The sequence below is a fragment of the Hylobates moloch genome, unplaced genomic scaffold (genome assembly GCF_009828535.3).
Source record: "Hylobates moloch isolate HMO894 unplaced genomic scaffold, HMol_V3 SCAFFOLD_4, whole genome shotgun sequence".
NCBI lineage: Eukaryota > Metazoa > Chordata > Mammalia > Primates > Hylobatidae > Hylobates > Hylobates moloch.
In genome coordinates, this window is record NW_026652279.1 from 33,377,021 (window position 1) to 33,447,850 (window position 70,830).

Genomic DNA, 70,830 nt, shown 5'->3' on the forward strand with positions numbered 1-70,830 from the left:
CAGTAAGCTTAGATCACACCACTGCATCCAGCCTTGGTGACAGAGCAAGACTCTGTCTCAAAAAAAAAAAAAAAATATATATATATATATATAATATATATTATATATATGTATTATATATAATGTATGTAGCTGGGTGTGGTGGCATGCACCTGTAGTTCCAGCTACTGGGGAGGCTGAGGTGGGAGGATCTTGTGAGCCTGGAAGCTGGAGGTTGCAATGAGTGCCCCTACACTCCAGCCTGGGTGACAGAGCAAGACCTTGTCTCAAAAAAAAAAAAAAAGTGGGCTAAAGACCTTAATAGACACCTTATCAAAGAAGGTCTACAGACAGCAAATCAAGCAGAGGAAAAGATCCTTCCTATCATCTATCATCAGGGGAATGCAAATTAAGACAATGAGATACCACTGGACACTTATTAGAATGGCCCAGAAAACCAACACTACCAAGTGCTGACGAGGATGTGGAGCAACATTAACTCTCATTCATTGTTGATGGGAATGCAAAATGGCACAGCCACTTTGGAAGACAGTTTGGCAGTTTCATACTAAACTAAACATACCCTTACCATACAATTCATACAATTGTACTCCTTGGTATTCACCCAAAGGAGTTGAAAATTTGTGTCACACAAAAACCTGCACAGGGATTTATTCATTTATTTATAATTGCCAAAACTTGGAAGCAACCAAGATGTCTTTCAGTAGGTGAATAGATAAGTTCCTGTGGAAAATCCAGTGTAATGTTATTTAGTGCCAAAAGCAAAAGACATAGAAGCATTTTTTTTTTTTTTAGACAGGGTCTTGCTCTGTCACCCAAGCTGGAGTGCAGTGGTGCCATCACAGCTCACTGCAGCCTCAACCTCCTGGGCACAAGCAATCCTTCTGGTTCAACCTCCCAAGTAGCTGGGACTACAGATTTGCCACCATGCCCACATCACTTAAAAAAAATTTTTTTTTGGTAGAAACTAGGCCTCACTATCTTGCCCAGATTAGTCTTGAACTCCTGGGTTGAAGAAATCTCCCCACCTCAGTCTCCCAAAGTGCTGGGATTACAAGTGTGGACCACCACTCCTGACCAAGGAAACTTAAGTGCACATTACGAAGTGAAAGAAGACAATCTGAAAAGCCTACATACTGTATTATTCCAACTATATGACATTCTGGAAATGGCATAATTATGGGGACAGTAAAAAGATCAGTGGGCCTGGCGTGGTGGCTCACGCCTGTAATCCTAGCACTTTGGGAGGCCAACGTGGGTGGATCACCTGAGGTCAGGAGTTTGAGACCAGCCTGGCCAACATGGCAAAACCCCATCTCTACTAAAAGTACAAAAATCAGCTGGGCATGGTGGCACACACCTGTAATCCCAGTTACTTGAGAGGCTGAAGAAGGAGAATCCCTTGAACCCAGGTGGCGGAGGTTGCAGTGAGCCGAGATCGCGCCACTGCGCTCCGGCCTGTGGGAAAGGAGGGAGACTATCTCAAAAAAAAAAAAAAAAAAAAAAGATCAGTGGCTTCCAGGGGCTAAAGCGAGGTGAGGTGGAAGAATGGATGAATAGGCAGAGCACAGAGGATTTTTAGGGCAGTGAAAATACTGTGTAATGCTAAAATGGTGGACGATGTATGTCATTATACATTTGTCCAAACCCATAGACTGTCCAACACCAGGACTGAGCCTCATGCAAACTATGGACTCTGAGTGATCAATGATGTGCCCAGCTGGGGTCATCCACTGGGACAAATGCACCACTCTGCTGGGGATATGGACAGTGGGGAAGGCTGTGCATGCGTGGGGGCAGGAGGCATATGAGAACTCTCTGTACCTTCTGTTCAATTTTACTGTGAATCTAAAACTGCTCTTAAAAAATAAAGGCTTTAAAATGCAAATGTTAGCTTTACAGTCACATGATGTGGAGGAAGCCAGTCGTATCACGTGAGTAAAATGACATGACAGTATGAGAGAAGAGGTGGAGGGGAAATATGATTGGGAGAGTACACAAGTCTCAGCCATCTCTGACATGGGCAGGCAGAAGGAGATACACACAGAGCACATACTCAGTGAGCTCAGAAGTCATCATGTTTGGCCAGGAGCGGTAGCTCACGCCTGTAATCCCAGCACTTCGGGAGGCTGAGGCGGGTGCATCACCTGAGGTCAGGAGATCGAGACCATCCTGGCCAACATAGTGAAACCTTGTCTCTACTAAAAAAAAAAAAAAAAAAAAATTAGCCAGGCGTGGTGGCAGCCGCCTGTAATCCTAGCTACTTGGGAGGCTGAGGCATGAGAATTCCTTCAACCCGGGAGGCAGAGGTTGCAGTGAGCCGACAGAGTGAGACTTTGTCCAAAAAAAAAAAAGAAATCATGTTCTGAGTTATTGCTAAAAATAAAACCCATTTATTTAATTTTAAGGTTCTTATTATTTTTTTTTGAGATAGAGTTTCGCTCTGTTGCCCAGGTTGGCATATAGTGGCGCAATCTCAGCTCACTACAACCTCTGCCTCCCAGGTTCAAGCAATCCTCCTGCCTCAGCCTCTTGAGTAGCTGGGACTACAGGCATATGCCACCACGCCTGGCTAATTTTTTGTATTTTTTTTTTTTTTTTTTTGAGACGGAGTCTCGCTCTGCCACCACGCCCGGCTAATTTTTTGTATTTTTTAGTAGAGACAGGGATTCACCATGTTGCCCAGGCTGGTCTTGAACTCCTGACCTCAGGTGATCGGCCCGCCTCGGCCTCCCAAAGTGCTGGGATTACAGGCGTGAGCCACCGCGCCAGGCTCAATGGAAAACATTTTTCTAAAAAGAAGTGTTCTTATTTAAAGAAAAATAATTTTTGTCTAATTCAAAGGTTATTTAAAGATTATGAAATGAAGTAAAAGAAATGAGTAAATAAGGGACATATAAAGAAAGTATGAACCAAAAAGTATTTGAGACAAGTCTCAATCAATTTAGAAGTTTATTTTGCTAAGGTTAAGGACACACCTGGGAGACAGGTCTGTGTATTTCTCCAAAGATGAGTTTGGATTCCAAGTCTGGCATACTTTAAGTGTTACATCAGGAGCATCTGACAACAAAGCCTGATATTTCCATAAGTGTCCTCCTGTCATCCACTGGTGTCCTTTAGCTTCTAGGACTCCTTGTACTTGGTGTGGGGTTAAAACCTCCAGATGTTGTCCTAAAGTCAGTTTATTGGTTTCATTTACTAAAAGAGCAGTTGCTGCAACTGTCCTGAAGCATCCAGGCCTGATAAGAAAGGTGTGTGAGGAAACCAAAGTCCCTGAAGAACAGCTTAGATGATAGGTAAAATGCTCTCTATGGGCTTGTCCATCTACTCTGTGATCATACAGTTTTGGGGTGACAGAGGCCCATTATAATGGGCCAAAACAGAATAAGCAGCCCAGAAGGAAGTTAATATTCTTACCTGCCAAAGTCAAGGGTTACCTGAGGCTCCTCTAGGGATATGGCTAGTTGTCTGATGGGAGCTGTGGCGGAAGGTCTTGGCTCTGTCACTGTTGGGCTTGCCTGGCTATTTCTTGGTTCTCTCTCTCCCTTTCTTTCTTTCTTTCTTTCTTTCTTTCTTTCTTTCTTTCTTTCTTTCTTTCTTTCTTTCTTCCTTTTTTTTTTTTTTTTGACAGAGTCTCACTCTGTTGCCCAGGCTGGGGTGCAGTGGCACGATCTCAGCTCACTGCAACCTCCGCCTCCCGGTTTCAAGAGATTCTCACGACTCAGCCTCCCGAGTAGCCAGGATTACAGGTATGTGTCACTATGCCTGGCTAATTTTTGTGTTTTTAGTAGAGACGGGGTTTCGCCATGTTGGCCAGGCTGGTCTCGAACTCTTGACCTCAGGTGATCCACCCACCTTGGCCTCCCAAAGTGCTGGGATTACAGGCATGAGCCACCGCGCCTGGTCTTGCCTGGCTATTTCAGCCATCATTGGCTTGGGTGCGGATGGCTCCTTCCGGTGCGCTGGGCAGTCCCTCCTCCAATGGCCAGTTTTCTTACGGTGTGCACACTGATTCATGCCCAAGACACAGTGACTGGAACACCCAGCTTTGGGCTTCTTGCCTTTCTGCTTCCCTTGTTCAGTCCAAGAGCAAGGAGGGCAATCCCATGTGGGAGATGAGCTTAAGGCTGCAGCCAAGAGCTACACCTTGTGGGAGGTCCTTCTTGCTCTTTCTGCTTCCTCTGCTTTGTCCCTGTTATTAAAAACTAAAAATGCCAGGCCAGGCGCGGTGGGTCACACCTGTAATCCCAGCACTTTGGGAGGCCGAGGCAGGCAGATAACGAGGTCAGGAGATTGAGACCATCGTGGCTAAAATGGTGAAACCCTGTCTCTAGTAAAAATACAAAAAATTAGCTGGGCATGGTAGTGGGCACCTGTAATCCCAACTACTCAGGAGGCTGAGGCAGGAGAATGGCGTGAACCCAGGAGGCAGAGCTTGCTGTGAGCTGAGATTATGCCACTGCACTCCAGCCTGGGCAACAGAGCAAGGCTCCATCTTAAAAAAAAAAACAAAAAAAAAAACCTAAAAATGCCATATCCAAAAGCTGTTCCATAGGAGTTTGGGGACCCATAGCTGCTTTTTGTAGTTTCCTACAGGTATCAGGGGCAGAATGGGTTATAAAATGTACTCCCAAAAGGGTTTGTCCTTCCCTTGAGGCAGGATCAGTGTTACTGTAGTTCTGATAGCCTCAATGAAACGCCCTTGAAACAAAACTGGATTCTCATCTTTACCCTGAGAAACTTCCTTAACCTTTTCAGAGTTAACAGGCTTTTTCATACCTTTCTTCATCCCTTCCAACAAACAAGTGACCATATGATCTCTCCTCCCCAAGTCCTCACACTGCCCCTTTGATAGTTCCACTCTGGATCTTGATCTGGAACTGCTTATACCTCCTGCCTGATATATATATAATGGTTTGGGTTGTAAGCTAATACCTCGTCTGCATGGGTCCTAGCTGTCCCCAAAATGTGTTGTTTCTCTTCCACTGTACAACACAGAGACAAAAAGACATGCAGATCCTGCCAAGTTAAACTATAGGCTGAAGTTAATTTCTCCAACTCATCTATGAATTGTCCTGGATCTTCAGAGAAAAGACCAAACTTCTCTTTGCATAGAGCCAAATCAGACATAGAAAAGGGAACATGTACTCTCACAGTGACTTCTTCCCCATTTGCCACCTCTCTAAGTGGATAAAGGTTTCCCATTGGAGGTTGATAGGAGGCTCCAATATGAGTGGTGCTTGCTGGGCTAAGTTCCTCAAGGAGTGGTGGGTACAGAGTGGAACTAGACGGGCAAGAAGGAGGGGATGAAGGGTTCTCAATAGAGCTTTCAGGTGGACTAGAGGGAGAAATGACCGATGCATCTGAACCTTCATAGCTGACAGAAGGAGGTTCTGCTCCACCCAAAAATGCCTGCTGTCCCTTTGTGGTCACCAGAAATATGTTACAGGACAGAGGTCCCCATCCAGGCCCCAAGAGAGGGTTCTTGGATCTTGTGAAAGAAAGAATTCAGGGCGAGTCTGTAGTGCAAAGTAAAAGCAAGTTTATTAAGAAAGTAAAGTAGTGAGCCCGGTGCGGTGGCTCACACCTATAATCCCAGCACTTTGGGAGGCCGAGGCGGGCAGATCACCTGAGGTCGGAAGTTCGAAACCAGCCTGACCAATGTGGAGAAACCCCGTCTCTACTAAAAATACAAAATTAGTTGGGCATGGTGGTGCGTGCCTGTAATCCCAGCTACTTGGGAGGCTGAGGCAGGAGAATCGCTTGAACCCAGGAGGCGGAGATTGTGGTGAGCCGAGCAAGTCCAGCCATTGCAGTCCAGCCTAGGCAAGAAGAGTGAAACTTCGTCTCAAAAAAAAAAAAGAAAGTAAAGTAGTGAAAGAACAGCTACACCATAGACAGAGTAGGACATTCCCGAAAGTAAGAGGAGGAACGCATCCACCCTAGGTACAATGCTTGTATATATGTGGGGAGATGTGCTCTGCTACAAGGGTTTGTTATAAAGGATTAATTTTTTTAATTACTATATTTTGCAAAAATCGATACTATTATCGATTTATTTTAAAGTAAAATTAGGAACTATGTCTTTGTTCTCCAGATATTGGGATATCTGGACACTCTCAAGTCTGGGTCTATTTAGTAAACATTTTTTTTTTTGAGATGGGATCTCGCTCTGTCACCCAGGCTGGAGTGCAATGACGTGATCATGGCTCACTGCAACCTCTGCCTCCCCGGTTCAAGCAATTCTCCTGCCTCAGCCTCCTGAGTAACTGGGATTACAGGGTCATGCCACCACACCTGGCTAATTTTTGTATTTTTAGTAGAGATGGGGTTTCACCATGTTGGTCAGGCTGGTCTCGAACTCCTGACCTCGTGATCCGCCCACCTCAGCCTCCCAAAGTGCTGGGATTACAGGCTTGAGCCACCACACCTGGTCCCCCTTTTTTTTGAGACAGAGTATTGCTCTGTCTCCCAGGCTGGAGTGCAATGGCGGGATCTCAGCTCACTGCAACCTCCGCCTTCTGGGTTCAAGCAATTCTCCTGCCTCAGCCTCCTGAGTAGCTGGGATTACAGGCATGTGCCACCCACCCAGCTAATTTTTGTATTTGAGTAGAGACGGGGTTTCATCATGTTGGCCAGGCTGGGTCTCGAACTCCTGACCTTGTGATCCGCCCAGGCTAGTAATGCCTAATTTTCTGAGAATGCAGCCCAGCAAGTCCCAGCCTCATTTTCCTAGCCCTCACTCAAAATGGAGTCACTCTGGGCCGGACGCGGTGGCTCACGCCTGTAATCCCAGCACTTTGGGAGGCCAAGGTGGGTGGATCACCTGAGATTGGGAGTTTGAGACCAGCCTGACCAACATGGAGAAACCCCGTCTCTACAAAAAATAAAAAATTATCTGGGTCTGGCGATGCATGCCTGCAGTCCCAGCTGCTAGGGAGGCTGAGGCAGGAGAATAGCTTGAACCCAGGAGGCGGAGGTTGTGGTGAGCCGAGATCGAGCCACTGCACTCCAGCCTGGGCAACAAAAGCGAAATTGTGCCTCAAAAAAAAAAAAAAAAAAAATGGAGTCACTCTTGTTCGAACGCCTCCGACACTATAACTAAGTAAAGGAGAATTTATAATAAAGGAAAATTTACATCCTGTCTTTAAGTGGTAAAGGAAGGGGGAGGATAGAAAGACCTTTTTTCTTTGTCCTGCTCTAGGCAAACAGGGAAGGAAGAGAGCTTCCCCACATGTTTCTTATCTTTAATTCAACATCCTTTATGTTTTGGGGAAAAATATTCTGGCTTCCTTCAATGATCGTGCTAATAATGTCTATTTTGTAGTCTTTTTCTGATAAATCCAAATTCTGGTCACTCCCATAGGCAATTTCCTCCTTTTTTATTTTCTTCTGGTGGATCATGAATACATTCGTGTTTCTTCATATACCTTGTACTTTGTTGGAAATTGGACATTTTGGATAATATGTTGTAGGAATTCTGGATCTTGACCCTTCTCCCCTTTAGGGTTTAATTGTTTGCTTTTGTATTTGTTTAGTGACTTACTGGATTTTTTTTTTTTTTTTCTGAGACAGAGTCTCTCTCTGTCCCCAGGTTGGAGTGCAGTGGCACGATCTTAGCTTACTGCAACCTCCATCTCCTGGTTTCTCCTGCCTTCTCCTGCCTCAGGCTCCCAAGTTGCAGGGATTACAGGTGACTGTCACCGCGCCTGGCTAATTTTTGTAGTTTTAGTAGAGATGAGGTTTCACCATGTTGGTCAGGCTGGTCTCGAACTCCTGACCTCAGGTGATCTACCCGCCTCGGTCTCCCAAAGTGCTGGGATTACAGGCATGAGCCACTGCACCCAGCCGACTTACTGGATTCTTTTTTTGTTTGTTTGTTTGAGACGGAGTCTCGCTCTGTCGCCCAGGCTGGAATGCAGTGGCGCGATCTCAGCTCACTGCAACCTCCTCTCCCGGGTTCACGCCATTCTCCTGCCTCAGCCTCCCAAGTAGCTGGGAATACAGGCAGCCGCCACCATGCCCGGCTAATTTTTTTTGTATTTTTAGTAGAGATGGGGTTTCACCATGTTAGCCAGGATGGTCTCAATCTCCTGACCTCGTGATCTGCCCGCCTCGGACCCCCAAAGTGCTGGGATTACAGGCATGAGCCACCACACCTGGTCCGACTTACTGGATTCTTTTAGTGAAGACTGTCTTTCTTCTCACAGTGTAAATCCTCTTTATTTTCTTTCTTTCTTTTCTTTCTTTTTTTGACGGTGTTGCTCTAGTTGCCCAGGCTGAAGTGCAATGGTGTGATCTCAGCTCACCACAACCTCCACTTCCCAGGTTCAAGCAATTCTTCCGCCTCAGCCTTCCCAAGTAGCTGGGATTATAGGCATGCCCCACCAAGCCCGGCTAATTTTGTATTTTTAGTAGAGATGGGGTTTCTCCATATGGGTCAGGCTGGTCTCTAACTCCCGACCTCAGGTGATCCGCCCACCTCGGCCTCCCAAAGTGCTGGGATTACAGGCATGAGCCACCGCGTGTGGCCACTTTCTTTTTTCTTTCCTTCTTTCTTTTCTTTCTTTCTCTTTTTCTTGTCTTTTTTTTTTTTTTTTTTGACAGTGTCTTGCTCTGTTGCCCAGGCTGTAGTGTAATGGTGTGATCTCGGTTCACTGCAATCTCTCTCTCCCGGGTTCAAGCAATTCTCATGCCTCAGCCTCCTGAGTAGCTGGAATTACAGGTGACTGCTACCAGGTCCAGCTAATTTTTGTATTTTTGGTAGATACGGGGTTTCGCCATGTTGGCCAGGCTGGTCTCGAACTCCTGACCTCAAGTGACGCCTTGGCCTCCCAAAGTGCTGGGATTACAGACGTGAGCCACTGCGCTGGGACAATCCTCCTTGTTTTTTGTTTGTTTGTTTGTTTGTTTGTTTTTGAGACAGAGTTTCACTCTTGTTGCCCAGGCTGGGGTGCAATGGCATGGTCTTGGCTCACCGCAACCTCCACCTCCCAGGTTCAAGCAATTCTCCTGCCACAGCCTCCCTAGTAGCTGAGATTATAGGCATGTGCCACCACGCCCGGCTAATTTTGTATTTTTAGTAGAGACAGTGTTTCTCCATGTTGGTCAGGCTGGTCTCGAACTCCCGACCTCAGGTGACCCGCCCGCCTCGGCCTCCCAAAGTGCTGGGATTACAGGCGTGAGCCACTGCGCCCGGCCTCCTCCTCGTTTCTTAAGGAGGTGAAGCTATGGGTAAGTCCATAACTGTCTTGGGATGACAGTTGCCTTGATAGAGGTGTTGTCCTGTCTTTCCCTGACAACACTCTGCAGTTTAATTTAAGTTAAATTAAGCAGCTGATTGCTTAAGAGTTTTCAACAATGAGGGGGGCGGGGCATAAATTGCTCTTCAAAGTAATCCAATCAAATGTGCTCCTTTGAAGGAATAGTTTCTGATCTCAGTGTTTTGCATTTGTGCTAATCCTAGGAGGCCTCTTCTCACCTGTTTTATTCACCATTCCCTCTTATAAACTAGCAGTCCTCCAGTTCTGCCTTTCACTTTAACCTTCACTGTTTAATTGCTCTTCATTGAAAGCACCCATGATCTTGCAAATGGGAGGAGATTAGAAGCTACCTGTTTTACTGCCTGCTTCTCTCCCCAGGCAAAATCTGAGAACAGGGCAAAGACAATGGCAAGTTTTTGCTGAGTGACACCTGAATGCTAGGACCTAAGCACTCAGTGGGTGGGGAAGTGTGGGAGGAGCCAAATTCCTCTCCACTGGCCTCTCTTGAAATGCAAAGTACTGGGGCAATGGTGACCAGGGCTCCAGTCTCCTCAGTGCACCATGCCTAAGGTAGCACCTTTGTCCTGCAAATTGGGACTGAATAACAGAAGAGAAACTGCTACTCTCAGCTGTACTTGCCTACTACCTTAGATTAAACAACAGGTAGCTGGAGGCAGGATGAGAAACGCTGACCTTTTCCTCATCCCAAATATAAAGCCTTCTTTTTTCTTTTTTTATTTTGAGATGGAGTCTTACTCTGTTCCCCAGGCTGGAGTGCAGTGGCATGATCTCGTCTGACTGCAACCTCTGCCTCCCAGGTTCAAGCGATTCTTCTGCCTCAGCCTCCCGGGTAGCTGGGACAACAGGTGTGCGCAACCAGGCCCGGCTAATTTTCGTATTTTTAGTAGAGACTGGGTTTCACCATTGTTGGGAACAAGTCCCCCCAAATCTGGCCATAAACTGGCCCCAAAAGTGGCCATAAACAAAATCTCTGCAGCACTGTAACATGTTCATAATGGCCCTAACGCCCGCGCTGGAAGGTTGTGGGTTTACGGGAATGAGGGCAAGGAACACCTGGCCCGCCCAGGGCAGAAAACCGCTTAAAGGCATTCTTTTGTGTGTGTGTGTGTGTGTGTGTGTGTGTGTGTGTGTGTGTGTGTGTTTGCTTTCTTCTATAATTCCAATACCTCCACCATCAACGACTTGAGATAGCTGCCAAGGTGTTATATAATCAGTGCCAGTGTCTTCATTCATTCCACAACGAAGGCTGTCACTTCACACTTGGAAGGTTGCACAGCGGCCAGGCAGAGGTGCTCCTCACTTCCCAGACGGGGCGGCCGGGCAGAGGCGCTCCTCACTTCCCAGACGATGGGTGGCTGGGCAGAGGTGCTCCTCACATCCTAGACGGGGCGGCTGGGCAGAGGCGCTCCTCACTTCCCAGACGGGGTGGCGGCCGGGCAGAGGCTGTAATCTTAGCACTTTGGGAGGCCAAGGCAGGCGGCTGGGAGGTGGAGGTTGTAGCGAGCCGAAATCACGCCACTACACTCCAGCCTGGGCAACTTTGAGCATTGAGTGAGCAAGACTCCATCTGTAATCCTAGCACTTCGGGAGGCTGAGGCTTGCAGATCACTGGAGGTCAGGAGTTGGAGACCAGCCTGGCCAACACGGCGAAACCCCGTCTCCACCAAAAATACAAAAACCAGCCAGGCGCGGTGGTGTGCGCCTGCAATCCGAGGCAAGAGAATCACGGGAGCCCGAGGGAGGGAGGTCGCAGTGCGCGGAGATTATGCCACTGCATTACAGCCTGGGCAACAGAGGGAGACGGTCTCAAGAAAGAAAGAAAGGGAGGGAGGGAGGGAGATTGCTATTTGAATGGTGGACTGGACTCATTGATGGTGGAGATTGACTGAGCTGGCTACTTCCGCCAAGTTTTTCTAATCCTATATAATGTCAGGGCTATGAACCAAGTTTCTGTAACATTGATTTTGCTAATCCATCTCTGTAGTAATTTTTCAACTTGATAGAATGGAGAAATCATTTAAGTTTTCTGGAGTTGAAGAAGGATGTGTCAGAGTTCTTAACCTGCCCCTTATTAGCAAGACATTCAGCTTTTCTGAGTCTCTGTTTTTTCATAGTTCTGCATGACGAGGGAGGCCTCAGGAAACACAATCATGGCAGAAGGGGAAGCAGGCACATCTTACATGACAGCAGGTGAGGGTGAGAGAGGCAGGCATTCTTAAGCAACAAGCAATAGCATGAGCAGTCTGTGCCTTAAGGACATGCTCCTGCTGCAGTTAACTAGCCCAACCTATTCCTTTAATTCGGCCCATCCCTTTGTTTCCCATAAGGGATACTTTTAGTTAATTTAATATCTATAGAAACAATGCTAATGACTGGCTTGCTGTTAATAAATACGTGGGTAAATCTCTTTTCGGGGCTCTCAGCTCTGAAGGCTGTGAGACCCCTGATTTCCCACTTCACACCTCTATATTTCTGTATGTGTGTCTTTAATTCCTCTAGCGCCACTGGGTTAGGGTCTCCCCGACCGAGCTGGTCTCGGCACACTATATTGGCCAGACTGGTCTCAAACTCTTGACCTTATGATCCACCCGCCTCGGCCTCCCAAAGTGCTGGGATTACAGGCGTGAGCCACTGCACCTGGCCAGATAAAGCCTTCTGACTAGGAGCTGCAGGGAGAGGGAGCCCTGTCTGGCAGCAGCAATCTGTGGCAGATTCTCTGCCTTGCTGATCTGATAGGGAGGAGAGTGGTGGCAGTCTTGGTTCAAATACCTGAGATGCTTGCTTTTCCTACAGAATATTCATAGATTTTATTGAATAAGTGTTTCTGCATTTTCCTGTTGCCCTTATGACAATTTCTAGAGTTTTTGTTTGTTTTTGAGACAGGATCTGCAGCCTTGACCTCCCAGGCTCAGACAATCCTCCTGCCTCAGCCTCTTGAGTAGCTGGGACCACAGGTGCATGCTACCATGCCCAGTTATTTTTTAAATTATCTGTAGAGACGGGGTCTCCCCATATTGTCCTGGCTGGTCTCAAACTCCTCGGCTCAAGCAGTTCTTCCAACTGAGCCTCCCAAAGTGGTGGGATTACAGGTATGAGCCACTGTGACCAGCCCATTTCTAGAGGTTTTAAGTAGTTGGGTCTTTATAGTTTTCACAAGTCTCACTGGAGAATAGGTCAAGGAGCTCCTCATGCTTTCATGCTGGAATTTGGTATTCTACTCATGTCTGGTTTTTTTTTTTTTTTTGAGATGGAGTCTCACTCTGTTGCCCAGGCTAGAGTGTAGTGGTACAATCTCAGCTCACTACAATCTCTGCCTTGCGGGTTCAAGTGATTCTCCTGCCTCAGTCTCCTGAGTAGCTGGAATTACAGGCATGTGCCACCATGCCCGGCTAATTTTTTGTATTTGTAGTAGAAATGGGGTTTCACCATGTTGCCCAGTCTGGTCTTCAATTCCTGACCTCAGGTGATCTACCTGCCTTGGCCTCCCAAAGTGCTGGGATTACAGGCATGAGCCAACTCCTAGCGTGTTATAGTCTTTTTGTTAAAGTTCTGAAAACATTGATTTTTACCATTTCTGCCAGTATTCTATGGCATTAATGGATGTAAACCAAAAATAAATTCTAAGCCTCCCAACCACCTGAATGGATTCCTCCTCTTGGCCAAAGGCATTCCAAAATAAACCTGAAACATTATTTCAGACCATCATGGGAATGGGTGGTGAGACAGGCCGCATTATACCTTCCTCTCATTGAAATTCAGGCACAGCTGACCAGCATTAACATTAAAGCAGAGACCTTGAGATGGAGAGAGCAGACTCTGTAGCAATAAGATACCAACATGACAGATCACAGTCACAAAATAAATAAATATATTTTATCCCAAAATATATTGTTTTGACATATTTTGAAATGGGCCTGCAAAACCTGTCTCTTTAAGTCTGATAAAAACATTTAGAATCTATTCTCTTTGAAGCCTGCATAATAGAACCTTAATTTCATCTGCATAATAAGAACGCCTTATTTTAACCTCAGACACTCCCTTCTACTGATTCCAAGGCTTTAGATAAACTCTCAACCAATAACCAATCAGAAAATCTTTGAGTCCACCGATAACCTGGAAGCGCCCCCTTCCTGCTTTGAGTCGTCCCACCTTCCCAGATGGAACCAATGTACATCTTTTTTTTTTTTGAGACGGAGTCTCACCCTGTTGCCCAGGCTGGAGTGCAATGGTGCAATCTTCGCTCACTGCAACCTCTACCTCCTGGATTCAAACGATTCTCCTGCCTCAGCCTCCCGAGTAGGTGGGATTACAATTGCCCACCATAACACTCAGCTAATTTTTGTTTTATTAGTAGAGACGGGGTTTCACCATGTTGGCCAGGCCGGTCTTGAACTCCTGACCTCGTGATCCATCCGCCGCAGCTTCCCAAAGTGCTGGGATTACAGGCGTGAGCCACCATGCGCGGTGGAACCAATGTACATCTTACATATATTGACTGATGTCTAAAATGTGTGAAAGCGAGCTGTAACCCTACCACCTTGGTCACAGGATCTCCTATGGCTGTGTCACAGGCCATGGTCAATCACATTTGACTCATATTTCAAATATTTTACAAAGTTTCACACTTTTTGTTGACTTGGAGGAAAGAATTTTTTAGAGGTCCTTATTTTCCCATTCCTACTGATATTGTCTTACCCATATAATATTTACAGAAGTCTTTACCTTTCTTTTCATCTAGGATGTTTTCACTTTTTGGTATTATAGGTAATGCTTCTGTGAATATTTTTGTCTATGTAGCTGGGGGTAGGTGTCCTCACATTTCTCTAGGGTGTATGTTTAGGAATGACATTGGTAGGCCATAGGGTTTGCATCCTTTTTTTTTTTTTTTTTTTTTTTTTTGAGATGGACTCTCGCTGTGTCGCCCAGGCTGGAGTGCAGTGGTGCGATCTCGGCTCACTGCAAGCTGTGCCTCCCGGGTTCACGCCATTCTCCTGCCTCAGCCTCCCGAGCAGCTGGGACTACAGGCCCCTGCCACCGCGCGTGGCTGATTTTTTGTATTTTTAGTAGAGACAGGGTTTCACCGTGGTCTCGATCTCCTGACTTCGTGATCCGCCCACCTCGGCCTCCCAAACTGCTGGGATTACAGGTGTGAGCCACTGTGCCTGGCTGGGTTTGCATATCTTTAGCAGACTATTCCAAACTGTTCCTGAGTGATGATACCTATTTATCTCAGGGAATGAGAGTCCCCTTGATCCTCAACCTCAGCAACAGTTGGTATTGTGAAACTAAAATTTTTGCCCATTGTGCAGAGATATTAACTTGTAATAAAGAAAAAGGTTTGGCCATGCATGGCAGCTCTTGCCTGTAATCCTGAAACTTTGGGAGGCCAAGGCAGGCAGATCACCCGAGGTCAGGAGTTTGAGACCAGTCTGGCCAACATGGAGAAACCCTGTCTCTACTAAAAATACGAAAATTAGCTGTGCATGGTGGCAGGTGCCTGTAATCCCAGCTACTTGGGAGGCTAAGGCAGGAGAATTGCTTGAGCCCAGGAGGCAGAGGCTACTGTGAGCCGAGATCATGCCACTGCACTGCAGCCTGGAAAACAGAGTGAGACTCTGCCTCCAAAAAAGAAAAAGAAAAAGAAAAAGTTTTGCTAGTTGATGAGCATATATTGGCATCTTATTATGGTTTTAATATGCATTTCCCTAATTATTATTATTATTATTTTTGAGACGGAGTCTTGCTTTGTCGCCCAGGTTGGCGTGCAGTGGCACTATCACAGCTTACCACAACCTCCGCCTCCTGGGTTCAAGCAATTCTCGTGCCTCAGCCTCCCAAGCAGCTGGGATTACAGGCACATGCAACCACACATGGCTCATTTTTGTATTTTTTGTAGAGACGGGGTTTTACAATGTTGGCCAGGCTGGTCTCAAACTCCTGACCTTGGGTGATCTACCTGCCTCAGCCTCCCAAGGTGTTGGAATTACAGACGTGAACCATTGTACCTGGCCTGCATTTCCCTAATTATTAATGACATTATATGTCCTGTAACCCCCACTGGCCATTTGTATACTCTTCTTTTTTTTTTTTTTTGGGACAGAGCCTTGCTCTGTCACCCAGGCTGGGGTGCAGTGGCACAATCTCGGCTCACTGCAACATTGGCCACCTGGGTTCAAGCAATTCTCTGCCTCAGCCTCCCAAGTAGCTGAGATTACAGGTGCCTGCCACTATGCCTGGCTAATTTTTTTTGTATTTTGGCCAGGCTGATCTTGAACTCCTGACCTAGTGATCCATTCACCTCAGCCTCCCAAAGTGCTGGGATTACAGGCGTGAGCCACCGCGTCCTGCTGTGTATTCTTCTTTTGGAAGTACGGCATTAATTCTTCTGCTTATTTTTCTATTATGTTATCTTTTTCTTAATAAATTGTCTTTTTGTGTATATTTTGGGTATGAGTCTTCTGTCTGTTAGATGTATTTCAATTATCTTCTCCCAGTCTGAAGCTTTCTTTCTACTCTGTTAATGGTATCTTTTTCTCTAATTTTGAATTTCTGATATATAGGAATTGAAAAAATAATAGAATTCTCATGTGATCTAGGAGTGTCTGCGCAGCTGCCAATTTGTATCTGGCATCCTTCACCCAGCATTCCCTTATGTGAACATCTTACAAAATAATAAAGAATTGGGTGGGCATCCTTTTTTCTTTTTTTTTGAGATGGAGTCTCACTGTGTCGCCCAGGCGCCCAGGCTGGAGTGCAGTGGGGTGTGATCTAGGCTCACTGCAAGCTCCGTCTCCCGGGTTCATGCCATTCTCCTGCCTCAGCCTCCCGAGTAGCTGGGACTACAGGTGCCCACCACAACACCTGGCTAATTTTTTGTATTTTTAGTAGAGATGGGGTTTCACCATGTTAGCCAGGATGGTCTCAATCTCCTGACCTTGTGATCCACCCGCCTTGGCCTCCCAAAGTGCTGGGATTACAGGCGTGAGCCACCGCGTGCAGCCTTTTTTTTTTTTTTTTTTTTTTTTGAGACGGAGTTGCCACCTCCTCCTACCAGGTTCAAGCAATTCTCCTGCCTCAGCCTCCCGAGTAGCTGGGATTACAGGCATGTGCCATTATGCCAGGCTAATTTTGTATTTTTAGTAGAGACAAGCTTTCTCCATGTTGGTCAGTCTGGTCTGCAACTCCCAACCTCAGGTAATCCGCCCGCCTCAGGCCTCCCAAAATGTTGGGATTACAGGCATAAGTGACCGCGCCTGGCCCTCCCCCCTCCTTTTTTTAAGATGGAGTCTTGCCCTTGTCGCCCAGGCTGGAGTACAATGGCACGATCTCGGCTCACTGCAACCAATGCCTCATGTTATCAGTGTCTGTGAAGGAGAAAGTAGAGAGAAGCAATAGGGCAACTGATGGGCTTGAGAACAGCTGAACCCCAAAACACACAATTGGGATTCCCTAGAGAGCACAGCAGGCCAATGTGAGGAGTGGCTGAAACTCAGAGCAGTCATGCCCTGCCTAATGGTGAGTGAAACTGGCCTGCAGAAGGTCTACGAGTCTGCAGCAGTCTGGTCCGTGAGAGCAGAACTCCCCTTCTGGGACAGTGCCCTACAATGAGGAGAAACTGCTCAACAGAATCAAAATTGAACATGATAGGGACAATGGAGCTCAAAAACCGAGCAGGGTTAAAGCTCAGAAAGCAAGCCACATGTTTTCACAGTATACTACATGAAAACAGCAGAGATCTGGGAAGGTACAAAGGCCATCCTAAACCATCTCTCCTTCGGAAGAATCACATTAAAAATGATCAACAGACAGTGGTTCATGCCTGTAATCCCAGTACTTTGGGAGGCAGAGGCAGGCAGATCACCTGAGGTCAGGAGTTCAAGACCAGCCTGGCCCACATGGTGAAACCCTGTCTCTACTAAAACTACAAAAATTAGCCGGGCGTGGTGGCACAGGGCTGTAATCTCAGCTACTTGGGAGGCTGAGGTAGGAGAATCGCTGGAACCCAGGAAGCAGAGGTTGCAGTGAGCCAAGATCATGCCATGGCACTCTGGCCTGGGCAACAAGAGTGAAGCTCCTTCTCAAAAAAAAAAAAAAAAAGATCAACAGAAAAGTGTATGGGTATCCCTCAGTGTTAGAGTACGTTACATAAGAAAAATGGGGCCAGGCACGGTGGCTCACGTCTGTAATCCCAGCACTTTGGGAGGCCGAGGCAGGCAAATCACCTGAGGTCAGGAGTTCGAGACCAGCCTCAACGTGGAGAAACTCCATCTCTACTAAAAATACAAAATTAGCCAGGCGTGGTGGTGCATGCCTGTAATCCCAGCTACTCAGGAGGCTGAGGCAGGAGAATTGCTTGAACCTGGGAGGAGGAGGTTGCGGTGAGCTGAGATCGTGCCATTGCACTCCAGCCTGGACAACAAGAGTGAAACTGTCTCAAAAAAAAAAAAAAGAAAAAGAAAAAAGAAAAATGGGATGAAAACGAGAACATCTCTATAAGAAAATGAAAACATGCCAGCAAGACGCCCATAAAAACGAACCAGGAGACTGCACCTGCTATTCCAAAACAAGCTAAAGGTATTAAGAATATGACACAAGTCATGCAAGAACAATGTAACCAATAATTTAAAAAATTCAGAAAAAAGATAGAAATCAGGAAGAAATTTAGAAATAAAAGAAGCATTTTAGGAATTAAGGCTAAGCTAGATGGATTAGAGTGAATAACAACAAGCAATAATGCTTTAAGATAAATAGAAGGTAAAACGAAGAAAAGCAACTTTATTTTTTAGAGACAGGGTCTTGCTTTATCACTCAGGCTAGAGGGCAGTAACACAATCATAGGTCTCTGCAGCCAGGAACCCAACTTCCTGGGCTCAAGTGTTACTCCTGCTTCAGCCTCCCGAGTAGCTGAGACTACAGGTGTGAGCCAGCTAATTTTTCACTTTAAAATATTTTTTTGTAGAGACTTGTTTTCACCATGTTGCCCAGGCTGGTCTCAAACTCCTGAGCTCAAGCAATCCTCCTGATTCAGCCTCCCAGAAAAGTTTTTTTTTTTTTTTTTGAGACGGAGTCTCACTATGTCGCCAGGCTGGAGTGCAGTGGCGCAATCTCAGCAAACTGCAACCTCCGTCTCCCAGGTTCAAGCAATTCTTCTGCCTCAGCCTCCTGAGTAGCTGGGATTACAGGCACGTGCCACCATGCCCAGCAATTTTTGTACTTTTAGTAGAGACAGGGTTTCACCATGTTGGCCAGGATGGTCTCGAGCTCCTGACCTTATGATCCGCCCGCCTCGACCTCCCAAAGTGCTGGGATTACAGGCCACCATGACCAGCCCAGAAAAGTTTTAAATGAACAAACGAGCCAGGCGCGGTGGCTCACCCCTGTAATCCCAGCACTTTGGGAGGCTGAGGCGGGCAGATCATGAGGTCAGGAGATCGAGACCATTCTGGCTAACACGGTGAAACCCCATCTCTACTAAAAATACAAAAAAAAAATTAGCTGGGCATTGTGGCGGGCGCCTGTAGTCCCAGCTACTCGGGAGGCTGAGGCACAAGAATGGCGTGAACCTGGGAGGTGGAGCTTGCAGTGAGCCGAGATCGCGTCACTGCACTCCAGCCTGGGCAACAGAGCAAGACTCCCATCTCAAAACAAAAAAGAAAAAGGAAAAGAAAAAAAGGGTCTGGCACAGTGGCTTACACCTCTAATCCCAGCACTTTGGGAGACTAAGGTAAGCAGATCACTTGAGGTCAGGAATTCAAAACCAGCCTGACCAATGCAGTAAAACCCCATCTCTACTAAAAATACAAAAATTAGCCAGGCATGGTGGCGGGTGCCTTTAGTCTCAGCTACTCAGGAGGCTGAGGCAGCAGAATCGCTTGAACCTGGGAGGCAAACTTTGCAGTGAGCCGAGATCATGCCACCATACTCCAGCCTGGGCAATAAAGCAAGACTCTGTCTTAATTAAAAAAAAAAAAAAAAAAAAAAGAGGGCAGGCACGGTGGCTCATGCCTGTAATCCCAGCATTTTGGGAGGCTGCAGTGGGTGGATCACCTAAGGTCAGGAGTTCGAGACCAGCCTAGCCAACATGGTGAGACCCTGTCTCTACTAAAAATACAAAAATAGCCAGGCGTGGGTGGTGGTGGGCACCTGTAATCCCAGGTACTTGGGAGGCTGAGGCAGGAGAATCACTTGAACCCAGGAGGCAGAGGTTGCAGTGAGTAGAGATTGCGCCACTGCACTCCAGCCTGGGCGACAGAGCAAGACTCCATCTCAAAAAAAGAAAGAAAAGAAAAGGGGCCGGGGGCGGTGGCTCACCCCTGTCATCCCAGCACTTTGGGAGGCTGAGGCGGGCAGATCACGAGGTCAGGAGTTCGAGACCAGCCTGACCAACATGGTAAAACCCTGTCTCTACTAAAAATACAATAATTAGCTGGGTGTGGTGGCGTGCGCCTGTAATCCCAGTTACTCAGGATGCTGAGGCAGGGGAATCGCTTGAACCTGGAAGGTGGAGGTTGCAGTGAGCCGAGATCGCGCCACTGCACTCCAGCCTGGGTGTCAGAGTGAGACTCGGTGTCAAAAAAAAAAAAGAAAACAAAAAACAAAAAACGATTCAAGACAAAGTGCAAAATACTGAAGATGGGCAAAACCCAACAGTAAAATAAGAGGAATCCCAAAAAAAGAAGATTTTCCAAAAGGTTTGAAACTACAAGCTGAAAGAACATAATGCATGCCCAGAACTATCACTGCTAAGATATGTTCTAATAAAATATTAAGACTTTAGGCCGGGCAAGGTGGCTCACACCTTTAATCCCAGCACTTTGGGAGGCCAAGGCAGGTAGATCACCTGAGGTCAGGAGTTCGAGACCAGCCTGGCCAACATGGTGAAACTCTGTCTCTACTAAAAATAGAAAAATTAGCTGGGCATGTTGGTGCATGCCTGTAATCCCAGCTACTCAGGAGGCTGAGGCAGGAGAATGGCTTGAACCCAGGAGGTGGATGTTGCAGTGAGCCGAGATCGTGACACTGCACTCCAGCCTGGGCAACAGAGTGAGATGCCATCTCAAAAAAACAAAAAACAAAAAACACACACAAAAAGTTATTTACAGAAATTTGTGGCTGGCCTGCAGGTGGTAATTTGTAGACTCATGCTCTGTAGGGAAGGAACATGCCCTACTGGTTCCCTACTTCTCATTCGCTGGTGCTCTGATTTACATGTTTTTGTACCCTCCAAAAATTCATATTGGAATTTATTCCCTAATGCCACAGAATTGGAAGGAGTGGCCTTTGGGAGATGATTAATGCGGGCTTTGCCTTTGTGAATTGCATTAAGTGCCGTTATAAAATGGCTTGATGGGGCGGGGGGAGTTCACTGCTTTTTTGCCCTTCTGCCATATGAACACCCAGTATTCCCTTCCCTGGAAGATGCAGCATCAAGCCACCCTCTTAAAAGCGAGAGCAGCCCTCCCCAGATAGCCAGTCCTGCTGGTGTCTTTCTTTTTTTCCTCTTTTTTTTTTTTGAGACGGAGTCTCGCTCTGTCACCCAGGCTGGAGTGCAGTGGCACAATCTCGGGTCACCGCAACCTCCGCCTCCAGGGTTCAGGTGATTCTCATGCCTCAGCCTCCCGAGTAGCTGGGATTACAGATGCACAACACTATGCTCAGCTAATTTTTTGTATTTTTAATAGAGACTGGGTTTCACCATGTTATTCAGGATGGTCTCGATCTCTCTCTCTTTTTTTTTTTTTTCAGACGGAGTCTCGCTCTGTCGCCCAGGCTGGAGTGCAGTAGTGCGATCTCGGCTCACTGCAAGCTCCGCCTCGCGGGTTCACGCCATTCTCCTGCCTCAGCCTCCTGAGTACCTGGGACTACAAGTGCCTGCCATCACGCCTGGCTAATTTTTCTATTTTTAGTACAGACAGGGTTTCACCGTGTTAGCCAGGATGGTCTTGATCTCCTGACCTTGAGATCCACCCACCTCGGCCTCCCAAAGTGCTGGGATTACAGGCGTGAGCCACCGTGCCAGGCCTGGTCTTGATCTCTTGACCTTGTGATCCGCCTGCCTCGGCCTCCCAAGGTGCTGGGATTACAGGCGGGAGCCACCGTGTCTGGCCGAGTTTTGACTAATATAGATAATAACAGAAATTTGGAGTGTGAAGGAACTGTTCTGAACATTCTTCCAGGTGCATTTGGTGGGCTCAGTATTTTTGTTTCCTGTGATATCTGGTTAGTTCTGTCTTTCCAAAATTAGGGAATAAGGAGGTTTCGCTAATCTGCTGATGTGCAGTGTGGTATTTCTCATGTTTACTTGACTATGTGGAAACACTTTTCTACAACTTTTTACTGAGACTTGCAACACCCCACTCTGGAAGTCATCAATGGGGAAGAAATGGATGGAACCTTGGTGTTCTCCTTTCCCACAAAGAAAATCAGGTGCACATACAACCTATGAGGAGACACGGAGGAAAAAAAGATTAATACTTAAAGAGTCAGTTATTTTGTAAAATTTTCTTCAATTTTAGTTTGTCTGATTTTATCTTTCTATTTTTTTATTATTACTATTTTTTGAGATGGAGTTTTGCTCTGTCATCCAGGCTGGAGTGCAGTGGCATGATCTTGGCTCACTGCAACCTCTGTCTCCCAAGTTCAAGTGATTCTCCTGCCTCAACCTCCCAAGTAGCTGGAATTACAGGTGTGTACCACCACACCTGGCTAATTTTTTGCATTTTTAGTAGAAACGGGGTTTCACCATGTTGGCCAGGCTGGTCTTGAACTCCTGACCTCAGGTGATCTGCCTGCCACAGCCTCCCAAAGTTTTGAGATTACAGGCGTGAGCCATTGCACCTGGCCTTCTTTTTTTTTTTTTTTTTTGAGACAAAGTCTCACTTTGTTATCCAGGGTGGAGTGCAGTGTCACGATCACAGCTCACTGCAGCTACAACCTCCCAGGCCCAAGTGATCCTCCCACTTCAGCCTCTTGAGTAGCTGGGACTACAGGTGCATGCCACCACACTGGGCTAATTTAAAATATTTTTTGTAAAGATGGAATGTCGCTATGTTGTCCAGACTGGTCTCAAACTCCTGGGGTCAAGCAATCCTCCTGCTCTGGCCTTCCAAAGTGCTGTGATTACAAGCATGAGTCACCATGCCCAGCCATGTTGGTTTTGTTTTTTGTTTTTTGTTTTTTGTTTGTTTTTTTTTTGAGACGGAGTCTCGCTCTGTCACCCAGGCTGGAGTGCGGTGGCGCGATCTCGGCTCACTGCAAGCTCTGCCTCCCGGGTTCACGCCATTCTCCTGCCTCAGCCTCTCCCAGTAGCTGGGACTACAGGCGCCCGCCACCACGCCCGGCCAATTTTTTGCATTTTTAGTAGAGACAGGGTTTCACCGTGGTCTCGATCTCCTGACCTCGTGATCCGCCCGCCTCGGCCTCCCAAAGTGCTGGGATTACAAGCGTGAGCCACCACGCCCGGCCTGTTTTTTGTTTTTTGAGACAGGGTCTTGCTCTTTCACCCAGGCTGGAGTGGCATGAACATAGCTTACTGAAGCCTTGATCTCATGGGCTCAAGTGATCCTCCTGCTTCAGCCTCTCAAGTAGCTGAGACTACAGGTGTCAGAGGCATGTGAACCACAATAACTCCATCTTGAATAGGAGCTGGGTAAAACGAGGCTGAAACCTATGGGCTGCATTCCCATACAGTTAAGGCACTCTAAGTCACAGGATGAGATAGGAGGTCGGCACAAAATACTGGTCATAAAGACCTTACTGATAAAACAGGTTGTAGTACAGGAGCCAGCCAAAACCCACCAAAAACAAAATGGCAACGAGTCTTCACTACTACACTCCCACCAACGCCATGACAGTTTACAAATGCCATGGCAACGTCAGGAAGTTATCCTATACGGTCTAAAAAGGGGAGGCATGAATAATCCACACCTTGTTCAGCATATCATCAAGAAATAACCATAAAGATGGGCAACCAGCAGTCCTTGGGCTGCTCTGTCTATGGAGTAGCCATTCTTTTATTCTTTTACTTTCTTAATAAACTTGCTGGCTGGGAGCGGTGGCTCATGCTTGTAATCCCAGCACTGGGGGAGGCCGAGGCGGGTGGATCACGAGGTCAGGAGTTCGAGACCAGCCTGGCCAAGATGTTGAAACCCTGTCTCTACTAAAAATACAAAAATTAGCCGGGCGTGGTGGTGGGCGCCTGTAATCGCAGCTACTTAGGAGGCTAAGGCAGAGAATTGCTTGAACCTGGGAGGCACAGGTTGCAGTGAGCCAAGACTGCGCCACTGCAATCCAGCCTGGGCAACAGAGCGAGACTCCATCTCAAATAAAAAGTAAAATAATAATAAACTTGCTTTCACTTTGCACTGCGGACTCATCCTGAATTCTTTCTTGCGTGAGATCCAGGAACCCTCTTTTGGGGTCAGGATCCAGACCCCTTTCCTGTAACACAGGCACTTGTCACCAGGCCTGGCTAATTTTTGATTTTTTGTAGAGATGGGGTTTCACCCTGTTGCCCGGGCTGGTTTTGAACTCCTTGGCTCAAGGGATCCTCCCTACTCGGCCTCCCAAAGTGCTGGGATTGGTGGCATGAGCCACTGTGCCCAGCCTTGTCTAATATTTATGACAAGATTGAGGTAATGGATTTTCAATAATTTTGTGGCAATACCACAGAAGTGATGTGCCTTTCTCAATGGATCCTATAAGTAGATACCTAATGTTACTATATTTTATACGTGGTGATGTTAACTTTGATCACTTGTTTAAAGTGGTGCCTGCCAGGATTCTCCACTGTAAACTATTTTTTCCTTTGTAATTACTAAACACTTTGTTTTTATTTTTTAATTTCCTTTTGAGAGGAGTCTCGCTCAGTCACCCAGGCTGGAGTGCAGTGGCACGATTTTGGCTCACTGCAACTCCTGCCTCCCAGGTTCAAATGATTCTGGTGCCTCAGCCTCCGGAGTAGCTGGGATTACAGGCGCGCGTCACCACACCCGGCTAATTTTTTTTTTTTTTTCTTTTTGAGACGGAGTCTCACCCTGTCACCTAGGCTGGAGTGCAATGGTGCGATCTTGGCTCACTGCAACATCCGCCTCCCGGTTTCAAGCGATTCTCCTGCCTCAGCCTCCCTGAGTAGCTGGAATTACAGGCGCCCGCCACCACGCCAGGCTAATTTTTTGTATCTTTAGTACAGACGGGGTTTCACCATGTTGGCCAGGCTGGTCTCGAACTCCTGACCTCAGGTGATCCGCTCGCCTCGGCCTCCTAAAGTGCAGGAATTCCAGGCGTGAGCCACCGTGCCTGGCCTAATTACTAAACATTTTAGTAGAGATGTTTTGAAACTTTGCATATGTCCTGTTTCGGCTTCAAGTTCTGCCTACTAATTTTAGCATCCATCGGTGGATGCTGTAGAAGGCCAACCTTTACTTTCTCAGTCTGAGCAAAATTTCACTGTTTTAAGGAGCAAAACGAGCAGAATTATTGGACAGGAAGAATGGTAGGAGAGAGTAGAGACCTAGGCAAGGGCCGCTCCTGTAAAAATTAGGTAAGTGAAATCTAATAATAATAAGCACATTCGCACTACGAACAGAAGGATACCCCGGCAGCTCTGAGAGGGGTTTGCAATCAGGCGCCGGGTCGGCTTCCCGGTTGCCCCGGAGACAGGGTCCTTCCTTGTTCGGCGCCGCCATCTTGTGTCGCCAGCCCTTGCCCAATGAGCGGCTGCTCAGTGGCGGGAGGGCGGGCTACCGCGGCGGTGCTCTGCCCGTCTTGGCGCTCTGCTTTTCCCGGTCATGGAGGCGCCAGCCGCCCGCTTGTTTCTGCTCCTGTTGCTCGGGTCTCGGGCCCTGGCGCCGGCCAGCGCCTCCTCTGAGGCACCGCCGCTAATCAACGAGGACGTGAAGCGCACGGTGGACCTAAGCAGCCACCTGGCTAAGGTGACGGCCGAGGTGGTCCTGGCGCACCTGGGCGGCGGCTCCACGTCCCGAGCTACCTCTTTCCTTCTGGCTTTGGAGCCTGAGCTCGAGGCCCGGCTGGCGCACCTGGGCGTGCAGGTGAGTGTGGGCGACCCCTCGCCGCCGCTCCCGGGGCCTTTCCCGCCGGTCCCCGGACTCCGCCCGCGCCCCTCTAGGCGTCAGGAAATGCGGAGACCCGGGCGGCGGGCGGGGCGCAGGGGGTCCATGGGATTGCCTCGGGGCCCGCGAAGAGTCCCGGGTGGCCAGGGGCCCCGGCGCCTCCGCTGCCCGTGCGCGCCCGCCCTCCTGCCTGGGCCACGTCAGCACTGGCCTGCCCCCGCGCGGGTCGTTGCTCACGTGGGCAGCTGCTGGGATCCGCGGCCGACCCGCCTCGGAGCTTACCCCTGTTTGGGCCATTCTCGGCACCGCTCGGACGACCTCCGGCCGATAGAACGCACCTCTCTTCCACAAGGCGGGCGCGGCAGCCCCTCGGCCCCGTGCCAGCGGGCGCCAGACTTCATTTCTCACGGCCCGACGCGGTGGCGCAAGTAGAGGACAAATAAATTAATTAAAGTGAATTTCATTCTCTTGATTCAGTACCTGGTCCGTTGTAGGTGCTTCTTTCTAGACATAGAGAGCCATCAGAAATGTAACAGGTTTCGCATTTTTAAGTTGGTAATCACTTGAAATCCCTATTAATGTGACGCATTTCTTAAGGTTGCTAATGAACTCTTTCTAAATGTTAACTCTTCTTAAAGTTAGTTTTAAAACTCCTGCACTTAATATAAGTTCTCTTATGCTGTACAGAAAAGGAAAGTCCAATTTTCTCCCTTCCCCCTACTGCTTCTCATTCTTACACCTCGGCAGTAAATGGCTGTGTTTGGCTTAAATGTTTCCAGGTATTTCAGTGATCACCAAAGAAAATGTTGGGTTTGGGAGTGGAGGGAATATACATACACAGAGGTTTGGTTTTTATTACTATTGTTGTTAAACAATTTCATTAAATGATTACCTAATTATTTGTTGAGAGAATAGTCATTATAGTGTCACATTTCTTCTAAGCACACTTCGTTCTGACTGAATATGGAGCTATAAAGCTGGGTTTATAGAGATTACGTTTCTGAAATGACTCCTATTTTCTTTCATGCCTTGTCCATGATGAAATAAAGTTTTACCCAAAGGATTGTGGAAAGATAGATCAAAACTTCATGTAAATTTGCCTTGCCACCTTTGAATGTCTTGAATGTTAAATCCCGTTCTTTATAGAAGCCAGTTATGATTTAATGAGCTTGTTACAGTATAAGTGGACCACAGCAGGAGCTCAGCTATCCTGCCATCATGCCTGCGAGCTAGGTTAATGTACTTATTTTATCTTGTTTTTATTTTTTCTCCCAACTTTATTGAGGTATAATTGGTATACAAAAAACTATTATTAATATATTCAAAATACGTATACACTGGTGTAACCATTACCACCATCCGGGTAATAAACATATCTGTCACCTCCAGAAGTTTCCTTTTGTCCTTTGTTTGTTTCTGTGGTAAGATACTTTCTTACTGGGACTCTACTGTGTATCAGATATTATGGTGGGTATTTTAAATATATTCTCATTTAGCCCTCATAGCAACCATTTAAGGTATAAGTCCTCATATAGCAGGCAAAGAGGCTGTAGTCTGTCAGGTTAAGTTATTTAGCCCCCTACATGCGGTCTTACAGTGCAGAGTAAGTCAGGGCTCCAGCTTATTCCATAATTTGTGTGTTCTCACACTATATAATGTTGCCTCTTCTGGCTTTTATGGCTGTGAGATAGGATTGTATTGGGTATAAGACTTGCAGTCACATCAACAGATTTATTTAAAATCATTTTCAATTTTGTAGTCCAAGACACTAGTTAAATGGATATATGTGCTATTTTGTACTCCTATCCCAGTGGGAAACAACTGGATGATAAACTTAACAAGGAGATGTATATTTTCCAACAGTTATATTGGAAACTGATGAGGTTGCTGAAATGTTTTTCAGTGCGTTCTTTTCTTTTTCTTTTTTTTTTTGAGGCAGAGTTTCACTCTCGTTGCCCAGGCTGGAGTGCAATGGCGCGCGATCTTGGCTCACTGCAACCTTTGCCTCCTGGGTTCAAGTGATTCTCCTCTCTCTCCTCTGGAGTAACTGGGATTACAGACACATGCCACCATGCCCGGCTAATTTTTGTATTTTTTTTTGATATGGAGTCTTGCTCTGTCCCCAGGCTGGAGTGCGGTGGCGCAGTCTTGGCTCACTGCAACCTCTGCCTCCCAGGTTCAAGCGATTCTCCTGCCTCAGCCTCCGGAGTAGCTGGGACTACAGGCGTGTGCTACCACGCGCAGCTAATTGTTGTATTTTTTTTCGTAGAGACAGGGTTTCACGCATGTTGGCCAGGATGGTCTTGATCTCTTGACCTCGTGATCCGCCCACCTCGGCCTCCCAAAGTGCTGGGATTACAGGTGTGAGCCACTGCGCCCGGCCAATTTTTGTATTTTTAGTAGAGACCGGGTTTCATCATATTGGTCAGGCTGGTCTTGAACTCCTGACCTCAGGTGATCTACCTGCCTCGGCCTCCCAAAGTGCTGGGATTGCAGGCGTGAGCCACCGTTCCTGGCCTTCAGTGGGTTATTTTCAAACCCTTGTAGAATTTTAGGAGCTTAGCAGAAGGGACCATGGTGGTTATTGACTAGGAGCCAGTGGTTCCTTCTCTTTTTACCGCCAAGGACCCATCTAATGATTTTTCCTCTCTTTTGGATTCTGTATCTGAAATATTTTTGCATGCTAATATTTTATTAAGTAACTCTATTTTTCAATAAACCAATTAAGTCTGTATAACTGAACACAATGCGAGTTCCTGATACACACACATATACTAGAATGTTCCTTTTTTTTTTTTTTTTTTTTTGAGACGGAGTCTCACTCTGTCGCCCAGGCTGGAGTGCAGTGGCACCATCTCGGCTCACTGCAAGCTCTGCCTCCCGGGTTCACGCCATTCTCCTGCCTCAGCCTCTCCGAGTAGCTGGGACTACAGGCTCCCGCCACCACGCCCGGCTAATTTTTTGTATTTTTAGTAGAGACGGGGTTTCACCGTGGTCTCGATCTCCTGACCTCGTGATCCGCCCGCCTCGGCCTCCCAAAGTGCTGGGATTACAAGCGTGAGCCACCGCGCCCGGCCCTGTTCCTTTTTTTTTGAGGCAAGTTCTCGATCTGTTCCCCAGGGTAGAGCACAGTGGCCCAGTCAGAGCTCACTGCAGCCTCAAATTTCTGGGCTCAAGGGATCCTGCCACCTAGCCTCCTGAGTAGCTAGGACTACATGTGTGCACCACTACGCCTGGCTAATTAAGAGCAATTTTTTGTTTTTTCAGAGATGGGGTCTTGCTGTGTTGCCCAGGCTGGTCTTCAACACCTAGCCTCAAGCAGTCCTCCCAAAGTGTTGGGATTACAGGTGTGAGCCACTGCACTTGGCCTGGCTGGAATATTCCCACTGTGATAAGTTTCTAGTCAAAGTAATGAAACTTGTTGTTTGTATTAGACTGTACAGCTTTATTGAGGATGATTGTATGATTGTTTTTAGGCTTTTTGATATATTTTAAAAGTTTGCCAATACAGCTTTTTGTATCCTGCTGGGAATCGCTACTTCAGTCCTAAAAGATAGTCTAATTTTTGTTTTTTTCAGTTGAGGGTGGGTTGGCAGAGAGATCAGTGGGATATGTATACCCTTCTCCCTTGCAGTCTGCTCCACAGTCTTATGATTGGAGATAACTACTCTTTCTCAGAAAACCCCTGCAGCCTGCTGGAGTGAACATCCTTTTCCTGGTTACATGTCTTGTTACTGTGAGGGTACCCCAAACAGTGGTCATTGGCTCCTCCCCAAGGGGTTTTTACCACTGTTAACCATTTTTTTTTTGAGAGGAAGTCTCACTCTGTCGCCCAGGCTGGAGTGCAGTGGGACGATCTCAGCTCACTGCAACCTCTGCCTCCCAGGTTCAAGTGATTCTTTTGCCTCAGCCTTCCAAGTAGCTGGGCTTATAGGTGCCCGCCACCACACCCAGCTAATTTTTTTATTTTTAGTAGAGATGGGGTTTCACTGTGTTGGCCAGGCTGCTCTCAAACTCCTGACCTCAGGTGATCTGCCTGCCTTGGCCTTTCAAAGTGCTGGGATTACAGGTGTGAGCCACCGCGCCCGGCAAACTTTTTTTTTTATGAGGTGGAGTTTCACTCTTGTCGCCCAGGCTGGAGTGCAGTGGCATGGTCACGGCTCACTGCAACCTCCGCCTCCTGGGTTCAAGCAATTCTGCCTCAGCCTCCCGAGTAGCTGGGATTACAGGCATGTGCCACCATGCCTAGCTAATTTGTATTTTTAGTAGAGAAGGGGTTTCTCCATGTTGGTCAGGCTGGCCTCGAACTCCTGACCTCAGGTATCTGTCCGCCTTGGCCTCCCAAAGTGCTGGGATTATGGGTGTGAGCCACTGCGCCTGGCCATATGCCACTTTGTAAAAGTAAGTCTTTGACAATATTCTTGTGTTTCAGAGAAAAAAAAATTGTTACTGAAAAGAAAATTCAATCTCTAAAAAGTTCTGGTAGTTTGACTGCTTTAATGGGGATGTTCTAAGGCACCTGGTTAATTATTGACTCAAAATTTAGAAGCCAAAAGACATGAATAATAAACTGTCTTTTTCTGTTGTAGGTAAAGGGAGAAGATGAGGAAGAGAACAATTTGGAAGTACGTGAAACCAAAATTAAGGGTAAAAGGTAAGCTGAAAAACAATATACCTTGTCTCTTGTTAAAGGTTATGTCAGGGTTGGGATCATATGGGATCATAAACTAGGAGAGTTGCTTAGGAAGTGCCTGCTGTCTTACAGGTTTTTTTTTTTTTTTTTTTTTGGTAGAGAGGAGGTCTAGCTATGTTGCCCAGGCTGGTCTTGAACTCCTGAGCTCAAGCCATCCTCCTACCTTGGCCTCTCAAAGTGCTGGGATTACAGGTGTGAACCACTGCATCTGTCTTAGAGGATTTTTTTTTTTTTTTTTTCTTGAGACAGGGTCTGTTGCCCAGGCTGCATTAGTATGGTGCCATGTTGACTCACTGCAACCTCCACCTCCAGGGCTCAAACCATCCTTCTCTTTCAGCCTCCCAAATAGCTGGGACTAGACGTGTGTACCACCACACTCGGCTAATATGTGTGTATGTGTATGTATGTATTTTTAGTAGACACTGGGTTTTGCCATGTCACCCAGGCTGGTCTTGAACTCCTGGCCTCAAGCAGTTCTTTACCTCCCAGAGTCCTAGGATTATAGGCATGAGTCCATTATGCCCCACCGAGGATGTTTTAATTAATGTATGTGATAATAAGCAACATGCTGTAATACATTCTGAACTCATTTATGACTTCTTATTACTAATGCTGAAATTGGATTCCCCTAAGCAGTGGCAGTTTGTTTCATAGGAAGAAAGTAGTTACTTTCCATATCAGATCAGTTCTCCCTCCTGGTCTCACAGAGCTTTATGGGAGAACTCCAAGCTGTTTGCCTCAGCAAGTATTCTCCTATCTATGGTTGGCTACCATTCTGCTTCCAAGGGGCAGACAACCTTCCCCCTGGATACCTCACCCCTAAACCTTCAGGGCATTCAAAGTGGTAACTTCTTTGACGGCCTACTATGAAGGCTGGGTGGGGTTAAACTTGCATGGTTCTTTGCTTAGACCTCAGCACCTAGCGTGGAGCCTGGAACTTATTAATTATTATTATTATTATTTTTTGGAGACAGTCTCTGTTGCCCAGGCTGGAGTGCAGTGGCGCGATGGTTCAAGTGATTCTCCTGCCTCAGGCTCCCGAGTAGCTGGGATTACAGGCGCGTGCCACCGTGCCTGGCTAATTTTTGTATTTTTTTTTTTTTTTTTTTTTTTTTTTTTTTGAGACAGAGTTTTGCTCTTTTTGCCCGGGCTGGAGTGCAATGGCGCAATCTCGGCTCACTACAACCTCCTCCTCCCGGCTTCAAGTGATTCTCCTGCCTCAGCCTCCTGAGTAGCTGCGATTACAGGCATACGCCACCACACCTGGCTAATTTTTGTATTTTTAGTAGAGATGTGGTTTCACCATATTGGTCAGGCTGGTCTTGAACTCCTGACCTCAGGTGATCTGCCCGCCTCGGCCTCCCAAAATGCTGGGATTACAAGCGTGAGCCACCGTGCCCCACAAGTTTTGTATTTTTAGTAGTGACGGGTTTCCCCATGTTGGCCAGGCGGGTCTCGAACTTCTGACTTCAGGTGATCTGCCTGCCTCAGCCTCCCAAAGTGCTGGGATTACAGGCGTGAGCCACCACTCCTCGCCCCATAGTTTCAATTACCGTGTGATCCTACCTAATCTTTGTTTTTTTTTTTTTTTGGAGATGGAGTCTTGCTCTCGTTGCCCAGACTGGAGTGCAGTGGCGTGATCTCAGCTCACTGCAACCTCCGCCTCCTAGGTTCAAGCGATTCTCCTGTCTCAGGCTCCTGAGTAACTGGGATTATAGGTGTCCACTACCACACCTGGTGGTATGGTATGGTAAAAATACAATTAATTTTTGTATTTTTAGTAGAGTTGGGATTTCTCCATGTTGGCCAGGCTGTTCTCCAACTCCTGACCTCAGGTGATCTGCCCATCTCGGCCTCCCAAAGTGCTGGGATTACAGGCGTGAGCCACTGCTCTCGGCCCTTTTTTCTTTTTTCTTTTTTTTTTTTGAGATGGAATTTCCCTCTTGTTGCCCAAGCTGAAGTGCAATGGCACGTGATCTCGGCTCACTGCAACCTCCGCCTCCGGGGTTCAAGTGATTCTCCTGCCTCAGCCTCCCAAGTAGTTGGGATTACAGGTGTGTGCCACTACGCCCAGTTAATTTTTTGTAATTTTAGTAGAAATGGGGTTTCACCATGTTAGCCAGGCTGGTCTCGAACTCCTCAGGTGATGCACCTGCCTCGGCCTCCCAAAGTGTTGGGATTACAGGTGTGAGCCACTGCGCCTGATCCCTTTTTATTCTTGTATATGAGTATATCATAACCTTTCTTGTTTTCTTTTTCTTTTCTTTTCTTTTCTTTTTTTTTTTTTTTTCTTGTGACATGGAGTCTCGGTCTGTCGCCCAGGCTGGAATGCAGTGGTGCGATCTTGGCTCACTGCAACCTCTGCCTCCCAGGCTCAAGCGATTCTACTGTCTCAGCCTCCCGAGTAGCTGAGATTACAGGTGTTCACCACCACGCCCAGCTAATTTTTTTTGTATTTTTAGTAGAGAGAGGGTTTCACTATGTTGGCCGGGCTGGTTTTGAACTCCTGACCTCAGGTGATCCACCTGCCTTGGCCTCCCAGAGTGCTAGGATTACAGGTATCAGCCACTATGCCTGGCCACCTTTTTTGTTTTCTGTGTTATCTTCATAGTTGTCTTTCTTTGGTTGTTAAGTTTAATCCTTGATGATTTCATGTATAGCAACATCCTCTCAGGAGCCACATTTTAATGTGTGGTGATTATCTTGATTTTTCTTGGTGATTATCTTGATTTTCCTCTGAGTGTTTGAAGTAGGCATCTCACCAGCCCCGAGGCTGTAAGATCTGAGTTAGCTTTAAATAAGTAGCTATTAAAATTGCTTTCTATTGCTTTAAGAGACTCCTCTCCCTCTCTCAGGCTGTCTGAGTACCCTGTTTGTTTATTGGCTCTAGCTGCTGGCTTGTAGTGTCTTGGATAGGCAAGGTAACTTAGTTATTAGGACTGTGGTTTTTGCATCTTTACTGTCTGGGATCAAATCCTAGCTCTGTTATGTTTACTAGCATTTTCCTCAGTTTCCTCATCAGTAAAATAATAGTGTTTACCTCATATGATCATGGCTAAGAGTCACTAAATTGGCCGGGCGCGGTGGCTCATGCCTGTAATCCCAGCACTTTGGGAGGCCGAGGCAGGCGGATCACCTGAGGTTGGGAGTTCGAGACCAGCCTGACCAACATGGAAAAACCCTGTCTCTACTAAAAATACAAAAAAGTTAGCCAGGAGTGGTGGTGCCTGCCTGGAACCCCAGCTACTCTGGAGGCTGAGGCAAGAGAACCACTTGAACCGGGAGGCAGAGGTTCCGGTGAGCCGAGATCACGCCATTGCCAGCCTGGGCAACAAAAGCAAAACTCCGTCTCAAAAAAAAAAAAAGATTCACTAAATTAATATATATAATGTACTTGGAGCCTTAGTAAGCACTTAATAAATTTTTTTTTTTTTTTTTTTTTTTTTTTTTTTTTTTTTTTTTTTTTTTGAGATGGAGTCTCGCTCTGTCACCCAGGCTGGAGTGCAGTGGCGCAATCTCGGCTCACTGCAAGCTCCGCCTCCCGGGTTCACGCCATTCTCCTGCCTCAGCCTCTCCGAGTAGCTGGGACTACAGGCGCCCGCCACCATGTCCGGCTAATTTTTTGTGTTTTTAGTAGAGACGGGGTTTCACCGTGGTCTCGATCTCCTGACCTCGTGATCCGCCCGCCTCGGCCTCCCAAAGTGCTGGGATTACAAGCGTGAGCCACCGCGCCCGGCCACTTAATAAATTTTGAATTAATCACAAAGAAGGCTAAAGGAATGGAAGGAACATTTCAGGCAGAGATATCTGTAAAGATACAGAGGGTTGACATTTCATGGTGTGTTTAGTTAACTGGGCTTTCAGAGTGGCTCTTGCTCAGAGCAAGGTGAAGCTGTGTAGGGTGGGTTGAGTTCAGTTTAAGGACTGCTGTGTACCGTTATTAAAGGCGTGGGCTTTATCCTTAAAGCCCACAGTTGGGAACATTAAAAAATTTTTTTTCATAGCATACCATTTTATTCATTTCTAGTTATATGTGCATACATTATATGAATTTGTCTCTTATCACCTCTTCCTGCCACAGAAACTGACCTATATGGGGTTTTCAGTAAATCAGTTTGAGTACATGAGTAAAAAACCAAGTCATTCACACAATGTTCTCCCATTAGATCCAGCTAGAGAAGAGCTACAGGAAAAAAAAAAAAGACCTGCTCCGTGTACGTCAGCTTAGACAGTTCTGTGTTGTCTAACTAGCCTTTTATTGATTGAAAAACCTTCATTAGCTGGTGCTTCCACATTTTGGTAAGAATTGATGTCCTAATGATCTTGGAGTGCTGAAAGGTTCTGATTTGTCTTCTGAATTATCAAAGCAAAATTAAATTATGTGGCAGCGTTTAACAACTTGTAAAATGAATGTGGGAATGTTGATTTGAGATTGTGTAGATGGGCTGGGGGGAAGGGAGATTAGGAGATTAATAGGAAAGATGCAGTAGTCTAGGCACATGGTATTGGTTTGAATGGAGGAGGAGGCAAAGGAAAGAATGGGTCTGAGAGGAATTTCTAAGGCAGGATTGCCCAGATATTGGGGACAGGGCAGAGTGAGGCATCAGAAAATGCCTGGGTTTCTAGCTTAGAGTTGATTAGATGGCAGTGGTATTAAGAGAGATCGAGAATTGGGATCACGAATGATAAGGTTTTGTTGAATTGCATATGGGGTGGTCAGTGGAGCTGTCTAGTAAACATTTGAAAATTTGATTTTAGAATTCAGGACAGAGTGGGATGAGAAGCACATTTGGGACTTGAAACTAAGAATTGGATAAGACTGTCCTGAGGAGAAGATGCTGCTACTTATATTTTGAGTAGTGAATGTAACAGTTATAATACGAAATACAATGGTGTGACTGATAAAGACATGCAAGATTAGTGTTCTATAAAGTCATATCAGGAAAAGTGATCCATGTTCTAACCTTTGAGGACAAACTCATTGGAGCTTATTAATCCAGTTTTTCACTAATGGTTTCTACATCTTCTAAAAATTGTTCTCCGGCTTAGAAAACTGATTCAGTTTAGAATTAGTACCCTGTGAATTTTAAGTTTCCAGGCCATCTGTTTTTCTTTTTTCCCCCCCCTTTTTTTTTTTGAGATGGATTCTCGCTCCGTTGCCCAGGCTGGAGTGCAGTGGCGCGATCTTGGCTCACTGCAACCTCCGCCTCCTGGGTTCAAGCAATTCTGTCTCAGCCTCCGAGTATCTGGGACTCCAGGCGCCTGCCACCACGCCCGGCTAATTTTTGTACTTTTAGTAGAGACAGGGTTTCACCTAGTTGGTAAGGCTGGTCAGCCATCTGTTTTTCTTTAAAATATTAGTAGCTTTATTTTTTTCTTGATATGAGGATGAAACAAGCTCCTTATAAGACAAATTAGGGCCTGGTGCAGTGGCTCATGCCTGTAATTCCAGCACTTTGGGAGCCTGAGGTGGGTGTATCACCTGAGGTCAGGAGTTCCAGACCATCCTGGCCAACGTGGCGAAATCCCCTCTGCACTAACACAAAAAATAGCTGGGTGTGGTGGCAGATGCCTGTAATCCCAGCTACTGGGGAGGCTCAGGTAGGAGAATCACTTGAACCCAGCAGGCGGAGGTTGCAGTGAGCCAAGATTGTGCCATTTCACTCCAGCCTGGGCTACAAGAGTAAGACTCCGTCTCAAAAAAAAAAAAATAATAAATAAAATAAAACAAATTGGAAAAGACAAACTAAAGCCTATTCTACAACCTTGAGACAGTTACCATTAACATTTTGTTGAACATTCCTTGAAATACTATTCTTTACATTCATTCATATATATATATATATAAAAAATTTTTTTTTTTTTTTTTTTTCTTGAGACGGAATCTTGCTCTGTCGCCCAGGCTAGAGTGCAGTGGCATGATCTCGGCTCACTGCAAGCTCCGCCTCCTGGGTTCACACCATTCTCCTGCCCCAGCCTCCTGAGTAGCTGGGACTACAGGTGCCCGCCACAACGCCCGGCTAATTTTTTTTGTATTTTTAGTAGACATGGGCTTTCACTGTGTTAGCCAGGATGGTCTTGATCTTCTGACCTCGTGATCTGCCCATCTCAGCCTCCCAAAGTGCTGGGATTACAGGCGTAAGCCACCCCCCTGACCGGGCCTATATATGTTTTTAAATGGAGTTATTCTTGGTCATTTGTAAACAGATTTTCGTTATTTACGTTATACATGGACATCTTTCCATGTTAATATAGATATGTAGGTTAGCCGTATTTTTTTTTTTTTTTTTGGAGATGGAGTCTCGCTCTGTCACCCAGGCTGGAGTGCAGTGGCACGATCTTGGCTCACTGCAAGCTCTGCCTCCCGGGTTCACGCCATTCTCCTGCCTCAGCCTCTCCGAGTAGCTGGGACTACAGGCGCCCGCCACCACGCCTGGCTAATTTTTTGTATTTTTAGTAGAGACGGGGTTTCACCGTGGTCTCGATCTCCTGACCTCGTGATCCGCCTGCCTCGGCCTCCCAAAGTGCTGGGATTACAAGCGTGAGCCACCGCTCCCGGCCGTGAAGCCATATTTCTAATGACTGCCAATATTCTGTTGTGTGGTTGTATTAAAATTTTTTTTTGAAATGGAGTCTCTCTCTGTCACCCAGGCTGGAGTGTAGTGGCACTATCTTGGCTCACTGCAGCCTCTGCCTCCCGGGTTCAAGTCATCCTCCCACTTCAGCCTCCCAAGTAGCTGGGACTACAGGTGTGCACCACCATGCCCAGCTAATTTTTGTATTTTTAATAGAGACAGAGTTTTGCCATGTTGGCCAGGCTGGTCTGGAACTCCTGACCTCAGGTGATCCACCTGACTTGGCCTCCCAAAGTGCTGGGATTACAGGCATGAGCCACTGCACCCAGCCAAGAGATCACCTTTAATATAATAATTTAAGTCTTTTATTAACCAGACATGGTGGCAGGTGCCTGTAATCCCAGCTACTCGGGAGGCTGAGGCAATAGAATCTCTTGAACCTGGGAGGTGGAGGTTGCAGTGAGCTGGGATCGTGCCACTGCACTCCAGCCTGGGCGACAGAGCAAGACTCCATCTCAAAAAAAGAAAAAAAAATAATTTAAGTCTTCTAAGACAGATATCTAGCTTTTTCTCTCAGGGCTGTTTATAAATAGCAAGAGTGTAAAACAGTGTAAATGTTCAACAATGGAACAAAAGTTAAAAACTTTCTAATACGTAATTCCAGCTACTCAGGAGGTTGAGGCAGGAGAATCGCTTGAACCCAAGAGGTGGAGGTTGCGGTGAGCCGAGATCGCACCATTGCACTCCAGCCTGAGTGATAGAGTGAGACTGCATCTCAAAAAGGAAAAGGTCATCTCTTTTTTTTTTTTTTTTTTTTTGAGATGGAGTCTCGCTCTGTCGCCCAGGCTGGAGTGCAGTGGCGCGATCTCGGCTCACTGCAAGCTCCGCCTCCCAGGTTCACGCCATTCTCCTGCCTCAGCCTCTCCGAGTAGCTGGGACTACAGGCGCCCGCCACCACGCCCGGCTAATTTTTTGTATTTTTAGTAGAGACGAGGTTTCACCGTGGTCTTGATCTCCTGACCTCGTGATCCGCCCGCCTCGGCCTCCCAAAGTGCTGGGATTACAAGCGTGAGCCACCGTGCCCGGCCATCTCTTAAAGATAATTGCTTTTGTCTTTGGTTCAAAATTTTGTTGTGACTTTGAACTGCTACTACTGTTTTCAGTATCCTCAGTCTCTCTTACTTCTCTTGCCTTGTTCTTCCTTTAGTGGGAGATTCTTCACAGTCAAGCTCCCAGTTGCTCTTGATCCTGGGGCCAAGATTTCAGTCATTGTGGAAACAGTCTACACCCATGTGCTTCAGCCGTATCCAACCCAGATCACCCAGTCAGAGAAACAGTTTGTGGTGTTTGAGGGGAACCATTATTTCTACTCTCCCTATCCAACGAAGACACAAACCATGCGTGTGAAGCTTGCCTCTCGAAATGTGGAGAGCTACACCAAGCTGGGGAACCCCACACGCTCCGAGGACCTACTGGATTATGGGCCTTTCAGAGATGTCCCTGCCTATAGTCAGGTAAGCTCAGGTGGAGTCCAGCCTATCCCTGTATGCTTCAGAGAATGTCTTGCAGAGTGACTACTGGTTGATAGGCTTGGGTGGTGTGGGGTGGATGAAATCTGCAGTCATTTCTAAGGTCACCCCAAAAGTGTTTAACAAACTGCAGTGAAATGACTCCATGGGGGTCTTGTTTCTTCTTTGGGGATCACAGGTAGAGGCTGGGGGTAGCATTTGGAGAGGTAGAATGGGTGTTGGGGGAGATGGAAGCGAGGCATTCCACGCAGAGGCAGTAAGAGGGACAAAGGCCTTGAGATGGTGTGGCTGGGCAGATACTGGGGTAGCAAAGCTCTCGGAGTGGTTGAGGGCCTTCCTTGAATGTTGGGCCTCAGTTGGAACTTGAAGAGAGAGGGAGCAATTAAGGCTTACAAAGATTTTGTTACTATGGCAAATTGCAAACATGCCAAAGTACAAAGACTAGTATAAACTCCTACACAGGTCACTTAGATTCAGTGGTTATCAGGTTACCATAATTAACCTACCTCTTTTTTTCTTTGGTGGAGTACTTAACAAAATTTTTTTTTTTAAGAGACAGGATCCCGTTCTGTTGCCCAGCCTGGAGTACAGTGGCATAATCATAGCTCACTGTAACCTCAAACTCCTGGGCTCAGTCCATCCTCCCAGCTCAGCCTCCCATGTAGCTGGAGTGACAGGTGTGCATCACCATGCCCAGTTAATTTTTTATTTTTGTTGTAGAGACGGGATCTTTTTTGTATTTTTAGTAGACGGGGTTTCATCATGTTAGCCAGGATGGTCTCGATGTCCTGACCTCGTGATCCACCCGCCTCGGCCTCCCGAAGTGCTGGGATTACAGGCGTGAGCCACCGCGCCCGCCAGAGACGGGATCTTGCTTTGTTGCCTAGGCTAGTCTCAAACTGCTGGGCCCAAGTGATCTTCCTGCCTTGGTCTCCCAAAGTGCTGGGATTACAGGCATAAGCCATGGTCCCTGGCCTTTTTGCTAGAGGATTTTAAAGCAAATCTCAGCAGTCGTGTCTTTTTACCTACTTCCATACCATCTCTAAAAAATACGGATATTTTAGACATTTAAGATTTCTTTGCACTGGGTGCAGTGGCTCATGCCTATAATCTTAGCAGTTTGGGAGGCCGATAGGGGAGGATTGTTTGTGCCCAGGAATTCAAGACCAGTCTGGGCAACATAGTGAGACCTCATTTTTACAAAAAATAATAAGCTGGGCATGGTGACACACTCCTGTAGTCTCAGCTACTTGGGAGGCTGAGGTGGGAGGATTACTTGAGCCCAAGAGGTTAATGCTGCAGTTAGCTATGATTGCACCACCCCACTCTAAAAAAAAGATTTCTTTGCATCTCTCTGTGTGTTTAGAACGTGTCACCAAGGATGTGCAATCAAAATACTTTGTTCTAATGCTTCTTGAAATAATTGCTTCTTTGTTTTTTTGTATTTTTGTATTTTTTTTTTTTTGAGAAGGAGTCTTGATCTGTCATTCAGACTGGAGTGCAGTGGGGCGATCTCGGCTCACTGTAACCTCTGCCTCCTGGGTTCAAGCAATTCTCCTACTTCAGCCTCCCGAGTAGCTGGGATTACAGGTGCCCGCTACCACACCTGGCTAATTTTTGTATTTTTTGTAGAGATGGGGTTTCTCCATGTTGGCCAGGCTGGTCTTGAACTCCTGAGCTCAGGTGATGCGCCTGCCTCGGCCTCCCAAAGTGCTGGGATTACAGGTGTGAGTCACTGCGCCTAGCCTGTTTTTTATGTTTCAAATGTCAGTTTGATACATAGATAGGGCTGTTCGTTTTGGGTTGTTTTAAAGTTTTAAGAACTTTTTATTAATGTAATTTTTTGAATATGAAAACAACATGATTTCATAGTCAAAATTATAAATAACAAGTTATATGTAACAAAATTATGTATAACAAGTTATATATAACAAAATTATATATAACAAGTTATATGTAACAAAATTATGTATAACAAGTTATATGTAACAAAATATATATAACAAGTTATATGTAACAAAATATATATAACAAGTTATATGTAACAAAATTATATATAACAAGTTATATGTAACAAAATTATATATAACAAGTTAAAAGGCCAGGGGCATATATATATGTATATATGGCCTTATATATATATAAGTGCACTTATATAAGATACATATATTTATATATACACACACACATATATATATATAAGGCCAGGTGTACCATTTTGTTTTTTATATATACATATATGTATGTGTGTGTGTGTGTGTATCACAAGTTATAGGGCCAGGCGCACTGGCTCACGCCTGTAATCCCCGTACTTTGGGAGGCTGAGATGGGCAGATCACTTGAAGCTAGGAATTCAAGACCAGCCTGGCCAACATGGTGAAACCCCATCTCTACTAAAAATACAAAAATTAGCTGGGTGTAGTTGCACTCAACTCTAGTCCCACCTACTAGGGAGGTTGAGGCACGAGAACTGTTTGAACCTAGGAGGTAGGGATTGCAGTAGCCAAGATTGTGCCACTGCACTCCAGCTTGGGCAACAGAGCAAGACTCTGTCTCCAAAAAAAAAAAAGTTATAGTCAGAGAATTCTTGCTTCCAATTCTCCCGTTCATTTGTTCTCCTTGGTAACCATTTATGTTAGCTTTTGGTTTATTCTTCTAGTGTTTCCTTCTAAATGTATGAGGATTTGTAGTAAACATACTCATATTCCTCCATGTCTCAAAACATAGCTCCCTATTTGTTGCACAGTGGGGTTGTTTTTGGGGAGAGAGAGGGTCTCTGTGCCTCCTGTTGTGGTTGCAGAGTGCCCAGGGCCCACGTGCCCACTGTGAAGATAACAGCCTTGCCACTCTGAGCTGTGCTTTCTCTAACTGCATGATTTCTTTTACTTACTTAAAACTGAGTGAGAGTTCATATTGGGGTACTGATTTGATTTTCCTCTACGCAGGCTTTTAAAAATATAAATATTTTGGGTTTTCGACTTTCCTCCATTTTAAGTTAACAGAACGAACGTTCATGAGAGGCTGGGCGCGGTGGCTCAGGTCTGTAACCCTGACACTTTAGGAGGCCGAGGTTGTTGGATCATGAGGTCAGGAGTTGGAGACCAGCCTGGCCAACATGGTGAAACCCCATCTCTACTAAAGATAAAAAAATTAGCCGAGCATGGTGGTGTGCATGTAATTCTAACTACTTGAGAGGCCGAGGCAGGAAAATCACTTGAACCCGGGAGGTGGAAGTTGCAGTGAGCTGAGCTCGCGCCATTGCACTCCAATCTGGACGACAGGGTGAGACTTTGTCTCAAAAAAAAAAAAAAAAAAAAAAAAAAAAAGGTTCATGAGAGACCATGTGGCAAAAAGGAAGATTTGAGGTCAGTTCACAACCACTATCGACACTATGGACATTTTAGTACCTGAGTCGTTTCTAAGCATAGGGCTTTTAAATGTACATATTATGTTTAATGTCATATTATGTATAAAGTATTGTGTAATACCTTTGCCACTTAGAATATTCTCTAAACATTTTACATATTACTACCTTTGTCAACCTTTTTTTTTTGAGACAGGGTCTTACTGTGTCGCCCAGGCTGGAGTGTAGTGGTGCAATCTCAGCTCACTGCAACCTCTGCTTCTTGAGTTTAAATGATTCTCCCACCTCAGCCTCCCCAGTAACTGGGACTTACAGGCATGTGCGACCACGCCTGGCTAATTTTTGTATTTTTTGGTAGAGACAGGGTTTCACCATGTTGGCCAGGCTGGTCTCAAACTCCTGACCTCAAGTGATCTACCCACTTTGGCCTCCCAAAGTGCTGGGATTACAAGTATGAGCCACTGTGCCCGGCCAGCCTGTAAACAGTTTTTTTTTTTTTTTTGAGACAGTCTCACTCTGTTGCACAGGCTGTAGTGCAGTGGCACAATCTCGGCTCACTGCAACCTCCACCTCCCGGGTTCAAGCGATTCTCCTGCCTCAGCCTCCTGAGTATCTGGGACTACAGGCGCCCACCACCACGCCTGGCTAATTTTTCTGTTTTTAGTAGAGATGGGGTTTCACCATATTGGCCAGGCTGGTCTCAAACTTCTGACCTTGTGATCTGTCCTCCTTGGCCTCCCAAAGTTTCACTGTGCCCAGCCTATAAACCGTTTTTAAGTGGCTAACTCATTGATTTGATGTCTTAGAGTTTATTTGCCAAGTTTCTATAGTTAAATCTTTTTTTTCTATTTAATATTATAATATACATCTCTGCATATTATACAAAAGTTATGTATTTTTTCATTCTCAGGATTTTCTGAAGTAATGTTTTTCAAATTGAAGGATATGAACATTTTAAAATCTCTTGCTGGTTGGGCACAGTGGCTCATGCTTGTAATCCCAGCACTTTGGGAGGTCAAGGTGGGTAGACTGCTCGAGACCAGCTTGGGCAACATGGTGAAATTCCATCTCTACAAAAAATACAAAAAATTAGCTGGGCGTGGTGGCATGCACCTGGAATCCCAGCCACTCATGGGGCTTGAGGTGGGAGGATTGAGGTTGAGACTGCATTGAGCCAAGATTGTGCCACTGTACTCCAGCCTGGGTGACAGAGTGAGACCGTTTATAATTAAAAAAAAAAAAAAAAGAAAAACCTCATGCTGTATTTTGCCAAGTAGTTTTTCAAAAGATTTAATCAATTTTTTAGGATTCTAGCATGTGAAACTGCTGGTTTCCCTATGCCCTTGCTTGTACTGGCATTAAATGCTATCAAATATGATTATGAGTGAATTGTACCTTTAAAAATCTAGTTATAGAATGAGTGAATAAACTAGCGAATAAACTAGCTGTAAGAGCTAACAAAATAGATCTTGTCCTTTTTCATGGACTTTTGGGAAGCAAGGTGTGTTGGGCCTTATTGAGAGGTAGTATTTACCACATAGAAGAGTGAAATCAGCTGGGCACGATGGCTGACTGGGCGCGGTGGCTCATGCCTGTAATCCCAGCACTTTGGTAGGCCAAGGTGGGCGGATCACCTGAGGTCAGGGGTTCGAGACCAGCTTAGCCAACATGGTGAAACCCCATCTCTACTAAAAATACAAAAATTAGCCAGATGTGGTGGTGCATGCCTGTAATCCCAGCTACTAGGGAGGCTGAGGCAGGAGAATCGCTTGAACCCAGGAGGCGGAGGTTGCAGTGAGCTGAGGTTCTACCATTGTACTCCAGCCTGGGTGACAGAGCAAGACTCCGTCTCAAAAAGAAAGAAAAAAAAGTGAAGTCAGAACTTAGCAGACCTTGTATTGCCACTTAGGTTTATGACCTTGAACAAGATATACTGGAAACTGCCAGGGCTTGAGATTTTTATTTGTCAAATGGGGATAAGTAGTTCTTATTTCATCATAGTGTCTTGAGAATGAAATGAGATAATGCACTTATTTAGAACTCTTACAAAACTGCCTAATACATACAATCAGCTCCAGACACATTATTTTTTTGTGTCCTATTTTTTGAATTAATAATATATCATGAACATTTATTCCCATATGTTAGCAAGAAGTCCTAGTAAACATAATTTTAAAATGTTACATACGTTAGATACATCATAATTTACCCATTCTGTTGCTGATATATAGGTTGTCTCCAATCAATTTGATTTAAACTAATGGTGCTTTCTCTGTTGCCAAAACTTTGAACTATTTGTTTCCTTCCTTCCAGGATACTTTTAAAGTACATTATGAGAACAACAGCCCTTTCCTGACCATCACCAGCATGACCCGAGTCATTGAAGTGTCTCACTGGGGTAATATTGCTGTGGAAGAAAATGTGGACTTAAAGCACACAGGAGCTGTGCTTAAGGGGCCTTTCTCACGCTATGATTACCAGAGACAGCCAGATAGTGGAATATCCTCCATCCGTTCTTTTAAGGTATGGAATGTTCAACTTGGACATTGTGAGAAACGAGGACTTTATCATAGCTACCTATTCTTTGCTTTTTGAAACTAGCTGAATATTTAGGCAGTTGTTTAGGGTTGACTGATGTTCATCTTGTTGATTGGCAGTGTTAGAAACCAACAGAATCTTAAAAAATACCCCCCCATATATATAAATAAGCCATTTTCTTTTTTTTCTTTTAGACAGAGTCTCACTCTGCCACCCAGGCTGGAGCATAGTGGTGTAATCTCTGCTCATTGCAGCCTCTGCCTCCTGGGTTCAAGTGATTCTCCTGCCTCAAACTCCTGAGTAGCTGGGATTACACGCATACACCACTACACCCGGCTAATTTTTGTATTTTTAGTAGAGACAGGGTTTCACCATGTTGGCCAGGCTGGTCTCGAACTCCTGGCCTCAAGTGATCCACCTGCCTTGGCCTCTCAAAGTGCTAGGATTACAGGTGTGAGCCACCACGCCCAGTCTAAACCATGTTTATTTATTTATTTTTTTTTGAGACAGAGTCTTGCTCTGTTGCCCAGGCTGGAGTGCAGTGGCACGATCTCGGCTCACGGCAAGCTCCGCCTCCCGGGTTCATGCCATTCTCATGCCTCAGCCTCCCGAGTAGCTGGGACTACAGGTGCCTGCCACCACGCCCAGCTAATTTTTTGTGTTTTTAGTAGAGACAGGGTTTCACCGTGTTAGCCAGGATGGTCTCAATCTCCTGACCTTGTGATCCGCCCACCTCAGCCTCCCAAAGTGCTGGGATTACAAGCGTGAGCCACCGCACCCAGCCTAAACCATATTTTTTAAATGAAAATTTGAATAGAAAAAGGAAAAGCATATTCATAGTACTGCACCACCCAAACACAGCTGACATTTTGATCTATTTCTTTGTTCTTTTGTAGTGCTTTTAAAAAACATTTTATCATATTGCATATACAGTTTTTAAATCTTTTTTGTCCCATAAATGAAATCTTATAAACTTTTTTTTTTTTACTTATGTATGATAGAAGGGGTCAGTATGTGAACAAAGGTATCATCCCTTCCTCTCATGATCAAAATACACTGACAGATTTGGAAGATACAATAAAGAGTATCAGGTAGAAAAACCCTTTCTGTAACCGTACCATCTAGTAATTTGATGAAATTTCTTCTATCTTCTATCTTTAGTTTTCTTCTCTGCAAAATAACTTGCAAGATTGTTTTTACCTTTGTATTAAGTCTTCAGTGTTCACAAAGGTATTTGCATTTCCCTTAATTATTTACTGTTTAGAAGAATTTGGGTAGTTAGCACCCTTGATTGAGAAGTCGACGCAATTTCTAGAAATTTTGAAACCTTTGTGGGAAAGTTAGACTTTTTTAGGTTATGTCTGGGGACTATTTTAATTAAGTAGTACCATGTGGGGCTCTTGGTGCAGGAAGTCTTCTGTGTTCAGGATCATTTCCTCTTAGCTGGTTCCTGGAGTTTTAGAAGGGCATATCCACTCTCTTGCAGACCATCCTTCCTGCTGCTGCCCAGGATGTTTATTACCGGGATGAGATTGGCAATGTTTCCACCAGCCACCTCCTTATTTTGGATGACTCTGTAGAGATGGAAATCCGGCCTCGCTTCCCTCTCTTTGGCGGGTGGAAGACCCATTACATCGTTGGCTACAACCTCCCAAGCTATGAGTACCTCTATAATTTGGGTCAGTCTTCAGTAGTAAGGGAGAAACTAACCTTTTCTTTAATTTCGTGAATTTTTTTTCTTTCAATTATCAGTCTTTATAGATGGGGAGTGTTCATTTGTCATTCTCAGGAAGGCTGGTTTATCAGGAACAACTTTTTATGAGTGGGTACGAGTTACTATTGTAAAAGTAATACATGCATTCGATAGTCAATCCGAACAGTATGTAAAAGTCGTCTTCTTACTTGCAGTTCTGTCATCAGATGGAACCACTGAAATTCCTTTAAATAGTTTTTGAGTTAAAAAATGAAAATTCAGAGAATAATAAAAAACACTTTTATATGAACACCCAGAACTAATGATTGAAAACATTTTGTCATATTTTCTTCAAGTCTTTCTTTTTTTTGAGACGGAGTCTCACTCTTGCCACCCAGGCTGGAGTGAAATGGTGCGATTTTGGCTCATTGCAACCTCCACCTCCCAGTTCAAGCGATTCTCCTGCCGCAGCCTCCCGAGTAGCTGAGACTGCAGGCACCCACCATCATGCTCAGCTAATTTTTTGTATTTCTAGTAGAGATGGGGTTTCACCATGTTGGCCAGGCTGGTCTTGAACTCCTGACCTCAGGTGATCCACGGGCCTCGGCCTCCCAAAGTACTAGGATTATAGGCAAGAGCCACCACGCCCAGCCAAGTCTTTTTTTTAAACCTTTTTACTGAAAAATAAGATAAAACCATACAAAAAATGTATAGCTCAGTGAATTATTATGAGGAAGACCTTGTGCCGCTCCCCACTCACTCCCGTCAAGAAATCAAAATTTGCTAGCTACTCAAAAAGTGTTCCATGTACCTCTTCCTTCTGAAAGTCACTGCCCCGACTTTGAGTAATCACTTTCTTGAATATCTTTGTAGTTTTATCACCCAAGTGTGTATCTCTACATACTATACCTTAGTTTTGCCCTTTTCAATCTATTCAATTTGCCTTATCTATTAATCTGCAGTTAACACCTACATCTGTTTTTCTTGGCTTGATCTCCGCTCACTGCAACCTCTGCCTCCTAGGTTCAAGCGATTCTCCTGCCTCAGCCTCCCGAGTAGCTGAGACTACAGGCACCCGCCATCATGCCTGGTTATTTTTTGTATTTTTAGTAGAGATGGGGTTTCACTGCGTTGGTTAGGCAGGTTTTGAACTCCTGACCTCAAGTGATCTGCTCACCTTGGCCTCCCAAAGTGCTGGGATTATAGGTGTAAGCCACTGTGCCAGGTCTGTTTTTTCATTTAAAACTTTTCTGGGAGGCTGAGGTGGGAGGATTGCTTGAGCTCAGGAGTTTGAGACCAGCTGGGGCAACATGGTGAAAACGGGTCTCTACAAAAAAATTTTTAAAAATGAAAAATTATCTGGCCCACATCTGTAGTCTCAGCTACTTGGGAGGCTGAGGCAGGAGTAACACTTGAGCGCAGGAAGTTGCCCTCTAGCCTGGGTGACAGAGCAAGACCCTGTCTCTAAAAAATAATTAAAGTTGCTTTTCTTTGCGTTTATCTTTTTTTTTTTTTTTTTTTTGAGACGAAGTCTCGCTCTGTCGCCCAGGCTGGAGTGCAGTGGCGCAATCTCGGCTCACTGCAAGCTCCGCCTCCCGAGTTCACGCCATTCTCCTGCCTCAGCCTCTCCGAGTAGCTGGGACTACAGGCACCCGCCACCACGCCCGGCTAATTTTTTTTTTGTATTTTTAGTAGAGATGGGGTTTCACCGTGGTCTCGATCTCCTGACCTCGTGATCCGCCTGCCTCGGCCTCCCAAAGTGCTGGGATTACAAGCGTGAGCCACCGCACCCGGCGTTTCTTTGCATTTATTTTAAAGCATTATTGTTTGTTGTTATTCACTCTAATCCATCTTAATTAGCCTTAATTCCTAAAATGCCTCTTTTATTTCTAAATTTTTTTCCTGATTTCTATCATTTTTCTGAATTTTTCTTTTTGAGACAGAGTCTCACTCTGTTGCCCAGGCTGGAGTGCAGTGGCACGATCTTGGCTCACTGTAACCTCCCAGGCTGGAGTGCATTGGCACGATCTCGGCTCATTGCAACCTCCGCCTCCTGGGTTCAAGAGATTCTCCTGCCTCAGCTTCTGGAGTAGCTGGGACTACAGGCGTGTGCACCACGCCCAGCTAATTTTTTATTTTTAGTAGAGATGGGGTTTCAGTATGTTGGCCAGGTTGGTCTCGAACTCCTGACCTCAGATGAGCCACCCGCCTCAGCCTCCCAAAGTGCTGGGATTACCGGAGTGAGCCACTGCGCCCGGCCTGAATTTTTCTAATTATTTTTTTACATTGTTCTTGCATGACTTACATGATTTTATTAATACCTTTAGCTTGTTTTGGAATAGCAGGAGCAATCTCCTGGTTCGTTTTTATGGGCGTCTTGCTGGCATGTTTTCATTTTCTTATAGGGATCTTCTTGTTTTCATCCCATTTTTCTTACATAACTTAATCTTTTTTTTTTTTTTTTTTTTTTTGAGACAGGGTCTCGCACTGTTTCCCAGGCTGGAGTACGGTGGCACAATCTCAGCTCACTGCAACCTCCACCTCCTGGGTTCAAGTGATTTTCTTACCTCAGCTTCCCAAGTTGCTGGGATTACAGGCATGTGCCACCACACCTGGCTAATTTTTATAGTTTTAGTAGAGACGGGGTTTCACCATGTTGGCCAGGCTGGTCTTAAACTCCTGACCACAGGTAATCTGCCTGCCTCTGCCTCCCAAAGTACTGGGATTACAGGCATGAGCCACTGTCTGTTGATCATTTTTAATGTGACCTTTCCGACGGAGGGATGGTTTAGAGTGGCTTTTGTACCTTCCCAGATCTCTGCTATTTTAGTGTGGTATACTGCAAAAACATGTGGCTTGCTTTCTGAGCTTTCTCCTGCGTGGTTTTTGAGCTCCATTGTCCCTATCATGCTCAATTTTGATTCTGTTGAGCAGTTTCTCCTCACTGTAGGGCACTGTCCCAGAAGGGGAGTTCTGCTCTCAGGGACTAGACTGCTGCAGACTCGTAGACCTTCTGCAGGCCCGTTTCACTCACCATTAGGCAGGGCATGACTGCTCTGAGTTTCAGCCACTCCTCACATTGGCCTGCTGTGCTCTCTAGGGAATCCCGGTTGTGTGTTTTGAGGTTCTGCTGTTCTCAAGCCCATCAGTTGCCCTGTTTCTTCTCACTGCTTTCTCCTTCACAGACACTGATAACGTGAAGGTCTTGTGGCTGTCGGTGTTTTGACCCCCATCCCTGTCTCTGTGTTGTGGGGTTCAGTAGAGATACTTTGTTGCCTGGTTTTGTCGTAAACATGGTCCGTGGGTTTTTGGTTTTGCTGTCTAGTTGCTCTGTCTTTATGTGATCCCCTGTACTTATTTCTCTCCTGCCTATTTGATCCATTTACCACATCATTGCTTATGCTTGCTTGATCCTTCAGGTGACCAGTATGCACTGAAGATGAGGTTTGTGGACCATGTGTTTGATGAACAAGTGATAGATTCTCTGACTGTGAAGATCATCCTGCCTGAAGGAGCCAAGTGAGTGTGACTGTTCCTCTCCTTTGCACCCAATTTCTCTGGTTGTACCCTTGTGGTATCCTAAGGAGAGCCTATGTTCTAGGGGCACAGTCTTTGTGTCACTTTTCTCTAGATTTACTTTATCAGGGAACATCTACTTGGCCTCTCTTGAGTCACATGTCCACTCTGACTGCCAGAATGAGAGACCCCTTGATTTTCTTCCTGTGGGGAATGTTCCATAGTGGAAGAGTAGTTCCTTATGCAAATCCAGGCTGTGCTGTTTACCAGGAGAAGGGACAGTGGGCCTGGGCAGACAAAAGCAGGACATGTCTCCTGCCCCGTAAGAAGCTCTTATTCATGTGAAGAGAAAGAACATTCAGAATAGCTCGTGAGGCATCTATTCAAGCCTCTCAGGGACACACTAGGTAGGACGTACAGGAGAGCTGTGTCAACTTTGTGACTCCAAGGAGTGGGGCCAGTACCTGTGAGAACTTGGGAGTGGAGGATTCAGAGGGACAGTTGTTGCCCCAACAGACAAGGGCTTTAAAACAAAGGGCTTTCTGGCACTGGCTCCCCTGTCTCAAGAGAGTGGGTGTTCTCCATAACTGGGAAGGGAGCAGGGTGGAGGAGTGTGAATTTAGTGATCTCGAAAGGCCCCTTAGCCTTGGAATTCTCTGATTCTAAACCTGGTTTATCGATGTAGTTGGTTGGAGGCTGTATTTTATTCCCGTCTTCTTCCAGGAACATTGAAATTGATAGTCCCTATGAAATTAGCCGAGCCCCGGATGAGCTGCACTACACCTATCTGGACACATTTGGCCGCCCTGTGATTGTTGCCTACAAGAAAAATCTGGTAGAACAGCACATTCAGGACATTGTGGTGAGTGGCTCCACTGTTTGCCTTCCATGCCATCTTCCCCAGACAGTGGGCTCTGGGGCCAAGAACTCACCCCCTGTCCCTCCTTGGGCTGGAGTCATTTGAGCTTATGGTGTCTTCTGGTCTTGGGGTGGGGCAGCAGGTCGAGTGGGCCAGCCTAGGTGAGTCTAGGCTCCCGTGTCCCTACAGCCCCGATGAAGCCTGTCCTCTTGCTTCTCCCAGGTCCACTACACGTTCAACAAGGTGCTCATGCTGCAGGAGCCCCTGCTGGTGGTGGCGGCCTTCTACATCCTGTTCTTCACCGTTATCATATATGTTCGGCTGGACTTCTCCATCACCAAGGTACCCTCTCAGCCTTCTTCCTGCTTGTCAAATTTTGTGTCCTTGGTAATAGTTCACCAGCTTGAGCACTGATCCTCACAGTGAGCCCAGGGCAGGACGCCATGGCCAAAAGACCCCTGCCTGTGCTTATCCTTGCCGAAAGGGTACTTTGTTTTTGTTGCTTGTGGTCACCAGCACAGGAGGTTAAGTCCCTGCTTCTGTCTTGTTTTGGCTCTGGAGACAGAGTAACTTAGATGCTCAGTTGAGGCAGGAAAAACATGAAAAGATTGGTGCTTATTTAGCTGTTTTGCTTCTTGTTATTCAGTGGAACTTGGAGGTGGAACTCCCCTCTTAGTCCCCTCTCCTTCCCCCGCTCCCCCTTGGTGATTCCTTGTTGGGAGCAGAAACCATTGACCTGGCCCCATCAGCACCCTTCTCCCCACCCCCACTCTCTGCTCCCTGACAGGCTACCTGGCTCCTTGGTCCTCCCCAGGCTGCACTGCTGTTATCCTCAGGTCATCCTCTTGGTCTTTTCTTCCTTCTTTCCTCCATTTCTCATTCTCTCATTGTTCCTTAGGGCTCTTGGCGCCATGCCCCAGGGTAGGCACTAGTACCAGGCACTTATTGTAGTCAGGTGGGTGAGGCCTGGTGGAGGAGATGAGCACAGCTGGTGCTTGAGGACTGTGGGAATGTGATGACAGGCACAGGGTGTGCTTTTTTTTTTTTTTGAGATGGAGCCTTGCTCTTTTGCCAGGCTGGAGTGCAGTGGCGCTATCTCCGCTCACTGCAACCTCTGCCTCCTGGGTTCAAGCGATTCTTCTGCCTCAGCCTCCTGCGTAGCTGGGACTACAGGTGCGCACCAAGGGTGTGCTTCTAGTGGGGCAACCTGGGAGGCCCCAAGGCTACCCTGAGGAGGTGACAGGCAAAGAAGGTGGGGAAGGGCATTCAGTTGGAGGGGCTGATGTTTGTGAGACAGCAGGGAGGGGTTTTGGTAGGACCTGTGAGCAAAGATGTTGATCCAGCCGAACTGTGTGGGTCCACTTATATGCAGATTTTTTTCTTTATTCTTTTTTTTTTTTTGAGACGGAGTCTTGCTCTGTCACCCAGGCTGGAGTGCAGTGGCCCGATCTCAGCTCACTGCAAGCTCCGCCTCCCGGGTTCACGCCATTCTCCTGCCTCAGCCTCTCCGAGTAGCTGGGACTACAGGCGCCCGCCACCACGCCCGGCTAATTTTTTTGTATTTTTAGTAGAGACGGGGTTTCACTGTGGTCTCGATCTCCTGACCTTGTGATCCGCCCGCCTCGGCCTCCCAAAGTGCTGGGATTATAAGCGTGAGCCACCGCGCCCGGCCTCTTTATTCTTTTCTTTTTCTTTTTTTTTTTTCCTGAGTCGGAGTCTTGCTCTGTTGCCCAGGCTGGAGTGCAGTGGTGTGCACTCGGCTTGCTGCAACCTCTGCTTCCTGGGTTCAAGCAATTCTCCTGCCTCAGCCTCTCAACTAGCTGGGACTACAGGTACGTGCCACCACGCCTGGCTAATTTTTTATATTTTTAGTAGAGACGGGGTTTCACCATGTTAGCCAGGATGGTCTCAATCTCTTGACCTCGTGATCCACCCACCTCGGCCTCCCAAAGTGCTGGGATTACAGGCATGAGACACTATGCCTGGCCAGATTTTTATCAATCAAATGCAGATAGGAAATGCAATACTCAATACAGTGTTTGAGGGATCTGAAACCAAATATGTGGAGGGCTGACTTTTTGTATACTTGGGTTCCACAGGGCTGACTACAGGACTTGAGTATGTGCAGATAGTCGGAGATGTGGGGCGGGGGGGGGCTCGAGGAATAACTGTTTGTGTGTGTGTGTGTGTGTGTGTAATTATTTCTGCTGAATCATTGGAGGTTAAGTTGTAGACACTGTGCCCCTTTAGCCTTGAATAGTTGAGCATGTGTGTAGCCTGAGAGCAAGGGTATTCTCTTACATAATCACAATACAATGATCAAATTCAGGAAATGTAATGTTGCTAAAAATCTGGTACAACAGCACGTTCAGAACTTTGTGGTGAGTGACTCCACTGTTCTGCCTTCTGTGCCTTCTTCCTCAAAGAACGGGTAATGTAATTGTCCGTTAGTTAATTAATACTATTAACTGGCCAGTTAATTAGTACTGTTGACCAACATCCAGTCCGTAATTTTGCTGACTGTCCCCTGATCAATCACAGCTCACTGCAGCCTCGAATTCCTGGGCTCAAGCCATCCTCCCACCTCATCCTCCAAAGTAGTTTGGGACTACAGGAGCATACCATCATGCCCAGCTAATTAAAAAAATGTTGTTTTTTTTTTTTTTTGAGGCAGAGTCTCACTCTTATCCAGGCTGGAGTGCAGTGGCACGATCAGGGCTCACTGCAGCCTCGACCTCCTGGGCTAAAGAGATCCTACCATCTCAGCTCCCTGAGAAGCTGAGACTACAAGCATGCGCCATTATGCCCGGCTAATTCTTTGTATTTTTATTAGAGATGGGGTTTTGCCATGTTGACTAGGCTGGTCTTAAACTCCTGGACTCAAGCAATCTGCCTGCCTCGGCCTCCCAAAATGTTGGGATTACAGGTGTGAGCCACTGCACCTGGCCAAAATATTTTTTTGTAGAGATGGAGTCTCATTATGTTACCCAGGCTGGTCTTGAATGCCTGACCTCAAGTGATCCTCCTGCCTCAGCTGCCCAAAGTGTGGGGATTATAGGTGTGACCCACCATTCCTGGTCCTTTCTTTGTGTTTAATAACCTTGATATTTGTAGTGTAGAGACCAGTTTTATGGAATATCCCTTAATTTTGGTTTATCTAATGTTTCCTGCTGATTAAATGGGCAAGACTGCTGTAATGTATATGCAGGGCACACTGACATTATCATCCTTGTTCACATCTATCTGTCTGCCTTATTGGACTGTGAGGTGAAATGTCTGCTTCATCTTTTTTTTTTTTTTGAGATGGAGTTTTGCTCTGCAGTGGTGCGATCTCGGCTCACTGCAACCTCCACCTCCTGGGTTCAGGTGATTCTCCTGCCTCAGCCTCCTGAGTAGCTGAGATTACAGGTGCCCGCCACCATGCCCGGGTAATTTTTTTTTGTATTTTTAGTAGAGATGGGGTGTCACCATATTGGTCAGGCTGGTCTTGAACTCCTGACCTCGTGATCTGCCCGCCTTGGCCTCCCAAAGTGCTGGGATTACAGGCATGAGCCACCAGGCCCGGCTGGTCTGCTCATCTTTATGGCCCTAGGTTTGCCCGTTGCTGAACCTGGTCCAGATTAGGTGTCAGTAGGGGTTTGACTCTGACTTTCCAAGAAGGTGGCATTTCTTTTTTGGATGGCTGGTGGTGGCAGATGTTCTTTGGGAGATAAGGTCAGAGTGGACCCAAGCCTGGATGTTGTCACACATGGTGCCTCTCCTTCAGGATCCAGCCGCAGAAGCCAGGATGAAGGTAGCCTGCATCACAGAGCAGGTCTTGACCCTGGTCAACAAGAGAATAGGTCTTTACCGTCACTTTGACGAGACCGTCAATAGGTACAAGCAATCCCGGGACATCTCCACCCTCAACAGTGGCAAGAAGAGCCTGGAGACTGAACACAAGGCCTTGACCAGTGAGATTGCACTGCTGCAGTCCAGGCTGAAGACAGAGGGCTCTGATTTGTGCGACAGAGTAAGTGTCGGGCATCACAGAGTTGCTTGGCTTGGGGCCCTCCATGCCTCACTGCTCTGTCTAGGGCAGACACTGGGCAGCTCTCTTGCTTACCTGCATGCTTGTGGGATGAGACTGCATCTGGCCATAGCTTTTCATGTGGTGCCAGTCCTTGTAGAGGAACAAGGGATTTTTGGGGTCCTGGTGTGAGCTCTGCCAGCCTCCTCAGCACTGTGTGCCCTTGTGGCCAGTATTGAGAGTAGCTGCATCCTCTCCTGGAGGCCAGACCGTTCTAGGTCCTAGGCTGCTTATGTTGTGGTACAATGAACCTAGACTTCAGAATCAATAGGTTTGAATCCAGGCTCTGATTCAGAGTTTGTAAACCTGGCCAAGTCACCTAACTTCTGTGCTTCAGTTTCCTCATTTATAAAATGGGAATGCTGTTAGCCCCTCATAGGGGTTGTGAGTGTCAAATGAGTTAATGCATGCAAAATACTCAGAACCCTGCCTGATACAAGCTATGTAAAGGAGTTATCTGTAAATGAGGACAGTAACCTTTTCGCAGAGGTGCCCCTCAGAGTCACTGACTCCCCTGTCCACTCCCTGGTATTCCCTCTCCTCACCCTGTGTGAATTTCCTCTTAGCACCTACCACTTTTTTTGTTGTTTGTTTTTGAGACAGGGTTTCACTCTGTCGCCCATGCTGGAGTGTAGTGGCGCAATCTCCGCTCACTGCAAGCCCCACCTCCAGGCTCAAGCGATCCTTCCACCTCAAGTAGCTGGGATCACAGGTGCACACCGCCATGCCTGGCTAATTTTTTCTAGTGATGGGGTTCCGCCATGTTGCCCAAGCTGGTCTTGAACTCCTGAGCCCAACTGTTCTGCCTGCCTTGGCCTCCAAAGTGCTGGAATTACAGATGTGAGCCACTGTGCCTGGCCCACGCCTACCACTTTCTGAAACAATTTATTCTTCTACTTAAGTGTTAATTATATGTCAGCATCTGAGAGCAAGATCCCTTATCTGTCCTTAGTGCTGTTTTCTGGAACCTAGAATTGTGCCTCACGCCATGGCTTACTAAACATTTGTTGAATGTTGAATGAATGTGACTATACCAGTCCTCAATGTGACATACAGTAGGTGACAATGGCTGTCACCTCCCCTTCCCTTGCCATTGATCTTTTGCCTAATTGAATCCCTGGAACTAATTTGGCAAGCTGCAGGGAGAGAAGTGATGTTCATAGAGGAGCTGCTCTATGCCAGGGGGCATGACAGGTGCTGCCAAGTAGTTTCATACTCAGTCCTCAGAGTCCTAGAATGGAGATGAGGCCCAGGGATGGTGCAGGGCTTGTTCACAAGGGTGTAAGAACAGGGCTTGTGGGTGGTGAAGTTGGCATTTGAAGCCAGGCCTATCTTCCTCCATAGCCAGCCCTGCTGCCCTGGGACACTGTGCTATTGGCTGCATTTGTGGCTGATCCTTGTGGAGCTCTGGGGTCTGTAGGCCTGGGAGATGGTGGGGCCTGCTGAGTGGGGTGGGAGGACCGCTCACAAGTCCTGCCCTGCTTTTGCCTTGGCCAGGTGAGCGAAATGCAGAAGCTGGATGCACAGGTCAAGGAACTGGTGCTGAAGTCGGCGGTGGAGGCTGAGCGCCTGGTGGCTGGCAAGCTCAAGAAAGACACGTACATCGAGAATGAGAAGCTCATCTCAGGAAAGCGCCAGGAGCTGGTCACCAAGATCGACCACATCCTGGATGCCCTGTAGCCCCTGCCCGCATCCTCCAGGGGGCCCAGGGTGCCTGCACTTTGCGGTGGCAGGCAGAGTGGGTGGTAGTGGGAGGTTGTGCATGGAGGCCAGTGAAAGCTGACATCTGTAAAAGGCCTTCAAGGAAGAGAAACCAGGCCCTGCCTCAGGCAGTGTAAGCTTGCCGTTTGTCCTTAAATCTTTCCTTTTTTAAAAAAAAAAAAAAACTTAAAAAAAACTCCCATTAAAAACAAAACATCTTTGTGTTTTGAACAAAGGAATTTTCAATATTTGACTGGTATTCTGTTCTGAAGTCTAGGATATTTTTTCAGTCTATAAAGCCCCCCGTTTCATGGCCTTCTAATTCCTGATGTTTGGGTATTGTGTGAGTGCATGTATGTTTTTTTTTTTTTTTTTTTAAAGCGTGTGTGAACAAATGGAAATAAAGCAGGGACTGTGAACATTTGTTTTTGGTCTGTTGAAAACCTCTCATAATTTCATTCTTAATTTTGGGAATAGTGATTTTATCAAGTGCTTTTTGTTCATTAAATAATGGATTTGCTTCTCAGCAGGTTTGCAAGGCAAGCATTTACATTTTACATATTAGAACACTGAGGTATTCTAGTACCAGAGTGTTGAAAGAGGTGAAGTGGCTTAGGTCACAGAATGGAGTAGTGGAGTGAGGCCTCCATTTTTGCATCCTTCCTGTGAGTCATGTTTTACTCAGCATCAAGGAAACAGTAATGAGCAAAGCAGAGATAGTTCCTCTCAAGAGACAAGAGATTGAAAGGTCATGTGGGGAATTGACAGTGCCAGTGAGTGCCAGGCTTTCTGCCCCTCTTTCCTCTCTGCAGGAGTTCACTCCCTGTCTGCACCTAATGAATTCCTGCTCAGCCTCAGGCAACACCTTAAGGTTACTGTGTCAAGAAGCCATCCATGGCCTGCCACACTCAGTCAAGTCCTGTGGTACCCTCTTGTTTTCCTTTGTACCTCTTCTCTACCTCATATACCACAGTTGGAATGTGTGTGATTACTGAACTAGCTTCAATAGGGCAAGGGTTTTATCTGATATGCTCATCTTTATGTTAACAGGTAGGTGTTCAGACCAATCTGACACGTAGTTGGGTTATTGAATGTTTGCATGAGTGGCTTACAAACAGCTTAAATATTGGCAGGTGGGTTGAGGGATTACTGGGGAAGTCTGTAGAAGACCAGTTGTGAGGAACTGATGCTGAATTCTGTTTCAGGCATGGCAAAATGGAGGTGCTCGGGACATCCAAGTGGGAATGTCCCTGGGCAGGTGGATATTCAGGCCTGGAATTCCAAGGTCTGGTGTGGAGGTGGTAAATGTGGGGCTGCTGGGCCTAGACATGGTTATGGAAAAGGTGAGAAGGAGACAGGGGACAGTGCGCTAGAAGGGCGTAGAATAAGAAAAGATCCAGAGCTGAATATTAAGACGACAAAGTAATAGTAGCCACCTGTGTTGACAAAGACCAGGACTCTCCTCACCTGGGACAAGAAAGACCAGGACTGTGGTGTCATGAAGCAAAGTGGGAAAATGTTTCCAGGAGTGAACCATCTGAGGCTGAAGAGACCAAGCAGTGCCTTTTGGCTGTAGGAGTGGATCACTGAAGCCTTTTACCCATTGGTGACTTGAGAACTGTGTTGGTGTGGGGATGGGATTTGGACGGAAGTGAGGCTTTCTTTGAGTCCTGACAATGCATTTCGCAAACAGGCTGGGAAAGGGATGAGTGAGGGCCTTCAGGAGGATGTGCAGCTTGAATGTTCTACTCTAAGGTGGGAGACACCAAGTGTGTTGAATGCCATTGGGAAAGATCCAGTTGAAAATGAGAAGTTGAACATAGGGATTAAGAGATTGTGCAGGAGGAAAATAGGGGATCCAAGGACAGTGGAAGGATGGGAGGAGCAAGAAGGAAGACCCTCCAGAGTGGGATTCTGCAGTCAGATCCCTGGATGGAAATCCCAGGCCTGCCGCTCTCGGTGACCTTAGGCAAGTCTTTCCGTGCAAAATGGAGTAGGGCTGTTACCTGCTTCCTAGGATGGCTGTGTGGGTCACATGCGGTCATAATGCAAGGTGGCCTATAGCAAATGCTTGTTAAACAGCGACGGTCTCGCCGAGCTCTGGCCTGAGCCGGGGACGGAGGTTGGTCCTGTCCTGGGGGTTGGAAGGCGTGGAGGCCACGTTTAATCTGTGTTCACAGTGGTGTGCCCGTGGACCTGGCCTCACGCACGCCCGGCCTTGGGAGCCCCTGCGGGAGGGTGCATACCCTGACCTGCCAGAGAGGCGTCCGCCGCAGCCCCTGCTTCCCTAGGGAACCCCCGGGCGGCTGTGCCTCACGGAGGGGCCCTGCTTTACCGCGGCTGCATACCACCTCGGGCCATTTGGCCAGCTGCTTCTCCAGCTCTCTTCATCCTCTTACTCTCCCTGAAACTTTTTCTCCGTTTTTTGGAGCAGTCAGAAAGCTTGGCCGAAACCAAGAGAACTCGCTGGGCCCGCGTGCAGGTTGGTGGGCGCCCTCTGCTGGGCCGGCGGGCCTCGCAGGCCTGAGGAGCGAGCTGCGCCTGCGCCCTGGTGTCCCTTCGTAACACTGCGACACGTCACTAGGGGGCACCCGGGAGTATGGGCGAACACGCAGGCGCAGACGGCGGGCTCGGGCTAGAAAAGTCGCGCATGCGTGGGGCTGCTCCTAATTTAAAGGGAGCGCGGCTCCGACATAACCAAAGCCAATTCTCCGGCTGTGGCGCCACCTACGGGTGTGGGCTCGTAAACGGCCGCCTCTGGCCGGACTAGGACTGGGTCTGGGGTCGGCGGCCTCAGGACCACTGGGCTGCTGAGGGGCTTAGCCATGGGGACCTGGGCTCTCAGCTGCCCTGGAAGGCCGCAGGGCTAGCTGGGCTGGCCAAGGCCGGTGGCTCCCCCAGCATCCTGTGCTGGGTGCATCCCTGGGCCCAGTGGGGCATCCAGCGCTGCCCTCCCCACCTACGGCCTTCCAACATCAGTTGGTTGCTGGGGCACGTTGCCCTAGGCCACGTGCAGCCCTGCGCTTCCCTGATCCTCGGTTTCCCTAGTAGTAAACAGGGCCTCAGTTTCCCTCTTGTAAATCTCAGGGAGGAGGTGAAGTGGGGCCATCCGGTGTAAAGCTCGGTTCAGGCTGGGCATCCCTTGGCTCAAGGTGACATGCCCCAGACACCTGATATCTCTCACTTAGTCTCAGACCCAGCGTACCTTCTCTGTGGCCCTCATGTGGCCGTATAGGAGTGGCCCACCCACTCCCACTCCCATTCAGATCCCCAGGCCACAGTGCCTTTTGTCCAGCCTTGGCCAAGATGGCTGACCCTAGTGGCCTGGCCCTGGCAGCCTCCATGGCTGCAGCTTTGGGATGTTCCTGTAGTCATAGATGGCCTCATGGCAGGCCCCCAGCCTTGAACCTGGACCCTGGCTCAGGGAGGGGAAAACACGGCTGAAGAAGGGCTGGGTGTCACTTTCTCTCTTCCATTTGTCTTGAAGGCTGTCATGGGAGAAAACCCCAAAGGACCCAGTGCGCCCTCACAGTTTCACCACAAGTATCCTGACCGGGCGTCTGGTGCCGAGCTGATAGTGCAGGCCCCGGCCGCAGCCCCGCCGGAAGCCCATGCTGTCAGCGGTTGGGGGCCGCAGGCTCAGACAGGAAATGCCCCCGAGTGTACCCCAAGGCCCTCTGCAAAGGCCTGATGCTTTGGATGAGGCCTGGCGCCATTTTGAAGCTGGGCCTGACTCTGGGACTCTGGCCTGGTTCTGGGGCTCGTGGCCTGGGATCTGGGGACTGCTTTGTCACCTGCCTGGACAGGTGTGGGAGATGACAGGGAGGGAAGAGAGAACCTTCCAACTGGGCTAGACCTGAAGCGAAAGCTGAATGATGCAGCCTGTCCCCTACCATGGCCAAGCCCTTCCTGGTGCCCCCAGCCCAGCCCTGTAGGGTCTCAGCTTCCATCAGGCCGTTGGTTCCATATGCAGTGTGACAGGCCCAGGACTAAATGCAGGGGACACAGAAAGGAGCAGACAGCAGAAGTGCTGGGCACCAGGAAAGGCAGGCTGGAAGGGAGGGCCATCAGGAGGGGCCATCGCCGCAGCTGAAGGATTTGCCTGTGGGGGATGGTGGGGAGGGAGGAGCCCAGACTCCTTTTTTGACTTCCACTCAGGAGATAGAATCCAGAAAGATTTAAGACGAGTGTCTCAGTCTGTTAGGGCTGCTGTAACAAAATACCATAGACTGGGTAGCTATAAATTGAAATTTGCTTCTTACAGTTCTGGAGGCTGGGAAGTCCAAGATCAAGGCACTGGCAGATTTGGTGTCAAGAGGTCCTGCTGCTTGGTTCAAAGATAGCACCTTCTCATGTCCTCACATGGCGGCAGAGATGAGGGAACTCTCGGAGTTATCTTATAAGGGCACTAATGTCCATTCATGAAGACTCTACCCTCATGGCCTAATCACCTCGCAGAGGTGCCACCCTCTAATGCTTCGCATTGGGGGTTAGGTTTCAACATAAGAATTCTGGGGGGATGCAGACATTCAGTCTGTAGCAGTGGGAAGGACAGGAGCCTGTTCAAATGCTGATGAGAAGGAAGGAGGTAACAGGGACATAAAGACTGAAGATCCAGGAGAGAAGGGGCCAGTGAATAGATCCCAGTACAGCAGGATTGGGTGGGATTGAGAGCTTAAGGGAGAGATCTCATGGGAGAGCCCTGAGAGACTGTGCCTTCGTTAGCACTGAGGAGATCAGCAAAGACCTGTTCAAGCTTTGCCTCCTGGGCGGCCTTCCCTATTCTCCAGGTGGGCTGAGATGTCCCTACCTTACACTACTAGACACTACTCTCTGAAGTGGAATGGACTGTTTGCCTCCCTAGACTGGGTGCTCTATTTCAGCAGAGTTTAAACAGAGGCAGCACATCAATTCATTCAACAAATATCTTCAACTGAGTGCAGTGGACTTTATAAATGTCCTCCCAACACTTTGGGAGGCTGAGTTGGGAGGATCATTTGAACCCAGGAGGTCGAGGCTGCAGTGAGCTATGATCACACCACTGCGCTCCAGCGTGGGTGACAGAGTGAGACCCTGTCTTGAAAACAAAAACAATTTTTGTATTTTTTGTAGAGACGGGGTTTTGCCATGTTGCTCAGGCTGGTCTCGAACTCCTGGGCTCAAGTGATCCGCCTGCCTTGGCTTCCTGAAGTGCTGAGATTATAGACGTGAGCCACCGTGCCTGGCCTATTTGCCATTTTTAAATAATGGATGAGGTTGGTCATTTTTCCTTGTGAATTTGCCTTCTTATGTGTGATTTGTGTATTGTTGAGGTTTCTGCCCTTTTCAAAGGTGAGTAGGAAAGCTAGTAACAGAAAAATGGGTGCTCATTGTGATTTCTTTTTTTTTCTTTTTTTTTTTTTTTTTTGAGACAGTCTCGCTCAGCCACCCAGGCTGATCTCGCCCCGGTGCAGTGGTGTGATCTGGGCTCACTGCAACCACCGTCTCCCGGGTTCAAGGGATTCTCCCATCTCAGCCTCCCAAGTAGCTGGGATTATAGACACCCACCATCATGCCCGACTAATTTTTGTATTTTTAGTAGGGATGGGGTTTCACCATGTTGGCCAGCCTGGTCTTGAACTCCCGACCTCAGGTGATCCGCCCACCTCAGCCTCCCAAAGTGTTGGGATTACAGGCGTGAGCCACCGCACCCGGCCTCACTGTGATTTCTAAAAGTCAGCAACTCAGAGGGTAGACAAGAGTGTTCTGGAAAGGGCGCTGCCCTGGGAGGGACAGGGACTGGAAGACCAGAGGGAGGGCTGCATACATATTTTTACAAATAAATGCAATCTGAATAGCTAAAAACAAACCATACAAACACACACCAAAGAAAAATCCACTTTGTAGTGGGCACTATTTTGGGCACCAGCAATATGATAGTGATAAATGCTATGAAGGAAATAAAATGGGTGATGTGATAAATGGATGTAGTCTGGAGGGTCAGGAGGGCATCCCTTGGAGGAGACTCCTGAGCTGAGACCCAGGACAGCTGAGAGCTGGGCAGAGTGGTGTAGCACGGTGTGGGCTGGGTGGCCATAAATCCTGCAGCCTCTTTTCTCTTAGCCTCTTCCTCACCCCCTCCAGGCCTCTGGTGGCTGCAGGACCTCCTGCCTGCAAGTCAGGTCTCATGCATACCTGCCCTCTAGAGCGCTCCAGCTTCTCAGCTTCCAGCTTCCTCTCCCCTAGGCCTGGGTACTGGTACCTGCAATGGCCCAAGCACTCATGCCCCCTAGACTTTGCGTCAAGGAGCTGTCATACTCATGCGAAGCTCCTGATGGGTGTCTGACCCACTCAAGGCTCCGGGCTTTCTGTTTCTCTTCTCTGAGCCTCACATTGCTCACCTGGAGAATGGGGACTATAATGATATCAGGACTGGAAGGAGCTCAGAGGTATGCTGCCTGGTAAAGCCCCTGGTGCAGCAGCGGCTCAAGGAGCGGAGTCTCTTCCTTTGACAGATACCAGGGTGACAAGTATAACGCTTTGATTTGAACTGAGCGCAGCTGTTTACAAAGTGCTTTCTTTATAAAGGTCCATTTATTCATTGGTTCAGACTGCAGATCGAGGTCCCAGCATATATTGGGTTGGAGCCCTAGGTGTGGAGGCAGAAGCCAGCCTTCGCTGAGACAGACAGACTTGGAACAGGTCCCTCTCTGCAGCTGGCACCTGTGTGAGCTTGGGCAAATCCCTGACCTCTCTGGGCCTCAAGTCTTACTGCACAATGACAGATGTCCGAGGGCCTTCTAGCATTGATGAGCTGGGATTCTGGGGCCAGTTAGTGCAGGCAGACCCAGAAGCAGCCTCAGTGGAGGGAGGAAGGAAGCACAGGTTTTTGTTTTTATTTTATTTTTCCAAATTCCTGTTCCTCCACAGTGCTGGGATGAGGCAGGTGTCAAGTCCCTACGGTGGGTCTCCTGGTTGCCTTGTCAGTGAACGCTGGGGGTGCTGTGATGCAATGTGGATCCTTTCTGACCCTGTGACCTGTGCTAGCAGGGTGGGGCCTTCTGTCTGTCTCCATATCATGTTTACCCTCATGGGGGGTGTGCAGAAGGCACATGGGCATGCACATGCAGCCCTTCCAATGCTCAGATGTGCACATGCCACTCTCACACCTGTGACTGTCACTGAGGCTCATAGACATGCACACATGAGTGAACACACGCAGGTGCACACCCGGCGCTACGCAGATTCACACATGCCAGATATGTGCACTCGCCATGTCCCTGGCCCTGGGGATACAGTGGGGAGTGGGCAGAGTCCCCGCCACAGGGACCTCGTGCAGCCCGCAGAGATGCCTGCAGAGTGGAAATGATAAGGAGCCCATTCACGCTCTGCCAGGTGCTGCTCTGGCCGCCACTCTTGTCACTGAGGGAACTTGCACAGCATGTGAGCGTGGCGTGCCGGTCTCAGAGCCTGTGTTCTTGCTCTCTGCACTACTCATCCTTTCCCACAGACTCTCCCCTTCATGCACATGTGCACAGACTCCCAGAGGCATGCAGAGGCACACAGGCTGCTCTGGGGCACACGTGCGTGCAGAAACACTGCATGGTGTGCTCTTATGGTGAGAGCACCCTGCCACTCTGTGCTACCACGCGCCGCTGCTCTGGAGAGCACCCATCTGTTTTCTTTAAAAAAATTTAAATATAGGCTAGGTGTGGTGGCTCACGCCTGTAATCCCAGCACTTTGGGAGGACAAGGCGGGCGGATCACGAGGTCAGGAGATCGAAACCATCCTGGCTAACGTGGTGAAACCCCGTCTCTACTAAAAATACAAAAATTAGCTGGGCGTGGTGGCATGCGCCTATAGTCCCAGCTACTTGGGAGGCTGAGGCAGGAGAATCGCTTGAACACGGGAGGCGGAGGTTGCAGTGAGCTGAGATTGCACCACTGCACTGCAGCCTGGGCGACAGAGCGAGACTCTGGAAAAAAAAAAGAAAAGAAAATTATATACATATTTTTTAAATAGTAGAAATGGGGTCTTGCTATATTGTCCAGGCTGGTCTTGAACTCCTGGGCTCAAGCGATCCACCCACCTCAGCCTCTCAAAGTGCTGGAATTACAGGCATGAGCCACCACGCTGGCCACCTGTCACATTCCTAAGTCTCAGCTCCAGGTCCTGTCACTCTCCCCTCTGCCCCTTGGGGCCTGGCTTGAAGCCATGAGGCCTGCCCACTTTCCTGACCACTTCTCTCCATCAGGATGGGGCCCTGGGCCTGGAGCTTGTGCGTGGCACAAAGGCCTGAAGGAGAGGGAGTGGGGTCCAGGCACACAGGCAGTGCGTGTTGGATGGACATGGATGAAGGCATGGCCACCCACCACTAGCACCTGCAGCTCTACCTGAGAGCCCAGGGTTTCCCTCTCCACCAGTAGAGAGGTGTGGCCTGCAGCCGGGCCACTGGGCCAGGTGCTGGGAACCCTGGGGGAGCAGGACTAGAGGATGGGGTGGGGGGATTTGTCAGAGATGGAGGCTGACCTGAGGAGGAGACCCTTCTGAAACTGACAGGGCTAGAGAGGGGTGCTTTGGGGAGGGAGGCTTGGGCTGGGGGAATCCATACACACTCGGGGGGAGGGGGAAGGAGAGGCGTTAGCTCCAGGAAGGTGTTATTTTGGGCTGTGACCCGTGTGTGTGTGTCCGTGTGTCTCTGTATACGCATGTGTGTGTCTGTGTATATACGTGTGTGTCCTTGCGCATGTCTTGTGGCTATGCATGTGCATGTGTGTGTGTGTGTGTGTGTGTGTGTGTGTTGTGTGCTGGGAGGCAGCCTGGGGCTGTCAGAAGAGGGCGGGAGGTGGGATCAGGCCCAGCTGGACCTGAACCCTGTTTGTGCCAGCTGGGTGACTTTGAGGCAAGTCATTTCAGTTCTTTCTGCCTGTTTCCCCATTCAAAGAATGGACCAAATATTACTTATGTTGTGAGGGTGACAAATATGTGTGTAAAATTTGGGCACACACGATGTGCTTAGGACACAGCAGTTATGATTTATTTGTGTGTTGTCTTTGTGGGGTGGGGGGAGGATTTGCAGCCTTTTAAGGACTTGGGAATTTCAGGTCTTGACAGAGCCAGTCTGGAAGGCCCATCTGGTGTGGCTGCTCTGAGGGACTGGGGACATTGGCCCCGTGTTTACAGAGACCCATAGTCAGACATCCATGGGCCAGGCACAGAGGCAACACAGCAGTCCTGCCCACAGGGCCTCCAGCTGACAGACAGAGGCACAGATAACACAGTGGCTGTCCCAGGGTCCACAGCTGGGTGTGGAGGTCTTGAGAGTTAGAACAGGCTGGGCCCTATGCGGGGCATTTGATTCTAGTTCGTTCTATTTTTATCTTTTTCATCAGATCAGGGCACCGTGCCCTCTGGGCTCTCTGCATCTTCCTGCTTCCCAGCCCCAACTTCCCTCCCCTTTCCCACCTCCGGCACTTCTTGTGTAAGACGCATGGGGACAGGTGCATGTACACCCTGGGGAACATGTGGTGGGTTTTCATGTACCTGTGTCCATGTGGATCAAGAGCACACGCTTATGCTGGCTGTCTTAGTCTGTTCAGGTTGTGATAACAAATAACAACAATCGGAGTACTTAGAACAACACACATTCCTTTCTCACAGTTCAGGAGGGTGGCAACTCCAAGATGAGAGTGGCAGCAGGGGCGGGCTCTGCAGAGGGCTGTCTTCTGGCATGCAGCCTGCTGGTGTCCTCACTGTGTCCTCGCAGGCAGAAGTTGGCATGCTGAGCAAGGGCTCTGCTATCAGGGCTTGGAGCCCAATTATGAGCACTCCTCCTTCATGACCTAGTCGCTCCCAAAAGGCCCCACATCCTGATACCATCACTATGGAATTAGGACATCAACAGGTACATTTTGGGGGGATAAAAGCATTCAGACCATGGCACTGGTTTCAGTTGTCATGTAAGTCACCACTCATATATCAAGGCTAACCCATGACCCTACATCTACATGGGGTCTGCCCTCTACCTCACAGCAGAGATGGACACCCACACCACCATCTTCCCCCTATGTCTCATCACCTGCACCCTAATTACGGACACCCATGCCTCTGTCTTCCCTGCATCTCTCAGCACTCTCCAGTGAGTGACACACACACCTTCATCTTTCTTCCATGCTTCATGTTGCAGTGGAGAGGCTGGGGGTTGGGAGGAGGTGCTGCTGGGGTATGGGGAGTGAGATCTGTGCCGCAGTGGGGTGGGATTCAGGAGAAAACCAGGCAGTGTCCCACCAGTTCACTTGCTTGTAACAAAGAAACCTCTTCAATGGAAATGGAACCCTGTCTAGAATGCCAGGCTCTCTGCTGACCATTCTCTCTGGTCAGAACTGGATCACTTTATTTGATGTAAATTGTATTTGATTTATTTTTTTCTTTTTTAGGAGATGAAGTCTCACTATGTTGCCCAGGCTGGTCTCAAACTCCTGGGCTCGAGTGGTCCTTCCGCCTGAGCCTCCCAAAGTGCTGGGATTACAGGTGTGAGCCACAGCACTGGCCATAAATTGTATTTGATTTTTACAGCTACCTGTATTTAGCCATGTGAAAGTGATTTTCCACTTATGTCAGAGATACAAAATTTCATTTAAGGATAAATTGTAAAGAAGAATATAGGCCTGGGTGGTGGCTCATGCTTTTAATTCACATACTCAGCTTGAGTACCAGAACCAAGACTAGTCGAGGCAACATAGTGAACCTCATTTCTTAAAACAAAACAAAAAAAATGGCTTGAGCAGAGTGGAGCTGGATTAGCTGGAAGCTCCACCTCGCAGAGGCTGGGAGCCGGTGGCCTGGGTTGGGTTGCTGGATTTGACGCCGCCTGGCTGTGTGACTGTGGAAAGGTGCTCAGCTGCTCTGAGCCTCCCTTTTCCATTCATAAAATGGGGTCATCTTAATTTCTGACAAGAGTGTGGTTGTTGGTGTGATCCTCAAATAAGCTGACAGCGGTCAGGTGGTGCCCATGGTCAGCACTGCGTAGGCCTGGCGTTAGGATGTGAATATGAACATGGGTGATAGGTGCGTCCTGCACATGCTGCAAGGTAGACCTGAACGCTGGCAAAACCCTGATCTAGTTCAGCTCGTGTTTCAGAGGGGGAAATGGTCCCTTTTGCCTCATGCCACACTCCACTGGCCCCAGTAGAACCCAGTGGCTGTTAAGGGGCTGTCTGGGGTCCATCCCAGTGGGTGGCTTTAGAGTCAGACGGGTCTCTGAGCCTCAGGGCCTCATCCATAGAATGAGATAACCCCTTTGAGAGGCTGAGGCAGGTGGATCATGAGGTTAGGAGTTCGAGACCAGCCTGACCAACATGGTGAAACCCCGTCTCTAGTAAAAAATACAAAAATTAGCCGGGTGTGGTGGTGCCTGCCTGTAATCCCAGCTACTCAGGAGGCTGAGGCAGGAGAATTGCTTGAACCTGGGAGGCGGAGGTTGCAGTGAGCCGAGATCACGCTGCTGCACTCCAGCCTGGGCGACAGAGCGAGACTCCGTCTCAAAAAAAAAAAAAAAAAAAGAATGGAATAACCCCATGCTCGGGGGTTGGTCATGGGACCATACCTGCAGAGCACACAGCAGGTGCTCCATAAATGCTGGAGTCACAACACCCCATGTCCCATGTGCCAGCTGCCCAGCAGCAAGTCTGGCCTCCTCCTCCAGTTCTCCCTTGGACGTGTTCCATGGCCCTGAACGAAGTCACCGCTCCAGGGACAGCCTTGGTTTCTCCTTGGCAAAGTGGGGCTCTGGGCCCTGGCGAGAGCGCTGCTGTCCTGCCCCACGCCTGCGAGGCCGGCGGGGATCGGAGCCCGCGGCCGCCAGAGGGCGCCCCCGCCTAGGCCACGCGCGCCTCCGGGCGGGCAGAGGGGCCGGTCCTCAGCGCGGTGGCAGCCTGGGCGCCCGCCCGACACTCCTGGGCTGTGTGTCACCCCGCCTGCCTCAGTTTCCTCGGCTGTGGCGAGGGATTCTCTCCGGGATCGCCTCGCAGGGCTGCTGAGAGGCTCGATGAACGCCAGCGGTTGTTGCGGCGCTGCTGTTCCAAGCCGGGGGTGACGGGAACCCACGTCCTCACGCCCTGGCTGCTCCCGGCTGCCCTGAGGGCCGGCAGCTTCCAGTTCAGGAAGCTGAGCCTCGGGAAGGGCAGCGAAAGGTCCCGCGGCTGCGAGGAGCCCAGCGGGGCTTGGCGCCTGATGACTGGCTCCGGAACGGGCTGTTACCCCGCGTATCTCGGTCTCTGCAGCGGCCAAAGTCGCCCGCTGACCTGGAGTACCTGCAGGCCCTGGGCGGAAGACCCGGGGCCATTCCCGCAGCGCTGGCCTGGGAGCAACGGCTTCTAGTGCAGGCCCCGGGTCAGGTCCTGTGGGGTCCCAGGGACGTTCCCAGGCCGAGGTTCCTGTTCAGAGGCCACCCTTTGGCACCAGAGCCATCCAGCGCAGCCTGCGATTCAGGGCCAGAGGAAACTGCAGACACTGAGTGGCTGTCTGGCCCCAGCTTTGCAGAGCCTTTGCTTAGCCGGGAGTATGGATGCCCGTTGGAGAGCCATGGCTTTTCCCAGCCTGTGTGGCAGCAGTGGGTGGGGCGGACCCTCTCCTGGACTGACCCCGCGCGAGGCAGTGAGGACCGGTGCCGACTCCTCACAGCCTGTGGGCAGTTCATTAGCTGTGGTTCTCAGGTGCTTCTCATACACACTGTCAGTAGGGCACAAGTTCCACACTCCCATTTATTTATTTAGACATGTGGTTTGGCTATGTTGCTCAGGGTGGCCTCAAAGTCCTGGGCTCGAGCCATCCTCCTGCCTTGGCCTTCTGAGTAGCTGGGGCTACAGGCGTGTGCCATTATGCCCTGCTACACATCCCTGCTTTAACAGGTGAGCAAACGGGGCATGGATAGGTCAAATTTAAGGCTTCACGCCAAGTAATTGGGAGAATCTGGACTTGAACCCAGGTCTTCGCCCCTCCCTGACATCAGGGAGATGGACTTCCTGGAGCTGCAGCCAGATCCCACTGTCCCTGGCATTGTGCTGTGTCTATGCCTGTGCTACGCTCCCCACCCTAACCCCTGTCTCACTCTGATTCTCCCCTCCTTCAAGGCTTAACACCTCCACAAATGCCGTAAAACCTTCCCCAGTGATCCCCACAGCTACTGGTGTCCTGGGTCTTTGAAGTGTTCCTTCTTGTCTGCCTGGAAAAACTCCTATTCATTCTCTCTTTTTTTTTTTTTTTTTTTTTGAGATGGAGTCTGGCTCTGTCGCCCAGGCTGGAGTGCAGTGGCACGATCTCGGCTCACTGCAAGCTCTGCCTCCCGGGTTCATGCCATTCTCCTGCCTCAGCCTCCTGAGTAGCTGGGACTACAGGCGCCTGCCACCACGCCCGGCTAATTTTTTGTATTTTTAGTAGAGACGGGGTTTCACCGTGTTAGCCAGGATGGTCTCGATCTCCTGACCTCGTGATCTGCCCGCCTCGGCCTCCCAAAATGCTGGGATTACAGGTGTGAGCCACTGCGCCCGGATGAAAACCTCCTATTCATTCTCCAAAACCCACCCCCAGAGTTACTCCTGGGAAAGCTTAAGTGCTACTTTCCTTCTCTCTGTCATAGACATGGTTACTGCCTTGCTGGGGTCTCTGTGCACTGGGGTTACAATGTTGTGATGGTATCACCACATCTGTTTATATCCAGATTCATTACAAAATGTTTCTGTGTTTTAAAAATTGTAAAAGTGGTGTGGGCCTATAGTCCCAGCTACTTGGGAGGCTGAGGAGGGAGGATTGCTCTAGCTCAGGAGTCTGAGGCAAGCCTGGGTGACATAGCAAGACTCTGTTCGTAACAACAAAAAGAGATTTTAAAAATTGTAAAAGGCCAGGCGTGGTGGCTCATGCCTGTAATTCCAGCACTTTGGGAAGCTGAGGTGGGCAGATCGCTCAAGCTCAGGAGTTCGAGACCAGCCTGCTGAACATGATGAAACCCCATCTCTACTAAAAATGCAAAAATTAGCTGGGCATGGAATTGAGTACTTGTAGTCTCAGCTACTCAGGGGACTGAAGTGGGAGGATTACTTGAGCCTAGGAGGCTGAGGTTGCAGTGAGCTGAGACCACACCACTGCACTCCAGCCTTGTTGGCAGAGTGAGACCTTATCTCAAAAAAAAAAAAAAAAAAAAAAAAAATCCAAATTGTAAGAGTTCACACATGCTCATACTAAGGATCCAGACAGATCAGAAGGGTATACAGAGGCAAGCAGAATCTCCAGCTTCCTACCAGCTTCTCTTCCAGAGAAACACGGTGTTAGCAATTTCTTGTGAATTCCTCTGGAAAGTCTCCATTCATGTACAGGATGTCACATTATATTGCTTTAATTATCCTTCTCTGTCCACTGCTCATACCTAGTTCCCTGAGGACTGGCTAGGATCTGACTTAGGTAGGTACTCGGAATCAGTCCTGGGCCGGGCTGGAAAAGATGATCAGAAAATTTTGCATGGGATAGTTTTATTCCTTCCTGACACCAACTGACCAGATAGCATGGGATCTGGTGAACCTCTTTGCTCCTAATTGGAGGCTGCGTCTCCTAGCTGGCAGATGTATTTTCTTTTCCTTATAGAATATTATTATCATTACTGAAAGGTGAATTCATTTTCAACATTTAAAACCTGAGACATATTACTTAAAAAATATAATTTTCCCATCTGGCACAGAGGTTCATGCCTATAATCCCAGAACTTTGGGAGGCCGAGGTGGGAGGATCGCTTGAGCCCAGGAGTTCAGCCTGGCCAACAGAGGGAGACCTCATCTCTACAAAAAATTTAAATAATTAGCCAGGCGTGCGGTGCATGCCTGTAGTTCCAGCTATTTGTGAGGCCAAGGTGCAATTGCTTGAGCCCAGGAGGTCGAGGTTACAGTGAGCTATGTTTGTACCACTGCACTCT

At 47.8% G+C, this 70,830-nt stretch overlaps 1 protein-coding gene across 1 annotated transcript; it reads left to right on the forward strand.

Annotated features, from left to right (window-relative positions):
* The first annotated feature begins 24,991 nt into the window (after positions 1-24,991).
* RPN1 (ribophorin I) lies at positions 24,992-56,314 on the forward strand. Its single transcript, XM_032149866.2, has 10 exons — positions 24,992-25,333; positions 29,944-30,008; positions 37,830-38,136; positions 43,829-44,038; positions 45,540-45,732; positions 49,166-49,265; positions 49,986-50,124; positions 50,344-50,463; positions 53,888-54,133; positions 55,688-56,314. The coding sequence occupies exons 1-10, from the start codon at positions 25,073-25,075 to the stop codon at positions 55,868-55,870; spliced, it is 1,824 nt and encodes a 607-aa protein (XP_032005757.1). The 5' UTR covers positions 24,992-25,072; the 3' UTR covers positions 55,871-56,314.
* Positions 56,315-70,830: the final 14,516 nt, after the last annotated feature.

What these genes read in the sequence shown, in the direction of transcription:
- RPN1 (XM_032149866.2), top strand. Translation starts at nt 25,073, where the DNA reads ATGGAGGCGCCAGCCGCCCGCTTGTTTCTGCTCCTGTTGCTCGGGTCT. An exon ending in TGGACTTCTCCATCACCAAG is followed by an intron (nt 50,464 to 53,887) that starts GTACCCTCTCAG and finishes CCTCTCCTTCAG; the next exon opens with GATCCAGCCGCAGAAGCCAG. An exon ending in GCTCTGATTTGTGCGACAGA is followed by an intron (nt 54,134 to 55,687) that starts GTAAGTGTCGGG and finishes TGCCTTGGCCAG; the next exon opens with GTGAGCGAAATGCAGAAGCT.